The following is a 72,089-nucleotide window of genomic DNA, read 5'->3' on the forward strand; positions in this document are numbered from 1 at the left end:
TTTTGGCCTTCACTCTTTAAGGACTGTGTGGAAGCGGTCAAACGCTGTCACCCGTGTCAAATTTTTACTCGCAAGATGCGCGCGCATCCAGCTCCCCTTTTTCCCGTTGTCACCATCGGTCCCTTCACTAAGTGGGGTATTGATTTTACGACTTGTAATCCGCCTTCAGCAGCGAATCACAAGTATATTATCGTGGCCGTAGACTACTTCACGAAGTGGGCCGAGGCCATGCCTACTTATAAGAACGACAGTGACACGGCAGCTTTGTTTCTTTTCAATCAGGTTATCTCAAGATTCGGTATCCCAAGAGAGATTGTCACTGACCATGGCAGTCATTTCCAAAATCAGCTAATGTCCGAATTGACTCTTAAATTAGGTTTCCGTCAGGAGCATTCGTCTCCTTATTATCCTCAGGCCAATGGACAGGTCGAGGCGGTCAATAAAACTCTTAAGACGATACTCCAACGGACAATCGATAAAAATTGGTCCAATTGGCACATTATGTTGTATTCGGCTTTTTGGGCGTACCGAACCTCCGTCAAAACGGCTACTGGTTTTACTCCTTTTCAGTTGGTTTACGGGATGGAATCTATCTTTCCGGTCGAATGTGAGATCCCATCTTTGAAATTGGCTGTTGAGCTTCTTCCTGAGACTTCGAGTCTCGAGGAGCGCCTAGTTCACTTGGAGCATCTTGATGAGCAGCGTCGAGATGCGGCCACGATGAACGAGGCCCATAAGAAAAGGGTCAAAACTCAGTATGATAAGTCTGTCCGTCCTCGTGTCTTTACTGAAGGTGGCCTTGTCTTGGTCTATGACCAAGAAAAGGATGCCTTGGGGGCAGGAAAATTTAAGCCTATGTGGTACAGTCCTTTCATTATCAAACGAGTCTTAGAAAAAGGATCGTATGAGTTAGTTGATTTCGAAGGAAACAAGTTGGCGGAGCCCCGAAATGGGCCCTATCTAAAGAAGTATTTTGATTAGTTTTACCAGGCAATGACTTCTTTGTATTTTATGTATATTTGTACATATATTATCGAGCGTTTTCTGATATCAGCACTTTTTGGTCTGCTTTGGCAGGTGTTGATGGATGATTTTGTTTATTTTTGGTTCGCCGATGGTGCTAGTCGGCGCACTCGGAATCTCGCTTCCGCAGCTTGGGTACTTTATTATCCAACTGGTCAATTGATGGTATCGAGAGGCGTGTGTATCGGTCCTGCTTCAAACAATATGGCCGAGTATACAGCTGTTATCAATTTATTATCCGAGGCAATCTCTCATGGGATCGACTCGTTGGTAGTGTATCTTGATTCTCAATTGATAGTGTCTCAGTTAAATAACATTTATCGGGTTAGAGATCCATTATTATATCGCCAATATTTAAGAGTGAGGTTGTCGCAAAGATCATTTATTTACATTAATTATTTGCACATTCCAAGATCTCAAAATTGGTTAGCTGATTCTATCACTAATCAAGCATTAGACTGGCATATCAATCATTCATCATCATAAAATCATGCATCAAAAAGTCAATCTGTATATATATATCGCAAAAGCGTCTCGAGTGTACATATGTGTGTCCAAAAATATACAAAATTGGGACTCAAATGCCCATAATCATGTCAGGCATATCTAACGCCTCGGCTCAGGATGAGCGTCTAAATATGTCACTATAGCATTGGCCACGCGCCGAAAGATGCGAACCCAGTCACGTGGCATCCAAACCACATGACGCTGCATATCTGGAGGAAGATCCTCTATCGCGACCATCGGTACTTGGCGGCTCAGTCTCGCCAAGTGTCACTGGACGTTGTTCAGGGTCCGTTCATTCTCAGCAGCCGCCTCTTCGGCTCCTCAGCCGCGCCGTCCATGCCGCGGGAATCCATCTGGTCGTACAGGCCCAATGTCTGAAACATGATCATCATATTAGTCATTTGAATCTCATCAAAAACTATTTTCCAAAATTCATCATTATGTTTGAAAAAATCCAAAAAAATCATAAAAATAAAAAATCTTACCGATCTCGCCCCATGCTGCGTCCGGTGGCAACACTAGATCAGGATCTCCTCGGAAATCCAGTCCAGCATAGGGGTAGTCATCCGCGACAATGATTTGTTGCTCCCACCAAGTAAAGAAATCATCGTCGAATGCATTCCTTGGGACTTCCCCACCCCCCAGACGTTTCATCAAGTCAGCCCACCGGCCCATGCGTGGATCGCGTGGACTACTGATGGCAACGACTACACTGGGGCAGAGTGCGGGAACCCTCTCGAAGAAGAAAGTGCAAAAAATAGTCCCGAACCCAAAGTTCTTGGTCTGTCCCCTCCGGATAGAAGTGAGTTGTTCTTTCATGTTGGCCAGTAGAGGAGTACACTAGTCAAACATAGTGGTGAGACAGTCCACTGCCACGCTCATGTTGACACGTGATGCCTGATGCAGTGAGGATGATCCGTTCACCCGACCTATGGTGAAAAAAATTATGCTGAGTGACAAACTCGCCACAGCTGGAATAGAAATCTGACTCCCGACCTTTCGGTGACCCGGGCAGTAAATCTCTACATAATCATCAACACTGAGGCTATTCCGTGTCCTGCCCCGGGAATGTACTACCTCTCCCCTTCGGGAAAGGCCCGTGATAAAATATATATCTTCCACTTCTATCCTGAGTGGCATCTGATCAATGATGAATGCTTCCTCATCGACATCCCAGTAATCAATGAGTCTCTCGAGCAAACGCATATTTGCTTTCATATTTGGCAATTTGAAAAACTTAAGCAATCCGCATCCCCGTAAAGCGTTTAATGCATCATCATCGCCCATAACTTCGTTATCTACAGCTGAGTGCTCTCTTTCTTGCCATGTGAGAGTCATCTTGGAAGAAAAAATTATTTTCATCCGTTAGTTTTATGTATAAAATTAGTTTGCTGCGCACAAGCGGGTTCCCTTGTATACAGATGTGTGTAGGGCCGTCGTATACGCGAATTCTATATAGCCAACCCGCGTGTACGCCGTAGAGGAATTTTTTGCAAAAATCTAACGGTGAAACATCAATTAAACTTCCTAAAAACTATCACAATTGATTGCAAGATAAGTTTAGTGCTTACCTGGAAGTTTTCGACAAGTTTGAACGGTTGAATAAGTCACAAGGAAGTTTGCTCCTTTTGCTCCACAATTTTTGCTCTCCAAGTCAAACGGTGAAAATGGTAAGTCCAAAATTTATTTTTATAAGTTTTGAAAAATGCAAAATTTTTTCAAAATTTTATTTTGTTTGGTTTCATGTCACTTTTAACTTGGGAGCTTGGAATGTCGAGATTGGGTTGTTTTTCAGGACATTTTGGACATTTTTCGACGGTTCGAGACGGTTCCATGACTGTTGACCCGTCATGGCAGGTATTGTGTTCTTACTGGCATATAGGTTAGGGGCACCATTTTTCCGTTGCATTATGCATACTAGCCTCCATTTGACCGATACATCTGCCGTAGGGTCGATCCCATCGTGTTATGGTTCGTAAACCATTTTCACTCGCCGATTCTTTAAATCATGACACGATGGTAGAGCCATTCCTTTACATGGGCATCCTAGTTAGCACCTCACTGACATTTGTTGCCCATGCTGCTTCGTTTTGAGTAGGCTCGGGAGTCCTCTGTAGTCCCGCCATGACTTATGCGTTGAAGACTCATTCCTCTTGGCTTCTCCGCTTTGTTCTGGCCTTATACCCTAGAGGCTCCTTTGTGTTGAGTTGTACTACTGCATTGCATGTTGACCATTTGCACCTTTGGGCCTAGAGCCGGCTTCACTTGGACTCGTGTTTAAGCCAACTTTTGACCTTGACATCTGCAAAAATCAACCTTGCATACCTTTGACTTCTGCAACTTGACACACCTTGACCCGTGGAAGGAACATACCTTTGAGTGTCATTGGCCAGTTTTCACCTCCTTGCATTGAGCATAGGAACGTTCCTTTCCCAGGAACTAGATCATCCGTTTCACCGACACTCGTTCTTTCCACTGTACTATAGCATTCTTTTATTCTTTTTCCGGCTTATCAGAAAAAGACAAAAAAATTAAATATTCCAAAAAAGAGCGGGAACAGGGACATTATTTCCATTTATTGTTGGCAGCTAGAGTCAGTTGTGTCGCCCTTGAACAAAGCACTCAAAACAAAGTCTCCTCTGCATGGGTGGGATTTAGTTTGACTTAGGTATGCCATAACCTTGTTATCGAGTCAGTTCTCCCCCGATTGGTTACCTATTCCAATCATATGGAGGGTTCGTTCGTGCCTCCTGCATGACGGACTTATACAGATTCATTATATGCTGCCACATGGTCACATTGAGTCGTGCTTTTGTTCAAGGGAAGTTAGCCTGAGTTGGCCTTTATGCGGTGTCTCTTGACTCAATTTTCAGTCGGCCATCCCTGGTTGTCAGTGTCGTGTCTATCATCACATCAGTTATATTGGTCCTTTACTCGTGCCGGTTTGAGAAGGTCCCCATTGACTTCTTGCTGGCGGGTCTTGTCCTTATCGACGACGACACCTTGCTCTGAGGACAAGCCTAGAGACCGCACCCTGGCCCTATTTTCATTATTGATAGGTCATCTTGTGCTTAGCATCGATCAGTATCATGGGTCTTTGACTGAGTGGTTTCCCTTGTGTTCGACATCAACATACATTATCACACATTGGGATTCGTGCAGTACCTTGGTTTCCATTTGACCCTATTGGTGGATACCTCGCCTCTGTGTCAACTTTCATTATTGGTTGGTTCAGAGGGTTTCTGCCGTGCGCTAGCCACATCTTGTGTACGTCGGAAATGTACTTCGGTTGGGTTACTACATCTTTTTTCGTCCGATTACTTCCACATTATTGGCCTACGGGTTACACTCGCGCTAGATTGATGGAGGATGCCTTAATGCCTTCCTTCTAGCGGATCTTTCCCTATCGACTCCGACTCATTGCTCTGGGGCAAAGATCTAGAGTCCATTTGGCAGTACCTTGGGGTTTGTAGTCATTAGTGGCAGATCCTTTGCTATCGACAGTGGGAAACCATCATTGTCTCTTGATCGATAGATTCTTACAGGTGTTCAACTTCAGCTCATCTATTCACACTTGTTAGATTGTACTGGGTACCTTGACGCTCATTATCATTATCGGTGAGTAGTCTCACGTTTGTTAACAGTATACATCAATGACCGGTAATAAAACGATTTCTCACATGGTCGACTTCAGATCATTTATTCCCATGGTGTAGAAATGTACCACGGCGGTCGGTGAAGACCTCAGGTTGTATCAGCATTCATTGGTTCACTTGACAGTTGCTCCTGTTGCTGCTAGTTGATACCACTCCACCTTATATGTTGCAGTCAGTCATGGCGACATTCTATATGCTGGCACCTGAGTTTGCAGTGTAGTACCATCCTATTCCATCATGTTCAGTTGGTACCTTTGGGGATCAGTCTTTGATATCAGTGATCCGTTGCATCTTTCAGCATCATTGACAGTTTTATATGTGATATTCAGACATGTACTTACTCATTATGATCAGATGATCCATTATGTATCTTACAGTCATTTATACTTGTATACTTAGTGGATCCGCTTGTACTTGATATGCGGACATGCTTTACTTTTCCTGAGCATGGGTATGCCCGCCTCAGACAATGTTTCTTTCTGATCTCCTTTCGGTGGCTTGGCAGGCTGAATTCTGGTGCAGTCCTCCTCGGTTTTTCGATAGAGTTCCTTTCCATGTACTTACATAATATATTTCGGCCATCATGTTCCCCTTCTGACCTCATACATTAGGGGGCATCTATTATAGCTCCAAATCTCACTCTTATGGTTTGTGATGCTGCACTCATGGCCTAGGGCAACCCCTCCTTCCAGACCTGGTCCCAAAATTTAAAAAACAGTGTTTTATTCCCTATACGCAACATTGCCCTGAGTTAAATGCGTGTACACGCGGGTCTGTGCATACCCAACCCGCGTGTATGTATTAAAACACTTAAAAAAATAATAAATTCCTTATTTTCGGGCGGAGATCGCGGGTTTTACCTACTGATCACCTGTTAGTGCCCGTGGCCCAACTGTTCCCAACCAACTCCTAACTAAAAAACTACTTTGGAGATGGTATAAAAAGACATCAAAGGGAAGGCCTAAGAGAGAGAAAAATGAGAGAAAGATTATTATGCTGAGATTTTCCCCTTAGACCAGGTCTGAAGTCCTTGGTGCTTTCTGCAGTTCCCCCATTTTGCATAGGAAACCCTTGTTTCCATGTGTATTGGTGATCATTCATCCTTGATATCATCATTGAGTAAGACTTGGAAGGAGCTCTTGTTGGAGGCTTGAGGCTGGAACGAATCCGGGAGGAAGCTTTGCTTGGAGCCTGCTGAAGGTGTTCAGGTGATATCTTTCCGTTATATGTACTTTACTTGCCTTTATATATAAAGAAACACGTCTTTGTTCCCGAAACAATCTTTCTTTATGCTTATGAGATTCTTGTTTTGAATTCTTATGCAAGTGGTTACTTAAAGATTTTTATAACTAACTTTATAGCATGAAGATGATTTATATATAAGTATTTGCACATGTACTGTTGTGTTCTTTGATTTGTTTGTCTTACAGGTCAAAGGAAGAAGAAGGGAACTCCAAGAAGGGTTTGGACCCTAAAGGCCTTCTCGAACGTAGGACCTTAGGTACGTACCCTTAACATTAGAATTTGCTTAAAGTAAAGATAATGGTTGTGTGTGTGTTTCTTTGAATAAGCAATTTTCAGTCTGGTAGAGTCTTAGCCCAAAGGACCCTAGGGGTATTTTCCCTTCAACCACTATGAACAATTTGAAACCATCAAATTGTGAAATGCTCAATCACCTTGAGATCCTATAGATTATAGGACCCTAATAGTGGCTCCAGCTGGGGATGGCACTTCTCAGCTTGAAGTGTCAAGAACGCATGACCAGTAGCCTTGAGTGCTTCAAATTTGCCTTGTCTTCAATCTGATTTCTTTTTGTCAAATGAAATAACCAACTAAAAATATGAAAACTGTGATATTTACAATGGAGTGAGGGGATCTGTGTGCTCATGAAAAATAATGTTTCAACATCCTGCCATTGACAGGACCTCCTAGTAATTATGTTCCATCTAACTCTCTGAGAAAAAATGCATTATTTCCTCTGAAAGCTGAAATAATATATGGACCCTTCTAGAGAATTTAAAATTTACCATGATTTCCTTTATCTTCTCTTCTTGAGTCCCACTTTAACACTTTGTCTCCCATGTTGAAATCATCAACTTTGGTTTTTTAATCAAAATATTTCGTGGACAACTTGAGTTCTGTTCTATACCTCTTCTCTGGACTGCTGCAACTGGATTGTCTAATATATCCTTCTTTGAATATCATTTGGTTCACTTTGTACCTACAAAATAATCTCCATAACTGGCACCCCCATGGAAGAGGGAAAAACTGCATCTGTCCCATAAACCAATTGAAATGAGGACATGCCAACTGATTTCTTTGTAGTCAATCTATCAGCCCATAATGCATAGATCAATTTGTTATGCCATCACTTCTTATTTTCCTCCGCTATCTTTTTAATGATGTTTACCAAAATTTTGTTGGAAGATTTAGCCAACCCATTACCTTGAGGGTAATAATCTGTTGAATGCCCCAAAGAAATATGGTATTTAAGACAGAAATCCACCACTTTCTTTGATTTTAAAGTTGCAGCATTATCAGTGATCAATTTCCTAGGATAGCCAAATCTAGAAAGGATATTCGTTTTAAGGAACTTTATTATAATAGAATCAGTAGCATCTCTTGAAGGGGTGGCTTCTATCCATTTGGTAAAATAGTCTATGGAAGTTAGGATCCATTTGTGCTGAGCAGAGGATGGAGGATGAATTTCACCAATAAAATCCAATCCCCATTGTTGGAAAGGAATTTCAACAGAGATGGGTTTCAGGGGAAAAGGTAATAATTTTCACTTTCCTTCAAAGACTTGGCACTTGTGGCAAGCAGTAACCATCTTATGTATGTCTGGGAATAGTGTAGGCCAATAATAACCAGCTCTAAGGATTTTATTAGCAATTTTTTTCCAATAAAGATGGCCTCCACAGTCACCTTCATGGAATTCCTGCATAACTTTGTCAGCATCATCCTTTAACAAACATCTGAGTAAGACACCTCCAACATCTTTCCAATATAATATACCATCAACAATACAAAATTTGACTGCTTTCAATTTAAGAAATCTAGCTTTTGTTTTGGATAATCTAGGAGGAGCATTTAAATTGAAAAGAACATATAAAAGGTTTGCATACCAGGGAGAATTTAGATATGCCTCATCGATTGGTGGAGTCGCCAGTTCCTCAAGATCATCCAAAGAAAACACCATGTTGATGTCTAATGCATTGAAATTTGATTCAGCCATCAATTTGGCTAATCCCTGTCCTTTAATCAACTTGGTGGGCTTGATTTCTATATCATATTCCAATATCACAGCTATCCATTTTCCTCTCTTCCCATCTGGTCCATTTTGAGTGAGAATATCTTTGACTACTACATTAGGCACATAAGCAATGATATGAGAATGTAAAACGTAAACCCTGAAATCTTTTATTTCATTGACTAGAGCAAATGCTTGTTTTCCCATGATATTGTACTTCAGAGAAGCATCTCTTAGAGATTTGCTAAAGAATTCTATTGGCTATTCATGTCCTTCATTGTTTTTCTATAATAACACAACAACAATAGTATGTTCAGATGCAAAAGAAAAGATAATGAAGTCTTTAGTGAAATCTGGGCTGATTAAAATTGGTGCTTTTGTCAATGCATGTTTGACTAGATCAAAATATTGTTTGGCTTCAATATTCCATTTGATTTCTGTGTCTTTCTTGAGCATATTTGTTATATTCCTGAGTAGTTCAGCAAGATTTGGTATGAATCTTCTTAAAAAATTGATCTTTCCAATAAAAGACTGAAGTTCTTTCATGTTTCTTGGATGACTGATTTTCAGGATGCCTTCAATCCTACTGGGGTCAATTCTAATTCCATCTTTGGAGATGATATGGCCTAAAAGCTTTCCTTCTTCAAGACCAAACAATGATTTCTTAGGATTGAGTGAAATACCAAACTTTCTACATTTTTCAAATACTTTTCTCAGATGTGCTAAGTGTTCTTCATCAATTTTTGAAAATATAGTGATGTCATCAAGGTAAATCACAATGAAATATCCAATCTCTTCTGAAGAAGTAATGTCCATTGCTCTCTAGAAAGTAGCACCTGCATTCATTAATCCAAAGGGGATTTTAACATACATGAAAGTTCCCCAAGGAGTAGTAAACAAGGATAATTTTAGGGGCGAATGTTCGCCCTTTGGCGAAATTAAGGGGTTTTAAATTTTTAGTGGGCGAATATTTTGTATCATAGTACATTTTTACAAATCACCTCAAATAGCCCACCTTATTTTAAGGGAGAGGGTAAAAAAGGTAAATTTCGCCCTTGAAATTAGGACTTACAACCTTCCATTCGCCCATTTTCAAGAATAGGTTTTATTTAAGTGAATCCATTCGCCCATTTTCAAGAATAGGTTTTATTTAAGTGAATCCATTCGCCCATTTTCAAGAATAGGTTTTATTTAAGTGAATCCTATGGGCCAAATACCATATTTATAAAAGAGGTATGGTAAATTAATAAAAATATAAATAAATGAGAGGTATGGTAAATAAATAAAACATTTTTTATATTTAATCCATAAGTCACCTTATATACATGTAAGGGTGTAAACAAATAAAAATATAAGTGAAGTGGAGGTATGGTAAATAAATAAAACGTCTTTTTATACTTACTCAAAAGGTATGGTAAATAAATAAAAATATAAATAAACTAGACGTATCGTAAATAAATAAAATCTCTTTTTATATTTAATCCATAACCCTCGTTCTATTTATGAAGGCTCAAGAAAGAGGTTTTATTTAAGTGAATCCTATGGGCCAAATACCATATTTGTAAAAGAGGTATGGTAAATTAATAAAAATATAAATAAACGAGAGGTATGGTAAACAAATAAAACATTTTTTTATATTTACTCCATAAGTCACCTTATATTTACGAACACTAAAAAAATGGGTTATACTTAGGTGAAACCTATGGCCAAAATACTATGGGACAAATACCATGGACTAGATTGTTATTAATACCATGCAAAAAACCATTATTAACCCTAATATTAGAATTAATAAAAATAAAAATGGCACATGGTATTGACCCATGGTATTCACCAAAATGGCACATGGTATTGACCCATGGTATTCACCTGGAATGTAGCCTATTTAAATGGGGGAATTAAACCAATATGTAGCCTATGCTAAGATTCACTAGGACTTTGAATACCTGGAATGTAGCCTATTTAAATGGGGGAATTAAACCAACATGTAGCCTATGCTAAGATTCACTAGGACTTTACAAAGTTTTATTATTTAGTGAAAGACTCGCCAATATCTTACAAGATTTTATAATTGAGTAAAATATTCGCCATGCCTGGTGAGAGATTCGCCAAAAAATTATATATATATATATATATATATATATATTATATTATTGATAAAATCGCCTTCCATTTTTCCTATATACCATGGAGATTCGCCCATTTATTATATTTATAAATTTAGGGGGGGTTCTTAAAATTTTCCCTGGTAGTAAAAGAAGTCTTATCTTGATCATCAGGGTGTAATAAAACTTAATTGTAGCCTGAAAAACCATCCAGCAAGGAAATCCTACTAAAACCCACTACCCTTTGCAATATGTGATCCATCTTTGGTAAGGGATAATTCTCCTTAAGGGAAACCTTGTTTAAATTCCTAAAGTCAATGCACAATATTATCTCACCACTTTTCTTTCTTGTAGGCACAATATTGGATACCCATTTAGAATATCTAATTGGGACTATGATCTTAGCATCATACATTTTCTTGATTTCCTTTTCCACTAAAGGCATTAGGATAGGGTTTATCCTACATAGTTTCTGTTTAAAATGATTTTGGTCTTCTTTGATCTGAATTTTGTGTTGTATAATGCTAGTATCATAGGCTTTTAAATCATCATAAATCCAAGAAAATACATTTATGAATTATTTGAACAAAGCTATATACAATCTTTTATCCATGAGAGGTAGTGATTTTGACAATTTTATGATTTTGGGGTTCAGTTCACTACCTATGTTGCATTCCTCAATGTTGGTTCATGTTGGTTCCATTTTTTGCTTTGTAGAAACATCATTAAAGTCAAACAACTCTTCTGAAGGGGCAAGCCCTTGAGGTAAAACATTATCTTTGAGCTATAGTACTTTGAATTCTTCTTTTTCTAGATCTTTATGTATTTCAGTTTTTTGTACAGTTTATGTACAAAAATCTTCTCATCAGAAGCAGGAGGTTGCTCTATATCAATATGTACAACAGTTTGACTGTCTATTTCATCTTCCAAATCTATGTTTTTTTCTTCAAATTTGTCTTTTGATTGCAAAAAAATTTCAATTTGCTTATCACTTCCAAGAACTTGCCAGTATCTCATGTTATCAGGTACTACCGAACAGTGTTTTACTTCAACTGTGTATTGTTTATTTGGATGAGGTAATTTATAGGTATTGGCTGAAAAAGCTAGTCCATTGGCTAGAGCATTCTGAAGCCTAGGAATAACAGCAAGGTCATACTCTTCAACGATTTTGAGGAAATCAATCACAGCGTTTTGATATTCTCTCAATCTAGGGTGTTTTTCAGAGTATTGTCCTTTAATTTGTTTGATGATAAGTTCAGAGTCTCCCTAGACAGAAATCCTCTTAGCACCTACCTTTTTAAGCAACTTCAAGCCTAACAATATGCCTCATATTTTGCTATGTTTTTTGTACACAAAAAATTCAGTTTATAAGAATAAACTTGAGCCTAATTAGTCATTGGATTATATAACCAGACTTCTTCTCCTGATCATGTTTTACCACATAATCCATCAAAAGTCATATTCCAAAGAGGTTCTGTTTTAGGGTTCTGCTGCTTAATAGGTATTTGTGTGTCCTATTCTTCATTGATTTAATTTTCTTCCTGTTTGACCCATGTATCTATGTCTCCATCATTGTCATTATACAGTATGAAGGAATCAAGACCAGTATGGACTGAGTAGAGGGGGTAGTTGTCAGGCTTCTCTTGACTACTCACCATATACTTCATTAAGGTTTATCTATATAGCCTTCTTGATTGAAAAAATACTGGTATTGTAGCATATGTCGTATCCATTTGAAGTGTCCCTTGTAACTTAGCTCCCCAAGATATTGATAATCACATACCATACTTAGGAGGGATGTCTTCTACTACAATTTCCATCACTAGACTTTTTGCTGGTATCTGGGCTAGGGTGACACAAAGGTCTTTAATGAGACCTAGACATCTGACCTTGCTGGAATCAAATGAATATAGATTTTTGTATGGTCTAGTGATCTCAAGTCCAAATTTTTGCATAACAATCTTTGGCATGACATTATGTGATGCACCTGAATCTTACATAGCATTATGAAGGATCTTGTCATGAATATTGAGGATGACATAAAATGGAGGAACACCCCCTTCTTGAGGTTTTCCATCAACTTCTAGTCCAAAAAACAGTTTAGGCTGGTCAGCATTTAGATTCACTGTATCAGTGTTTTCCCCTACATTGAGTTCTTTTAGAACCTGGGACCTATACACATTTTTGTTTACCAATTCAGTAAGAGGAATAGAGATCTTGAGTTTAGCAATTTCATTCTCAATGCTGAAGGGTGCTTGGTTTTTAAGCAGGTTTGAGAAATCAGTCTTTTCAGCTATGGTCTTTGTTATGAACTCCGTTTGTTTACTTGTAGTAGGTGCTTCAGTTTGGACAACTTTTGTTGAGACATCAATGGTCTTCTTAGCAACACTTTCTGTATTCTTCCTTTCTTGATTGTTGTCATTTCTCTTAGATCTTTCTGCTGTTTTCTTAGGATCGTGCTCTAAAGTTTTATTGGCAGAATTATTTGAATCCTTTTTTGTTTAAGTTATCATTTCTTTTCTTGCTTCTGAGATTATATTGTCTGTTGACTTCTAAGATAGCATTTTTCAAAACCATGTTTATAGTCATCAGATTTTTCAGACTCCAGTTCTGTTTGAGTTAACAAAAATAGTTCTTGCTCCTCTTGAGTAACAAAAACATAATTATCTTCATTTGTACCCATTAAATTTATCTGATTTTCCTCAAATTCTTCAACTACACTTGTATCATCAGCATAATTTTCTTGAAATGGTGCCCTAATTTTTTGATCTAGGCCTTTTTGATCTCTTTGTCTGATTTGTGGAGTGTTTCTCCTAGGGTTTGGATTTCAGTTCTGTTGGACAGGTGGGTTCTCCCTGGGAACATTCCTATCATTTATATCTATCCTTTCCATCATTATTTCCATAGTCCTTACTAAGGAATCAATCTTGGCTTCTGCTGCAGAAGTTGATGCTTCTTCTCTAAAAGTCACTCTTTTTTCAGTCCTCATCCTTGCTCTTTTAGCTTGTAGGTTGGCCTCTACACTCACAACATCTCTTTGCATTGCTTCTAATGTTGGAGAATTCCTTTCTCTAAGTTGGTAAGACATATCTGTATCAAATCCATCTGGGAATTTTATCAAAGCTAAGTCCTGAGGTGGTTTAAGATTTACAGGTATAACATTGTATGTGTTGTTAAATCTAGCACAATAGTCCTGAACACTTTCACCTACTTCTCTTTTAATATTTTCATATTATGATAAAATTTGCAGAGGGTTCTTTTTGACTTCCCATCTATTAAGAAAAGTTTGGTGAAATGCAGGGAGGTCATTTATACTATTTGTAGGCAAAGACTTAAACCATTTTCTGAGGTCCCCTCCTAGACTTTGAGAAAACATTTTGAGCTTAATACTTTCATCATATAACTCTTGTATGTCAAAACAATCATTCATTTTATCTACATGTTGTTGAGCTGTCAAGGGGCCAGTGCCATCAAATAAGGTGATTTTAGACTGATAGTCTTGTGGCATATTATCCAATGGTGCGGGCAACTCCAAAGGAGCATATTTGGCTGCCATGATTGGTGGTGGAGGAGGACCCCTTGGAGGAAGTTGAACAGTGGATGAGGTTGGACTAGGACTAGGTGGAAATAAAATCAAAGGAATTAGAGTAACCTTGTGTTGAAGAATGAAGGAAGGGGTGGGAACTATGGAGGCAGTAGGACTTGGTGATTGAAAATGTGCAGGTTGAGATGTGAGAGAAGAGGCTACCTAGTTTAGAGAAATTAATTCTACTAACTGTTGAAGGTAAGCATCATCAATTTTTAAGCTGAAATCTGTTACTAGATCTTGCAGTGTATCAAAATGTTGTAAGAGCTAAAGATCTGATTCAGTCTATGAGGAAAGTTCTCTTACTGGGATTTTTGGGAAGATTGATGGATCAATGATAATATTATCTTTCCAATTATCTGATTTGGTCCTAAATAAGCCTTGTTCAAAGTGTAAATCAAACGGAATATCTTAAAAGGCAACAAAGTCTTTAGGGAGTGAGTTGGCTCTATGAAGAAATATGTGGCTTGTCTGACTCTCAGTTCCAGGGGTTTTCCTCAAGATCTTTTCAGGATTGTCTACTATTGTAGGAGGATTTGGATTTGGATGGAATATAGTAGAGATTCTTTTACGAGCCAGTGTTCAAATCTAACACACAGACAAATTGAATATTCAAAAACAAAAGATAAACCAATCTTATGAGTTATAATATCATACAAAGCTATTTAACTTGGTACTCTAAATTCAAATGAAAGGATAAATTTTTCAATGTGTCCCCAATATGGTTGCCACTATGTTATCGTTCTGTGATTTTGAAGATCGACAAGACAAAAGTCACAAAAGATACATCAAACCACTTATGAGTCTAGGACCTAGCCTTCCTAGACTTAGAGAGGGCTCTCTCTGTATATTTATGATTTAACTTTAATTTCAGTGTTTTAATGTGTTAGGCTAGATATAAAAATAAAGAGATTTGTAACTTGGTTGCTTGGTTGTTTGTTTGTTTGGTTGGGGCAGGTCATTATAGAATATTTTCCATTGGGCTATGGAGTCAAAGCTGGGTGGTAACATCAATTTTCTAGAGCATTTGCAAGGCAAGCTAACTGTCTTTATTGGATCTAAAAGAAGAGTGAGAAATGAAATGATAGAAAAGTGATATCAATCAGGATTAAAAAACAATTAAGTATTTTTTAATCGTACTTTAGAGGAAAACATTTAGATTGTAAACACAGATAGTAGTAAGGTGCTCCATCAACATATCTTAAACTATAATTTCTTCTTCACAATAAGAATAAAAAATGCATGAATGGATAGAAAGGAAAACATCACCAAGTCAAAACAAGTCAAGTGTCTTGCAAACGGTCCTTTTTTATTGATGTCCCAGCTCGAAATTACAATGCTCCAAACAAAGGATAGTTCAAATGACTAGGGTCCAACCCCTGATACTCCCAATAGATGAAGTATTTAAACAAAAACTACAATGATTTTCCTTGTACACTTGGAAATCTGTTATTTCTTTCAATGAAAGGAAAAATGACTAATGTAACCATGAAATGGCCACACTGAGAAAATTGGGACATGTGGTCCTCTTTTTTAGTGTTGTTGTTGCCTAAAAAATTAATTTGAGTGTGGAGGTTCTACTGATGTGGCTGGTGCTGACTCAGGTCTATGCTGTCACTCTAATTGTCCTTGTCTTGTTCCTCCTGATAGTCACATAGCTCACTCCGAGCTTCATCATCTGGAACTTTGATTTTGGTTAATCTTCTTTACATTTTTCCAGCCTGAGTGTACTTAGAAAATGTTGGCTTGACCAGAAATACATGCTTAAGTTCATGTTCAATGTAAATTAAATTGCTGATAGCTTCTAGCAATGCCTTTCCTGTTATGTTACCTTTGATGTTGGACAGATTTGCAGCATATGTGGCTATGCCCTGGAGAATCTTGGGATAATCTCCTATGTCCATGAGTTTTTCATTTATAACAAATAGAGAGGGGATACCTTTTTGATGTAAAGGTTTCATTCTTTTAAAGAACCTGTTGACTTTTAGTTCCATAACTTGGCATTTTTCTTCTAGCTTCATATTTAGGCTCTTCTTTGTCAGCACCTTCTTGACTTATAGTATAGTCTCTTTTCTATCTGCCACTCCCAACTCTTCCAGCTCATACTTGTTTCTTGCATTCAAAAACTTGATTATCCTGTTAGTTGTTGCTGGCATGTCTCCCAACTTTACATTAGTAGCTGAAATGGCTTCTTTAGCCTTATCCACTAATTCTTTCTGCTCAAATACAATTTTGATGCTAGATCAAATTTCATTTATACCATCAATTATATTGTGCCAAATAATTTCCTTAACTCTCCCTAGCATGTTTCCAATAGATGATTCTTTCTCTGATTTTTGTAGTGCTTCAATTAATACCTTTGCCCTTTGCATTTCCACCAACTGATCGCTTTTAGCTCTTTAGATTTGATATTGTAGCACACTGACTTGGATTTCCAGTATTTTTATATCCTCATTTTGCAGATTCATGCCTTCCATTGATCTAGCCAATTTTTCTATACTATTTCCTGCTCCTGTGACTGTACTTGCTAGAGTAGTTATGGGAAGGGATATTAGGGGAAGGGCCTCCATTATTGTGCTAGCCATCTTTTCTGCCTTTTCTTTCTCTTGCACCATCTTATCCATCTCTGTTTCCATTTGTTTGATATGGATAGACTACTCCACTATTAATTTCATCATATCAACCTTTCCATCTTCAACTGGGATTGAGCATTTGATAGCGGCACCTGCAATTTAAATAAATTCATAGAAGTGCTAGCTAGAGTAGATGAAATCATTTCACCTCTTTGTTTGTGCATTGCTATCTGATATATTGGATGGAAATTTATGGCATCAAACTCAAAATAATTTTTCTTGTAGTCTGCTGGAGTGTTAGGCCTTGCTATCCGTGCCTCCAAAAATGCCATATGCATTTTTCCCTTTTCTGAATCAAAGGCAGAGAGAAGTCTACCTTGTGCAGTTGCACTCTGCTTGGAAAATTGAGTATAGGTGTTCTTTTTCAGTATTTCATTTCTTATTTTGATCTCTCTGAATGTATCAAGTATTGTCTCTTCTTTTTCTTTAGTCGCCTTTGAAGATGAGGACACTTGAAGAGACTACTACCTTTCTGAAATTGGAGTGGTAGGAAAATATTGCCCTCTAGCTGGGGATAAATTTGGAATATCAATTATGTTGATTATTGTTTGTTGTGGTGATCCTTCGTATCTTTCCATGTGCGTTTTGGACTTTTTCCTATATTTCATTTTGAATCCCCTTATAGAAGTATCAGCTTCTAGAGACTGATATTCTATGTTCCTTTTCCCTGTTATTCCTTGCTCTTATTCTTTTCCTTTTTCTATTATGTCTTCTGTGGTCTGATTTTCATGATCTCTTGGAGTTTGATTGCTGGAAGAAGAGATCACTTGTTCCTCGGCCTACTGCAATGTATCAGGCATCAACTCAATCTGGTTCAAGTATTTTTCAATCTCAGGCCTTTGAGTGTGGATATAGGATGTTGACTTGTTTTCTACCCTCTTCTTGGAAATGACACCCCATGGATCATAAGACCACGTGAAGTTGTGGGTAAAGTTAATTTCTTTCAATATTTTATCTACCTCCTCCCCTACTGCTCTACTGTTACAAATGAAGGGACCAATCTGAGATTTGATCTTGAATTGGGACTTTTTCTTAGCTAATACAAAATGCAGTTCATCTGCATTAATCATTTTTCTAATGTATTCCACTGCAAATATCCTCATGGGGAGGAACTTTGGCAGCTTTTATGGGGCCAACTCACATCCATACACTCTTATTTCAGTGTAATTTTGGTACAAGTACCCATCATGTATTCTAGCTTGGTCTGAAAGCTACATAATTCTCCTTATTTCTTCACTGATCCTAGGTTCTACAGTCCCACTGAGTAGGCTCACTCCTGGGTGAACAAACATCTCCACAAATGTCTTGTAGCTGAAATGTTTTGGTTCTTTCATCACCAATGTTGTTCATAATATCACTGATTGGAGTTCACCTTCTTCTTTCATTTTGCTCACTGAAAACTGGAACCTGTCTGCCTGAAAATAAACAAACATATATACCAACACTGAGGAATAATGAAACACTTCATCTGTGAAGAAATTAACAAGCTCCTCATGGATGGCATCTGCTAAAAATTGGTTTAACTTAAACATTCTATTGAGAGGATAGACATGAAAGCTATGACAGCTTCATCAAGCCATTGATCTGAATAATAGCAAAGTAAATAGGAAAGAACAGTGATAATGTGTCTAGTTCTATCAGGGAAAATAGAGTAGGAATAAGGAGGATTCTTGCTTGGCAGAGGTCTGTTCTCAGTCATAAAAAGTTCAAATGTTTTGGCTCTCTTAGAAAAATCAAGCTTTTGATACATTTCAGTGAGTGCCTCATGAGGAAAGGGAGTAGTTCCTTCAATAATCGGGGTCTGCATCATCTGCATGATGGACTTGGCATCAATTGTAAACAAAATATTACTTGTTGGAGCCATCATTGCCCTTTGTTGTGGGTTGTAACATGAATGACATTTCCTAATTAGTTCTAGGCAACTGTGTGTTTTAGGAAAAATATAAAAAGGGAGATTAGTTTCCCAAAGGCCTATGCCATCAATCTCCTCTACAAAGTTGTCCTACGACTAGCTATATATGTCAAACAAATCAAATTCTGATAGTGTTTCATGTATTTTAAAATCTCTATTAGCCAATGGTAGGTGATCTAAATCAAATGGTGGGTGTACCATTAAATTAAAGAATTCTTGTTCCTTGTTCGTCGGTGCCATGGTTGTCTTCTTTGAAACTGATCTCTGTAAGCGGTCTTCTCTTGAATCTAAAATAGAAAGGGGATGAGAAGAAAAGTGAATTCAGTGAGGGGGGAAGAAAAAGGGATTAATTAGAAGTGGGATTCAATAATGGGAAATTGTGATTATTGCAGGAAAATAAGTTATCCTGCACAGTATTGTTGTTCTTTGTCTGCACTACGCCCTCTTTGTGTATCGCTGAATAGGAAAACGCCTGCAAGTGAAGATAGCAATGAAAATTTAAAATTGGAATGAACTGGTGGTTTTATGACTTTGGAATGATGTTGTTGGGTTGGTTTGAATTGGTGCGGGCCCATTGGCTAATGGTCCAACCCATTGATTTCTCAACGGTGGGAACTGAGATGATTGGGAAAATGGGATGGGTTGGCACCATGACGTGGTGGAAGTATCCAACATTCATATTGGTGAGCGATTTGAGTAGTTGGCATAAACAGATTTGCGGGGGGCCTGGGCAATGGTAGGTGGTATGAGAGGGGGGGTGCAAAATCATGAGGGAGCGACATGTAAGAGGGTGGAAACCGCCCACTTCAGAGACCCCCCCCCCCCCCCCCCCCGAGATTAACTTTCGGAGGGCGAGGGGGTGGTGGAAAGGGATGAGGACCGTTGGATCAGATGGAGTGCACAGGGATGGAGTGATAGATGATGGGTAGATTAGTTATGATTTGACGGGTGAGTGCGTGGTGGCATAGGGAATAAATGAGGGGTGCGAACTATAGGTTAAGAGGGTATGAGGTAAGGTTTGGAGAGATACTGTTGAAAATTAACATAAGACCTTTCCTTTGCTTTTGATTTTTTCTCCCTACCTTAGGAAAACTTCAGAATATGTCTCTCAACCCTTTAAAAGGTTTTTCATGTTTTTTTTCTTTTCTTGAATTTTCTTTAATCTACCTACCCTTATTCTCTAATCTAGCATTTTGTTTTCCATTTTCTTGTGTAGGGTGTACTTGGACTAGCAAACCCTTTCCTTTTTATATCTTTTTATTTCTTCTAAATTCTAACGTGCTCTATCACTTATTTCTCCCTTGGTCTAGATTAAACAGTTGAACCAATTTTATTTCTAGCTAGCTACTGATTTGCCAAGATTGAACTATTTGGTAGATATTTATTTTCTAACCTATCAACAGAAATTGAAATTTGTTCAATCATGCTTAGACTGTATGATTTGAACAACTTTTTGGGGTTTTCTTTTTCCTTCTTTTTGTTTTCTTTTGTTTTTTTTATTCTTTTTTATATACCCTCTTTTCATTTTTTTGTGTGAAATCAATTGAATATTGAAATCTATGAACAATTTGAAACCAACAAACTCTGAAATGATCAATCACCTCAAGATCCTATAAATTATAGGACCCTAACAAGTCTCACCACAATGGTCCGAGTGTTAGTTACGTCTTACATGGCTTGCTCAAGCCATTTTGGCTCACATGGGTACATGTGCAATGTAATGTAACATGGAATTCCAAGAGACCCACTTGTTGTACGAAGAGTCATGTAAAGTTGAAAAGTCATGGAAGTCAAAGAGTCATGAGGGTAGTCGAACAACCACAAGGGTCAATTTCAACTTTGGCTATAAATACCCCCTCATTTGTACATGAAAAAGACTTTTTCACCTCATCTCCTCCCACATAGCCTTGAGAATCTGTAATATTTTCTTTGAGGAGTAAGTAGTGGCTCTAATGCCCCGCATGCGTGGTCAGTGATGTATGGTGTAATGATGTGTCTTGGAACTTTTGCTTAATTCAGAAGCCTACTCATAAGCCAGCACATTTCCACACATGTATTGTAACTGTTGTAAGACTAATCTTTAACACTTGTAATGCATGTTGCTTTAACCTGTGATTAACACTTGAACTAATTCACTTGTTGTAATACATATCTATTAATGAAAATGTGGTGTATATGATGTTAGTGCTGCCTCACCTATGTAGACTACTCTCCCAGACATCAGACGGGACTTTCACATAGAAATTTCTATAACAACCATTGTACTCACGCAGACTAATCCATTGAGTGTTATAACTATTATCTTCCCTTGTGTGTTGTGACTACCACATCCGTGTGGACTGCTCCACCAGAAGTTGTGAACTTCCTCTTGTGTTGTGTGTTCCTAGAAGATTTAGGACTACTCCCAACTGACTTGGGACTCACTCCCACCCTCTTCCTCTACGGTGAAAAAACCATTGACACAAGAGACACTTACAATCACCAGGCATGCGAACCTCACTTCTCACAAGAAAAAGTAGACCACTCTCCTATGGTGACAAGCAAGAGTTGAGAAAAATCTTTAAGATAATGGCAACCAAGAAATCCTACCAGATGGGACTCCCATTGTTGGCTGCGTGGGGCCTGATCCAGGTTCAGAAGTGAGTTTAGCCAAGAAAATCACAGTACTACCGGCCCTTTCGTCAACGGTTTGCGGAGCGCAGACTGAGGTCTCACCCGAGGTAGTATGGGAGGGTGATGGAACCAGGTTTCCACACCCTAGGGATGTCTTGATGAAAGAGATCAGTGCCCAATTACACCCTCGCGTTTACTAGATTATGCGTACCCAAAAGCTTCTAGTGTTCTGTAAAACTACCTCCGCGCAGCTTCTGCCATAGTGCGATCAATATTAATCACCTGTTTCTTCCTTAATTAGGTTTTAGTTCATTAACTACTAACAATATTCCCAATTATAAGCATGGATATAAGTGCACGCAGATAAATAAACATGTATTATCAACGCATAACATTCAATTATAGATCTACAAATAAATTGCACAATATATCAATTCCACTGATCTTTATTCATAATGTCTTCAACGCTTGGTTCAATATAGACTCGACTCCTTCCTGCGCACTTAGCTGCAGGGGTCCACGCACTCAGCTGCGGGCTCTACTAGGCCTCTGCGCACTCATCTGTAGGGCCTCTACCCTACTACTACGACCCAATACCTTCAAATCTACCTCTTTTCTCTAATCCAATCTCTGCATCTCACTATTACATCTCAAAGACTATCAAGACTAACGTTTACAGTTAGAGCCTCGCACTATTTATACAATCCCATGGTCTGCGGACCATGGGTAGGTCGACACACTCTATATTAAATTTACATTATTTTAGGGTGGACAACCCTAGACCCTTATGCTCCGCGCTCACATTTCGTGGGGTCTTTACATTACATGGACCAAAACTCGGGCTTTAAGCCCCGAAAACTTGCTATGGGGCGATTCGCTGCCGAACAGGCTCCCAACACAATCATCGTGACTCATCCCGAGTCACTTTGCTGGTGCAATGATCTTTGCGCAAAGTCCATCCAAAAGGTCGCACACAGCTTGGGTATCTTGGTGAGCACTAGTATTGTAGCAATAATGCTGCAACTCCTAGGGCTTCCTACTTTACTTTTATCAACCCGGTAGTTTGTAACAAACTTGGAAGAGACAATGTTGTATGCAGAAGTACTAGTTCTTACTGCATGCTATCACTTGTTCAGCTGGTGCAAGATCACTAGGAGCTCAAGCCAACTTCTATGATTTACAGAAGAAGCTTTATGTGTGATGAAAGAAAGGGAAGCTCACTCTATAGAGGCTACTCTATTTGCAAAATGGAAAAGAAGACTGAAATGTAAAGTAACCTTAGCAAACCCTAATTAACCAACTAACCCTACTTTTACAGAAACAGAGATGAAAAACCATAAAATGAATGCCATCACCTACTTAGGAAGTAAACAACATCTATTCAAGCTATTTCTAGGAGGAAATGAGAAAAAAAAACATCTTTTTGGGTTTTTATGTATTTTATGTGAAATTGTCATGCATGTAGTTTATTTGTTTGTGGATGTGGCAACAGTTAGGTGGCGATGGAGGGTTACTTTAGAGTTCTCAGAGGTGTAGGAAGGTGTGGATTGGTCCTAGGAGGCCTCTGGTAACCTTTTGGAGGTTTTCCCTACAATCGAACTTCAAAAAGTCACCTACAGGAATTTCTACAGGAGGCTACAGAGGATCTACAGGAGGTCTAGAGGAGGATGCTGAGGGCTGTTTTAGAGGTTTTGAAGGTGAGAAAATGTTTGGACAGGGTAGCTAAAGGCTAGAAGGATGTGTTAAGGTGTCTAAGGTTCATCTAGAAGGATTAGGAAAGAGAGAGGTGGTTGGATTTGTTCAAGGAAAGGGAGGAAAGTTTATGAGAAAAGTGCAGAAAATTAGGGCAGATTTATGAGGGGTTGTGAATGACCTGTGGAACATGTAGCAAAGAGAGATGGTGATGGCTGATTTATTGACTTATTATGAGTAGAGACGTACTACAAGAGAGCTGAAAATCAAACATTGAAACTGAGCAAGCAAAGAAACTAGCTGCACCAAAAAACATAACTGTATCTCATGTTAACCTAAATTCTGATCTAGGAAAATAAAATGTTGAACAATGTTATATGGAAAGGAAAGCATGAATGGAGATATATTGCATAAACAGAAATGAGCATGACAAAATATATCTGAAGCAAAGCATTAACCTCTAAATAAAATTACAACACTAGAAATTGCATGGATAAGGCAAATCTGTGTTTTTGTGGCAGCAAGCGGGTCTTGACCTCAGTTCATGGTCCCAAAGGGAGGAAAGGAGGTCAAGACTCTATTGATGGCCCTTTTGTATCTTTCTCTTATCACTATTTAACCTACTTTAGCAAACTAAAATGGAAACAACTATGTAAATCACCAAAAGCAACATATTCTAACCAAGGAAGAAATCTATCTAACAATAACTAATTCATAAATTGCAACAAAACATATAAATACAAAACAAGAGGTGCTGGGTAGCTTGGGTTGGGCCCTAACCCAAGAGCTTCAGCCCTCTGAGGTAACTCAGTGCTAGCTCAGAAAATATTTCATCTTCATTATCAAAATAATAGTCACATTACATGAAACTGTCCACAAAAATAAGCTCGAAATGAGCTGAGCAAAAGCTGCAACAAAAGTGCGAAAATTTGACTAACATCCAACAACCTACTGAGGCCCTAGGCCTCTCTCTTTAAACAACTAGAGATCCCAACAACTCTCCTAAAATCAAGGAGGCTTGGCTCCCAAGACTTGAGATAGACAACAGTTAACCTTCACTTGCTCGGCTACCTCTTTGATGCATTGATGTGGCTGCTTGTGCTCTGAGCTTTCTGAAGGAGGATTCGAAGTAGGGAGTCATCAATGAGGGGGACACCCTCCTATAAATCCTCTCCCTTGTCTTCCTCAAATATTGGCTACCAAATTCTCATTAAACCTTTGACTTTGTCTCAAAATTGACCAAAAATATGCATAAAGCACACATTAGACTTCATGGCATAATGACTAACCCAACTCACTCTATTAGCATAAATATAATAAAAAACATGCAATAAACTAATGAGAATGGTGGATTAAGCTAAGTTAGGAGGCCAAATGAACCCATATAATTACCCATTTATGGGGCTCATCATCACCCCCCTACTGAATGTGTTGCTCATCCTCTGAGCAACTAGTCTATCTCCTCATCGATGGCCCTAATGGTCTCCCTGACATCCCATGCTTCTGATGTGAGATTGTCTTCCTTATCATGGAATCCTGCCTTTCTGTCCACCTCTTCCCACTTCTGTTGTTCTTCTTCCTCTTTTCCACCTTCCAGTAGGCCTAGCAGCAATGGAGGACTCAATTTAAGGCCAATCCAATTGGCCTTCAAACTCTGCATAGAGTGCTTGTATAGTGGCACTCTCCTTAATGCTTCTTTCATCCTTGTTGGGAAGTGATACTCCCTGATTTTCAGACTATGTGGGAGAGTGTTCCACCTCCTCATACAAGCATGAATACAGTCTTCCCCAAGTGATCTTTCCATGTCTTCAAAATGTGCAATGGCCTAGGCCTGCTCATTGATATACTTAGGGGCACTTTGAGGATTATTTGCAAGCAGCTAGTGGACACTGATAAGAGCCATGGGGTCTACTGGCTTAGCTCGGATCATTAAGGGTTCATTTTGCTCTTTTGTCATCAACTTTTTGATTTCTGTTGCCCTTTTCTCCTCATGATTCATCCATGATGCCATGGCCATCAGTTGCAAATCCCCTAGCCTAGCATTGGGGTCCCATAGGTTCATATCAATCAAGGCCAAGTTATGCAAATAAAACTATGCTATCTTTGCCTTGTCTTCTGCAGAACTTTGGTCACATAGGTCTGTAAACTATTTATAATCTTGGAAAGGCATGGTGCCTCTCTATGCTAAAGTCTTGATCTAAAACTGTAGCCATTGGTCTTTGAGGTATACTCCATATGATTTTACTGGTGTCCTGTACTATAGTGCCTCCATAGACCAGCTGGCCATGCATGCCAATTGTGTCTCCTTTTCTTGCAATTGTTTCCTTAGCAAGTCATTTTCCATTTCCAAGTGAGATCTTATGATTTCCTCTCTATGTCTTACATCACTTAACTCCTTGCCCATCTCTCTAAGTTGGTTCTCCATGTGGCCAATGTCATCTACCCCCTTAGATTTGGCAATTTGCATCCATCTATGGCTCCTTATTCTTTCTTTCTCTAGCTCAAAGAAAAGTGGGACTGTAAATTTCTGTGGAATGATTTTCCCCCCTTCAAGAAGGTTGTAATAAGAGACCAAACTAGGCTGGAGGTCAAGTTCTTGTGTCTCTGTTGTTTCATCCTTCCCCTTGGTCTACTCTTTTTCCCTTTTCTCAAGTTTTTCAGTCTCCTGTAGCTTTGTTAGGGTCTCCTGTAGAGCAGTCTGTGCCTCCTGTAGGACTATTTTTGAGTCCTGTAGTTTTATTCTTTCCTTCCAAGTGGAAGATCTAGGACTTCCTCTTTCATAAGTGATGGGGGTTTTGGAGGGAGATTCTTCCCTTTTGACAATAGGGGAATCTTCAATTATGATAGGCCCTTTTGAGGATGGTTGTGGTTTCCGTGCTTTTACTCTTGTGCTTTTCCGCGCCCTAAAATACATTGATGGTTGTCTTTTCCTATTTTGTTTGGGTTTAACTGGGGTGTTGAGGGCAGCAAGAATAGTTGTTGCCTCCCTTTCTAGTGTCTCAGGAGACACTTTTGTCTTCTTTGCCCCTTTTTCCTCTTCTTTTGTCTTCTCTTCCTCTGCTAGTTGTGTTCCCTCTAGCTCTGTTTTGGTTCCCTTCTCATCTTGTTTAGTTTCTTCCTTCTCTGATTTAGTCTTTCTCTTCTCTGTTTTAGCCTTTTTCTTCTCTGCTTTAGTCTCTTCCTGTTAGCTCTGCTACATATCCTTGATTTCTAAAGGTCGAAAGTGAGCCTGGTCCTTGGTCATGCTCAAAAGATACTCACAATGATCATTTTCTCCTTCCCTTGTACTGCTTATTCTCCCTTCATCAGTCCTAAAAACGATTAATTCCTTTATTGGGTCCAGGTTTAATCACTATCGCAAGTCACATCCATGTGTGTATAAAGGTTGTTCCCCTCAACTTCTGCCGATGCAATCTGATCGTAATCACACATCGCCATACGTAAAGGCCTAAAACTACCAAAAAATTCGATCCGACGACTCCCATCACGCCTGATAAAGCAACTCGCCCGATCACTCCTCTGACGTCTGATTAGTTCCATCAAGTTCGAACGGCCTTCGCACATTTCGCGCCCACAAAGCGATGGCACGTTAGCATGCAATGGAGAGTGGTTTTGCTCTCTCCTCGATCACTACATGTCACGCGCTGAATGGAATCGCAAAACCTCACCCTTTTACTGCCTAATTCCCAAAGGCGGTGTGATTGAGACCGCTTACTGCTTAATCCTCTGTCCTCACCCGACCACCATTGGATCAGTTCTGCCAAGATCCAACGGCCCATGCTCGTTCCGCTTCCACTTCTTTTGATATCCCTCGCCAAGTCATCTCTACTGTCTATCCTCCTAATTCGACAGCCAACCCTTCTCCTTCCTCCTACTCGTCCACCTGCAATGCAATCTGTGTCTCTTAACTGTTCCATGCTCCCAAAGGACGAAGGTGACTAGTCTACCAGTACCAGGTGCATTTCCTCCTCAACAACCGCATTCAACAGACAGTATGGCCGAGAAGGAAAAGGACAGAGCTCGCGTAAATAACCGCATTTAACAGTTATGGGATTTCATCCTATACGACACCTCAGCCACTTGAGAGGATAGAAGAGCATAGGAAAAAGATCAAAATTATCCACTGAAGCAAGAAAATGCACCAGAGACTCCATCAAGTAGTTAAAGTGGTTGGTGGTGAATTATGACCCCTCCATACTTAGAATGGTCGAGTGTCTTTGTAATGAAACTCTATATATACCCAAAAACAAGATGTAATCAGGGTGGATGGTTGTTTTTTTGATGTAAGGTTCAACTTCTAGAGATTGTAACTACTTTGATACTTACAGCATCTCGTCTTCATTTTCAGCTAATACAAGCTTCTTTTGCTATTAATTGCTCACTTTCCTTTTCTCTTCTGTTCCAGGTTGTGCCCAATATGCTGTTTTCCTGGACTCTTGATGTTTAGCATTAGAGGAGCTATCATCCTACCTCTGTGTTAAAATCTTGTATGTATCAGTGAATGTGTTATTTAGGTTTCTTCTCACCTAATGCCAGAGAGCTGTCATCCTGTTTGTGCATTAGGGAATTAGATTTGCAGACCTCTTTACCGATTGCAGCCGGCCATCACAAGGTCTTGTGCATCTTCTGGTGTGGTCAGTATTCTCCATATTCACCCAATCATTAAATTGTGAGTAATTGGTGGTCTAAAGCCTTGTAGTTTGGGGGTATTCACGCATGTCTAGAGTCAAGCAAAGTAGGAGTAGTTATCTGGCTTAAACAAGCATCATTCCTTCCATTCATCCATTTGCAACAATAAGTTGAATTTGTAATGTTCCCGAGCATCTCCGAGCTACAACATAGGAGAGTTTCTTGGGGTGATAACATTAATTGGTGCCATTTCCGGGGAGAGGAGATTGAAGCTCAGCTTCCCTAGGAGAACGACACAGTTCCAGCTTTGATGATAGACAAAGTCTAGACACATTTCTAGTTGTAATCATCTATCTGGTGACTCTACTGGAGAACCAACCTAGTGTCGAATCCACATTACAATTCTGGCTCAGTTCGTGAGGCATACCCAGAGAAATTCTTAGAAATCACCAGCTGACCCAGTGCCTGACCCTGAGAAGATTGTTAAGCAGAAGAAAACATCACTGAAAGGAGCATCAGGATCAGGTAAGCCTAAGAAATCTTATGTATCTCTACAAGAGAATATTATAGCTGAGAATATATAGTTTGAAGGTATAGAGCCTAGCATTATTAGTGAAGAAATACCCTCAGAGATCCATAAAGCTCCTTGTTCATTTAGTTCCCCTTTGGATCTCAGTCCAAAGAAAGCGTCCCATACAGTCCATCATATTCCTTGGTCTCTGCCATCTATTTCATTGCTCCCTACAATTCAATCTGCTAGTATCCTTCCACCCATCCCAGCCATGGCAAACCAGCAAGCACCCACAAAGATGGAAAGAATCATAGCTGCTAGGTATGGACCTTTGGTCTTGCCTATCCCTTTGAATGCCATGCCTGTAGGAGAATATCACAAATACATGCCTAAGTGTACTGGTACAGGGGGAGTAATAGCTAAAGAACATCCAAGGATGAGAGCATACAGAGAGGGGGTGAAATATAAACCATCTTTCCCTGATAAGGTCAAATGCCCTAAACTTTTTTAGGTAGGTGATCAAATCAACCCGCTTCTACAAGTCTTTGATGAATCGGCTGACATGCACATTGACCAAGAGAAAGAAACCTTTCATGGAAAGGTAAAAAGGGGTCAATTCTCAGTATGATGACTGTTTTCTCCAATGGGATGCACTGAAGGAAAGGCAGGAAGATCCTAGTAAATTCAATACTCTGTGGACTGGACCCTTTTATCATTACTCAGATCCAAGGGAACAACACTTTCATGCTGCAAAGTATGGAAGGAGAAGCAGGTTTTGATGGCCCAGTAAATGGGCGATTTTTGAAGATTTATGTTGTTTAAGGTCTTTAGGCCTTAAAGTTGTAAATATGTTGTTTTATCAATTTTAGTGTAAGCTTAATTAGACTCCATGCCCAATGGAGCACTAGGAAATTTTGCTCATTTGGTTTGACAAGAAAGGCAATGATCTACAGTTCTTGAGACCTCACAGGGAGGATCTCATCCCCAAAAGGAGCCAGTGTTATCTCTACTACATATCCTTGATTTCTAAAGGTCAGAAGCGAGCCTGGTCCTTGGTCATGCTCAAAAGAGACTCACAATGGTCATTTTCTCCTTCCCTTGTACCGCTCATTCTCCCTTCATCAGTCCTGAAAATGATTAATTCCTTTATCGGGTCTGGGTTTAATCACTATCGCAAGTCGCATCCATGTGTGTATAAAGGCTATGCCCCTCAGCTTCCACTGATGCGATATTGCGATGCGATCTGATTGCAATCACACATTGCCATACGTAAAGGCCCAAAACTACCAAAAAAGGTCGATCTGATGACTCTCATTGCTCCCGATAAAGCGACTCGCCCGATCACTCCTCCACCGTCTGATTAGTTCCATCAAGTTCGAATGACCTTCACACATTTCGCTCCCACAAAGCGATGGCACGTTAGCATGTGATGGAGAGCGATTTTTCTCTATCCTCCATCACTACGTTGCACGCATTGAATGGAATAACACGCCCTCACCCTTTTACTGCCTAATGCCCAAAGGCAGTGCGATTGAGACCACTTACGGCTTAATCCTCTATCCTCACCTGACCACTGTTGGATCAGTTCCACCAAGATCCAACGGCCCACGCTCGTTTTGCTCCCACTTCTTCTGATATCCTCTACCAAGTCATCTCTACCGTCTATCCTCCTGATCTGACAGCCGACCCTTCTCCTTCCTCCTACTCGTCCACCTGCTATGTAGTCCGCGTCTCTTAACTGTTCTGTGCTCCCGAAGGATGAAGGTGACCAGTCTACCAGTACCAGGTGCATTTCCTCCTCAACAACCGCATTCAATAGACAGTATGGCCGAGAAGGAAAAGGACAGAGCTCGAGTAGATAACCGCATTTAACAGTTATGGGATTTCATCCTATACGACACCTTAGCCACCTGAGAGGACAACAAAGCACAGGAAAAAGATCATAATTATCCACTGAAGCAAGCAAATGCACCAGAGACTCCATCAAGCAGTTAAAGCGGTTGGTGGTCAATTATGACCCCTCCATACTTAGAATGGTTGAGTGCCTTTGTAATGAAACTCTATATATACCCAAAAACAAGATGTAATTAGGGTGGATGGTTGTTGTTTTGATGTAAGGTTCAACTTCTAGAGACTGTAACTACTTTGATACTTGCAGTGTATCATCTTCATTTTCAGCTAATATAAGCTTCTTTTGTTGTTAATTGCTTACTTTCCATTTCTCTTTTGTTCTAGGTTGTGCCTGACGTGCTGTTCTCCTGGACTCTTGATGTTTAGAATTAGAGGAGCTGTCATCCTACATTTATGTTAAAATCTTGTATGTATTAATGAATGTGTTATTCAGGTTTCTTTTCACCTAATGCCAGAGAGCTGTCATCCTATCTGTGCATTAGGGAATTAGATTTGTAGACCTCTTTACTAGTTGCAGTCAGCCATCACAAGGTCTTGTGCATCTGCTGGTGTGGTCAGTATTCTCCATATTCACCCAATGCTTAAACTATGAGTAATTGGTGGTCTAAAGCCTTGTAGTCTGGGGTGTTCACGCATGTCTAGAGTCAAGAAAAGTAGGAGTGGTTATCTAGCTTGAACAAGCATCATTCCTTCCATTCATCCATTTGCAACAATATGTTGAATTTGTAATGTCCCCGAGCATCTCCGAGCTACAACCTAGGATGGTTTCTTGGGGTGATAACACTTCTTTCTTTGTTTTGGTTCCCTCCTCATCTTCCCCCTTTTTCTCTTCCCCCTCACTTTCAGAAGGACTGAGGTCATATGTGAGACTCTTTATATCATCTTCTCCTATCATATTTCTAAAGATTTCCCAGGCTATGGGGATTGTAAAGGTGTGGAGGGCTTCCTTCACCAACAGCTTAATTAGTCCATGGTGAGCTAATTGATTTGGACCTCCTGTCTTCAACTTAATGCTGGAGTCTATAAGAGATTATAGGAGAAAATAGGGAATGCTGAGTTTTTGAGGTGTGGGAGTGTCCATGCCATATCTCAGCTCATGAAGAAGTCTAAAATGGTAGCCATAAACTATGTTATACCTCCCTTCACATGAAATGTACTTGATGATTTGGTAATTGACCTCATCCCAAGGGTAAGGTATTCTTGTTCTTCTAATGCCATTTTTGTCTTCTACAGGATGTTCATCTGGTTGGAAAAAGGTTTTCTTGGCAACTTGACCTAGTGGCTTTTCATCTTTGCTCCATGGTATTCCAAGTGGAAGACTGGTAACCCTGCTGATAAATTCTTGGGTGATTTCCATGGTGAGACCTCTGAAAGTAACAGTGGCATGGGTCTTTGAGTGGGTTATCAAAGAGAGGGCAAACTCTTGAGCCACTTCTTCATCTAACCCTCTAAATTTTTCAAAAAATGGCATCCAATTGGCTTTGGTAAAAATGGTTACTACCTCGGGATGCTCATGGAGCCCGATTGAATTTATGGGCTCCTTCCTCATGAATCCCCCTGTCATTTTTCTTGCACATTTTTGGAACACCTCAGGTGGAGAAGGAGACAAGAATTTTTGCAGAAACAGGAAAATAGAGAAAAACGACGTTTTTTTTCAAGAAATAGGAAAAATGTTTTAATGAAATTCCTCTTCTTGTTCAGGCTTAATTCTTCCTTAAAATTGCATCACTCCTTGCACATATGAATATCTAGGGTGGGTTTGTATAGAGCCTACCTCTTCAAGTCCGAATTTGAGTGAAAACCCTGTGTTTTCTCCTGTAAAACTGCTTACTACCCCTCCTGTAGAAATGGCTGTAGGTTCTCCTGTAGAACCTGTTATTACTCCTATAGAACTCGATAATGCTCCTGTAGAATGCCGATAAGAGGAGGAGGACTGAAAGCAACAGAGAATGATGGTTTTGAGGCTATGGAGGTGGTCTGGAGCTTGCTGTAGCTATGGGGACGATGATCAAATGGAAGCAAAGGTGGTAGAGGAGTTCGAGGAGGAGTACTTATGTCTATTTTGAGATATTTTTGGCAATGATGTGAGTTGGAAAAAAGGGTACGTTGCCATTATTCAGACCATTGGTACCCACTACCGTGTCATCATGACTCCTCATGACTTCTGCCCGCAATCACTTCCCATCATTTGCATCGGAGTTTATACACCCACCACTACCTGTCCTTTGGATTTTCTGTGAGTTGACTAGGCACATGTGTGGTGGGATCTCCGGATGGCCACAGTCGAACTGGATGAGGGTGGCCAGTTAACTGGCCACCTTTCTGGTTTAACCCTAACCATCTCATTCGTTCATGCAATTTTTGAATTATACAAATGCAATAGAGGAGAGGGTTAGACACTTACCTATAGGTCGAATGTTCGTGTTGCGGTGCTGCTTGGTTCTGTTGCTGCTGCATGCTCGGATTTCAGTGCTGCATGCCTGTATCCCTTCTACTATATTCTTTTTGCTTCTTGATATGTGGTTTGTTTGTTTTGTATAGGTACCCTTTAGCTAAATCTTGCTTCGGACATCCTCTGCATTCCTGTGGCTGCACCTATTTCTCTGCTAGAGCTTGATTTTAAGGGGATCAGCTGCTACAAGAAATCCTACAGGAGCTCCTGTAGCTTCTTCTCCCTCTAAAATTTTTAGCTAATTCTTGTGTTGGGAGCTGTGAGGATGCTACTAAAGATACTGATGGCAATGGAGAGGTATTTGGTAAGCTGCAGGTGAGTTGTGGAGGTGTTGTTCTTTTTATTTCCTTATATTTTTTAAACTGGTTTCTGAGTTTTTTTTCTGTAGGAAGGAAAGAAATCGATGGAAATGAGGTAGTGCAAGTGTGGGATGGAGGGTTAGGATGGGAGATAGCTGTAGGATGACCTACATGCTCTCTATGAAAATCCCCAGCTCCTCAAATTGTTTTTAAAATCTATTTTGAGCTCTCTGTGATTTCTACAGGAGCCTCCTGTAGAACACACGGGGCCTCGTGTAGGATACACAGTGTTCAGAAAAAACATAGAGAGGTGGAAAAAAAGGTCAGAAATGATGGAGAAGAGGATTGAGGATGAGTAATAGGCTTTGTGGCATTTCCTCTTGCTTCTTGTGGTCCACCTGTAACTTGCAATGCATTTTAAAAGTCAATTTTCTCTTCCTTTTTTCTCTATTTTTTTTTTTTTGAAAAGACAACTAGGGCGCCTCCAGGAGGTTTTCACCCTACTTGCTTGCCCTAGGAGCCTCCAAGGGAAGTTTTCACCCAGGCATCTTATTCTCTCTCTTTTTTTTTTTTTTTGTTTTTGTCATCACTGGGCCGCCGCAAAAGAGGTTTTCAACCCAATGATGGGACTCAAGCACCCCATAGAGGTTTTCACTTGAGTCCTTATTATTTTTTATTTTTTTCTCAGTGAGAGAGTGGAGTGGAGGTTGAGACCTTCTCCACTACCAACATTGTCTTATTCAGATCATCAATGAACTCTCGCTTGGAGAGGGGCTTCTTGTAAATTTTCAACCTATGTTCATTGACAAGCATGGGGTTGGCTTCCTCATCAATGGTTCTGATCAGAACTGAACTATTGTCATTGCATTTTTCTAGAGTGTAGGGTCCTAGCCATCTTGTCCTCAACTTGCCTTTGAAATCTTTATACCTTGAGGCATAAAGCAGCGCCTAATCTCCTTCTTGGAATTGCTTCTCCTTGATATTTTTGTCATGCCATATCTTCCTTTGAAGCTGGACTACCTCTGTGTGGAGAAGGCCCTGCAATCTTTGTTCATCCAATCCGCTGAGCTAGAGTAACCTTTCCCTTTGTGCATGGCTGAGGTCTAGGTCTAGCTGGGCTACCATCCTTAGTGTATTGTATTCAAATTCTATTGACAGCAAAGCCTTCTTCCCATAGACTAGTTCATAGGGTGTGAACCCAATGGTGGTCTTCCATGTGGTGTTGTAGGCCCAAGTGGCCTCAACCAATCTATCTGCCCAATATTTTCTACTGCTACTCACTGCCTTAGTTAGAATTCCTTCCAACGCTCTGTTAGTGACTCCCACCTGCCCATTGGCTTGTGGATGGTAAGGGGTGGAAGTCTTGTCCTTGATTTTCTGATGTGTTAGCAGGTCTTCAATCAAATTGGAAGTGAACTGACTGCCTTGATCTGTAACCAGTTCACTTGGATACCCAAACTTCTAGAAGATGTTCTCTCTTAAAAACTCAGCTACTTTTTCCTCTGTTGCTGCTTTGATTGCTTTTGTCTCTGCCCATTTTGTTAGGTAATCGGTGCACACAATGATGTATTGCCTTTGTTTTGAAGGAGGGTTGATAGGACCCACAAAGTCCATGCCCCACTTCTCAAATGGCTCAAAAGTCACTTGAGGTTGCATGGGCATCTCATCCTTTGGAGTAGGTTTCCCCATCCTTTGGCACCGATCACATTGGTTGGTATATCTCTTCACATCTTGATGAAGAGTGGGCCAAGTAACCTGCTTGCAAGATTTTGAAGGCAACCCTTTTTACTACAAAATGGCCTCCAGAAGGCCCATCGTGATAGGTTAGGAGAGTGTCAAAAACTTCCTCCTCCCTCACACATCTTCTCAAGCTCTGATCTGGGCCAAGTTTGAAGAGATTGCCCCCAATCCAAGTTAAAGGGGCGATTTTCCTCACGATCTTGCTCTTCTCTTTTGAGGACAGGTGTGGTGGGAACTATGTTGAAACCAAGTAATTTGCTATATCAACAAACCATGTAGAGAGTACTGAGATAACAAATAGGTGCGCATTTGGCATTTGATCATCCACCATTCCTTCCTCACCTGCAGGCAAATCTATTCTAGACAAAAAATCAGCAACAAAATTTTCCTTACCAGGCTTATCAACTATGGTTAAATCAAACTGCTGCAGTAAAAGAAACTATCTAATAATGCGAGCATTTACATCTACTTTATTCATTAAATACGTAATTGCAGCATGATCGGTGTGTACAAAGGTTTGATATCCTATGATGTAATGTGTGAAATTATTTAAGGAATGCACTACAGCTAGGAGTTCCTTCTCGGTGACCGTGCAGTTTAACTCTGCCTTGGACAAATTTTTACTTATAAAGTATATGGCATAAGGTAAATTTTCATCAATCTACCCCAAGGCTGCTCCTATTGCTTTGCTCGAGGCATCTGTGTGAATTTGGAAAGGTAGGGCCCAGTTTGGGCCTCTCAAAATTGGGGCAGTCACAAGTTTGCTTTTCAAGGTATCTAGGGCTTCTTGACAGTTTTCAATCCATATGAAATCGACATCTTTTCCCAATTTACCAAACAACGGAGAGGCTAACTTACTAAAATATTTAATGAATCTTCTGTAATATCTTGCTAAGCCTAGGAAACTTTGGACATCTCTTACCTTTTTAGGAGGTGGGACCCTTTGGATGATGGCAATTTTGTTGGGGTCCACCTGCAATCCTTGTTGAGATATTGCATGACCTAGCATGGTCCCTTTAGTCATCAAGAATTCACATTTTTCCGGACTGAGGGACAGGTTCATTTCAATACACTTGTCCAAAACTTTTCCCAAGTTAGATAAAGCTTCCTGGAAGTTAGAACCATAAGGAGTAAAATCATCCATATATATTTCCACTGCATCATGAACTAGTTTGGAAAATATACTCAATACTGCTCTCTGGAAAGTGGTGAGAGCATTGCACAAACCAAAAGGAAGGACCTAATATGAAAAGGTACCACAAGGACAAGTGAAAGTGGTCTTATATTGGTCTTCTGGGCTGATTTGGATCTGATTGTATCCGCTAAACCCATCTAGGAAGGAGAAAAACTTTTTTCCCGCCAGACCATCCAACACTTGATCTATGAAAGGCAAAGGAAAATGGTCCTTTTAGTGGCTTTGTTCAGTTCCCGATAATCGACACAGATTCTCCACTTACCATTTTTCTTTGGCACTAGCACCAAAGGAGAGACCCATTCACTGTCAGAGATGGGGTAGATGAATCCTGCATCCAGTAACTTTTGCAATTCTTCCTTGACAATGTCTTTAAGGGCTGGATTCATCCTCCTTTGAGGCTACCTGACTGGTTTGCAATCTTCCTTAATGTAAATGTGATGAGTACAAACTGAAGGGTGCACTCCCTTCATCTCCTTATAGCTCCAGGCGAAGGCATCTAAATGTTTTCTCAATAAGCTACACAGTTCCTTCTCCTAGGAGGTGGATAGGGATGAGTTGATTTTCAAGGTTCTTTCTGGGCCGAACTCTATATTCTTAACATGGAGAGAGGTCGGGTCGGCCCCACAGAAATTAGTTAACAGAAATTAGTTAAGGGATTGTCTTGGGTTTCTTTCACTAGATCTTCTAATGGCAAAATATTGGGGGGGGATTTTGAATTAAATTTTCAATGATATCATCTTCATCCTATGATTCCCCCCTCATGGCAGTTTCTACTGCACACAGTGGTGCAAAATAGACTTCACCCTCATTCTCCTCCTCCAACCAGAGACTTAGATCATGTTCCAGTAGGTGTTGGATAGGACGGTATAGGATTAGTTGTTTGGACATATGCCCATTCTTGATTGTCATGTTCCAAGCTCGACAACTAATGTAGGCATCTACAGTAGCCAACCAAGGTCTCCCCAGGATGAGAGGATACCCAGTGAGCTTCGCCTTTGGCTAGAGAACTAGGAAATTGGTAGGGTACTCCCAAGAATCAATGGAGACCATCACATCCTCCACAATCCCCTCAGGGGTCACGGTTGAGTGGTCTACTAGCTGCAGTACTGTCGTGGTCTTTCTCAAGGAGCCTAGAACTTGATTTTGAGCATGGTGTCCTTTGTCATCACATTAATGGAAGCTCCCAAATCAATCTAGGTATGTGCGATCATGGTGCCATTGATGTGGACATCAACTACTGGGCTTCCAGGGTCTAGATATTTCGGACAGATTACCTGCCCCAACATTAGGTCAGACAATTGTCCTATGACATTGATGGTTGGGGCATCTCTCTTGGGCCTGCCTGGATGCCTAAAGCACTTCTCTTTGATCATCTTATTGTATATGGGCACATCCTTTGTGGCTTGGAGAAGTGGTATCTTTAGATATAGTTATTTCAATTCTCCCAGAAGTTCAGTTTGTTCTGGAGTGGGCTGTGTTGTTCCGGATAATCTCTCAGGAAAGGGCGGAACTGCTTTCAGTTCACTTTCCTCTTTATCTTCCTCAACCTCCTGAGGGGAAGCTGGCTATCTAGGAGAACCTTCCTAGATCATAGGATAATCTCCTGAATCTCCATAGCATAGGTTGGGCATGATGGTTCCCCACTATATACTTGTTGAGCTTGTCTGTTGTTTAGGTTCGGGTTCGGTTGAGCAGGCATTTGGGGTTGCCTTGGTGGAGCAGGAGGCAATGGTTGCAGTTGAGCAGGTGGTGGAGGCAAAAGAGTGGGAGGAGAGTTGTACTGGGGCCTCCACCCCTGATGAGATGCATTCCACTCAGGCCAAGAAGGATGAGGAGGGGGGTGCCAAGAAGGTATGGAAGTGGCTTGATTAGGGTTATATTATGCCTGAGATGTACCTTGCATTCCCTGCTGGTATGGTCTAGGTCCATGCGGTCTCCTTTGGTTCATGAAATAGAGTGGTTCAGTGGCTCCTTCGGCCCCTTGGTATATAGCTTTAAGTCTGGGCAAGGAAGGGCACTTATCTGTAGAATGATCTTCTTCACAGACTGAACAAACCTCTATAGAGTTCAATGGAAATTTGTTCCTAGGATGCCTTCTAGTGCACCTAGGATAAAAAATGGCTAAAGCCCTCTCTACTTCCTCTTGTTTCCTTTTGATATGCAAGGTATCCATTTGCATGGCAAGAGTCTGCAGCATCTCACTCTTGAAGTCTTCCAGCATGTTTCCAAGTTCACCTTTAAGGGATGAACTGGATGAGGAGGTACTGGCTGTGTGTTACCGGGAAAAGTGTCAATTTAGAATTGCTCTATCCCACTAAGGTGTGACAACTGCCTTAGAAACAAACAGAGAAAACTACTTTTGTATTTCCTTTATGAACTATAGATAGAGAGGAATAGACAGAACCAACCTGTGTCTTGCGCTAATCCTTTGATCCAATCCCTCTCTTCTTTGACGGCTTCCAGCTACCTGCTCCCTTACTTGCCCAGCTTCACCAAGTACCTGTAAGATCACAGAAGAAGAACACTATACAAAGACATGGATCTATATTCATAAACAACTTAGGATCAGATTTAAGTTAACCATACAAATGTAACAAGCATCAATGATACAAAAGCATGGAGGAAAAACTCAAATAGTTTTTATTGATAAACAAGAAGATCCAGGAGGAGTTACAACTGATGGTTCCTGACCCAGCATCAACCTCCCAGCAAAGGAGCCCCTCTTCACCTCCAACAAAGCATAAATCACCCAATACTCTGATGTTTGTCTCAAAACCAACAATTCCTTACAATGTGCAAAATTCCAGCCTCTGGATCTCTGGGATGAGGGATCCATATATAGATATGTGTAAGGAGGATGAATCAGCTTGTGATTTGATTAGTGTCTTCTCTCTGTCAGTTCTTGCTTCTACTTGGAGACTGAAGGCCTCTTACTCATCCTTGGTCGAATTCAGTGAGGCAAGTGTCATAGGAGAAGATTCTGGAAGCTTCCATTGTCTCTCCACCTCGCGGAATGACACTGCCATTTGTCATTTCTCACCCAATGCACCCTCATAGTGCATTTAGGTGCGTTGCAACACACCTATCCAATGTATTTAGGTGCAATGCAACGCACCTAGCCAGTGGAGCAGCTGAAATGATCCTGTTTTGACTTATTCTGAGCAGTTTCTGGTGGAGAACTTCTGGGAGAAGCTGTAATTTGTTGACCTTGTTCCTTTAGGGGTTAGAACAACACTTTTAGGGACTTAGGAGCCCTTGGTTTATGGAAATTTCATGCTTGGAGTTGTAAGGCACCAAAATGTCTATAACAGTTGCCCCCTAAAGTATGAGGCCGTTAACCTTTTGGTGTCGAGTGAAATGCTTTATTATGAGGATCTGAAGTTCTTTCAATACTGGGAGGAGACCTGTAATAAGATACAATACCATACATTATCTTCATACTGTTTTTCATGATCTAGCTGAGGTGGGCATTCCCATGCTTAGCTTTATAAATTCATTTTCATGTACATAGGACAGACAATCGTCTAATTGTAGACTGATGATTCTGATAGAGCCATCATCCTTTTGGTAGGATGATTATCTGTGCTGCAATGTTGTACATTTAATGTCTTTATTTCCATGGATATATATCGCAGCCCGGATGGATGAAATTAGATCTGGGGTCTTCAATCTCGTCCGATCTTCACTCGAAGTACAAGTCGATCCATGTGAGAAATGTTCTGAAGTCGAACATGGAAAGACATCGCTTGCTACTAGTCAATGATGTAAACTGTTAACAAGCACGAGAGGAATCACCGATAATGATAATGATCCTCAAGGTATTGCAGTACAATTCACGTGGTGTGAATAAAGGACTTGGCATCGAACACCACGCAAAATCTTTCGGTCGAAGGTCATTGATGTAAACCTGTCGCCGGAAGTGAGAAACTTGCCATTGAGGCATGCAAGCTTCAAAGTACTGAATGGGGTGTTCCTAGACCAACTTCTTGGATAATGAGCTGATGTCGACAAGAAGTGATCTGTCACAGGAGGGCCTTAATGAATCCCACATCAATGACACGGAACGGAGCAAATGATTTTGATGGAGGTGAAAACGATATGATGATATACGGTTGAGGGTGGCGGTCATGAAAAATGGAGTATAATGTATGGTAGTGGGTGGGACACATGTGGCTTCTCTGGATGACTTCTCTTGAACATGTCGGTGACACTGATGTGATGGATTGGTAGCATTAACCCCAAATGTAGATGGTATTGTGTGACCATGGCGGTGTGACCGGTGAATGAAACAACCCAACCTGACTCGGACACGGACACGGAGTGGGAGTGTCATGTTCAATAGCGACTTGCTACCAATAAAGATTCTTTGAGTTTTCTTCCCAATTTTTCCCCAGTCATCGTTGACCAATACCTCTTTATTTTTGTCAAGCTTGAGGAGGATAACATATGCTTGTTCTATAATTTTCCCTTCGGGCAAACCCATCGCTATGTTTTAACGAGCCTAGCGATAGTGAAACTCGTTCTCGTCTAAAGACAAGTTTGTCGCTATTAATATTTTTAACGAGTTTAATGACAAAGATAACTCGGTCCTTTTCAATTTTATAGAGTCTGAAAAGGTACGTAAAGGTAACTCCAAATTCCTTTTTCATCATTTAATCCCTTAAGTCCGAAAAAGTATAAAACAATACAGAAGGGATGAATTTTCGATAGTTTTAACGAGCCGAACAAAACAAGCGCTCGACCTTTTTGTGCAATAATCCCTCAGGTCCAAAAAGATTAAAATCTAGATGAGGGATAACACTTCTGGTCCCTTTAATGAGCTAGAAGGCCAAGGACTCGACAATCTTTTCATATTTTACGAGTCAGTTGAAAAGAGCTTAAAGAAGACTCGTCTTTTGAGGAACGAGTGATAAAACGGGTAGTAGCTGATTCCAGGTAAGGTTTGGAATTTTCCAATCATGGCAGTGTCACAAGGATGGCTAGTGAAATCACTCTTCGCAACTGTTCCTCAAAATGGGTAAACAATCAAATGGAGGTGAATGATCGGCCAATTAAAAAGTGGAGGTGACGGTGCAAACACGACCAAGGCTTTAATGGTTGAAGTACTACATTCATGGTGGTTATTTACCGGGGAATAGTTCATTTTTTAACGAGCTTAAACGCGGGTGGAAACATTTTCTCATGTCTTATGTTTATTTTTTAATGAGCTTGAACTATGTGCTAAAACTGCTCGATTAGATGGTCTTGTTTTGATTTTACCATAAATAGCTTTGTCCTTTCAAAGATCGTACTGTATTTTCAACTACTTCATCAAACTAGTCAGAAATGAACAATATTTGCTTGAAAACGAGTTTAAAACGCTAATATTTTACTTTGAACTACGCAAAAGTAATGAAAAAGTGCTTTTTACCTCTCATTTTACCATTTCATTTGAACTTGGTTTGTTGGAGCTTTGGAGGTGCTTTTCCCCCTCGATTTTCATCAGTTGATTTTGGGCGATTCTGTGGACGATTCTCGACGCCGTCTAGACCAGGTAGGAGCTAAACCTGAGCTCTTTCATTTCATGGTTTCCATTTTGCATTTTGAGCTTGATTCCTAGCTTTTCTGAGCCCCTGGGGTTTAAGGAAGTCGTTCGGGCATCAATGCACCCTCAGTGTATCGAAATCTGCGTTGAATATTGGCTTGTCTAAAGGCTATCTGACATTCAACGCACCTAGAACACTGCTGCAGGTGCGTTGGGCGCAAAAATGGAATTTGATGCACAATTTTTGATGGAATTGTTTTCCTGTTTCTCACCAAAATCAGGACCTAACTCCTCTCCTGTTTTTTTTTCAGAGATCTTTGGAGTAATATGACCATTACATGGTGAGAACGTGAGCATGAAGAAGAGGACTTGCTTTCCCTACATGATCCAGTTACAGTGAACGCGCTGCGGAATTGTGGCTTGCTGAAGCTCTTTCGCATTTCTAGCATGAGACAACAGATCAACTTACTGCAATATTTGCTCGATGCTTGTCCTACCAATCAGGTTTTCCAGATCAGGGGAAAATCTATCCCCTTGACTGCAGTAGACATCTATTTCTTGACTGGATTGTCGAGGCGGGGTGCCCCCATCTCTTTGTCAGGTTCGGCTCGAGGAGGCGATTCTGTGAGAGATTATGTCCGTCGGTACTGCAGAGAAGGATCTCAGCTGAGTAAAGACGACAAGATCATCATCCGTGATGTCACTGACAGGTCCCTTAGGACTATTCTGTTTACTTTTGGAAGGATGGCCGGTAGTGCATCTCTTCATGTAGCCAATCGATCTTATATGCAGCATACCTTGGAATGCCTCCAACCGAAGGTTTTCAACTGGTGCGACGCAGTACTTCTTGTGATGAAAGAACAGTTGACCAAGATAAAGAGCGGGAGGTTGAAGAACTTTGGGTATGGTTCTATTTTGACCGCCTTTGCCTTGGAGAAGATACCACTGATGCAGCCACAACACATTGCACTCAATTTACTTTCTCCTACTGAACCACGTATGCAGAGATGGGTTGACCATATGTCTAGGCATGCTGGCCAGTCTCAGATTTCATTTTTTGATACCTTCTTCAGGTGGTTTGATCGTCAGGAGATGGTTTATTCTAAATATCCATACGCTGGCATGGACTTCCGGGGTGATCCAGATTTAGTACTGCCGGATGGCGAGCAGTGGGGTGCCATTGGTAAAATCTTTGACCATATTGTTGTTTATCGTATTTGTTTATAATGTCCTTGTGCTTTATTCTATCAAGACTTTAATCAAACTCATGCGTACATGCAGATGTTGGTCCCGTTCGTCCAGTAATTCGCCTGAGAGTACCAGCTGCTGCCCCAGCAGGAGAGGCTGTCGGAAGGGCTATTCTTCGTGACCTCGATGGGGCCGAGACTCTCACAGCTTTGCAGGAGCTGGTTGAGGGCCTCACTCTCAGTATTCTAGATGTGAGGACCGACAAGCTACCTTTGCGGGTACAACAGCATACTACTGGTGTGCCCAGACGATGGACTCGTCCCCTACGCATGATCGCACAGGCTGTGACTTGCTATCACGAGCATCATTAGACTAGGGTGCCCCCTAGCACTTTGAGTTTTTCGGTCGTTTGACCGATTTTGTCTTCGTTACAGAACATTATGTGTAAACCATAAATAGTTATATATATATATTTTTGATTTTCGGAGTTTTATTTTGGTTGAGCTACATGATCCACATGCAAAACATTGATGATGTGTTTCCCTTTTTTATAAATGTTGCAAATGTCTATCTAACACATAGTTTGCTAATGAGTCAGTTAATGTGTTTAAGTTTATGGAAATATGTTGATATTGAATAAGATCAAATTGTCTTTCCAAAATCTTAACCCTTAGGAACATGCGATAAATAGCTAGGTTTCGGACGGAATATATACCATTGAGTTGTAGGATTACGAGTCGTGAGTCTAGCCTGACAATTAGTCGGCATATACCATGAGTGATGGCATCAGAGAGAAGCTCTATCAACGCGCTATACTCACTGATGTTATTCGTTGATCGACCGATACATACACCTCTGAAACTTACTAACTCGCCCCTTGGATCAAAAATGGTCCAGGCTACGGAGGACAGCTTCCGCGAACTACGACTCGCTCCGTCGGCATATCCAACACATGGCTCCAATAGGTTTGACATATGCAATAAATGTAAAAAGTGGATTACTCGACCAAAACAAACACTTTAGCGAAAACAAAAATATAACAAAAGCATCCTGGTTACCATTACGCATAGTAACGCTTGAGGTACAACCCATTACGAGGTTGTACCAGTGGAATTCCGTCATAATCAATTAACTCGTAGGCTCCTTTTGCTAACACTCGTTTAACAATATAGGGGCCCATCCATAAAGACTTAAATTTACCTGCTCCCAATTTATCGGATTCTTGGTCGTAAAGCAAGACCAAGTCACCTTCTGAGAAGACATGGGGTTTGACATTTTTGTCGAACTGCGCCTTGACTCGTTTATTATGGGCTTCGTTAGCCAAAGCGGCGTCACGACGGGTTTCATCCAATTGGATTAATTCCAAGAAACGAGCCTCTTCTTCTGAAGTTCCGGGGAGGAGATCAATTGCGAGTTTGAGAGACGAGATTTCACACTAGATTGGTAAGACTGCTTCTAGGCCATATACAAGTTGGAAGGGTGTGAACACGGTTGCATTCCTTACCGATGTTCGGTAAGCCCACAAAGCTGAGTGCAGGATTAGGTGCCATCTTCTTTTGTGAACTCCGATCATCCTTTGCAGCATGTGTTTCAGGACCTTGTTGATCGCTTCAACTTGCCCGTTAGCTTGCGGATAATATGGAGTAGAGCTGTCGTGAGACAACCCTAGTTTGGTAGCTAATTCAACCATCATGTGATTGCGAAAATGTGATCCATGATCTGTGACTATAGCCTGTGGTACGCCGAATCTGGCGACTACATGATTGAAAAAGAAGAGGGCAGTTGTTTCACCAGTATTATCTAATGTAGGCATCGCCTCGGACCATTTGGTAAAATAGTCAACTGCGACTATGATATACCCATGCCCCCCGTTCGAGGTGGGGTTGCATGTCATGAAATCGATGCCCCATTTGGCGAATGGACCAACAGCAACTATTGGCTGCAGAGGTGCGGGTGGTCTTCTGGTTTTGCTATCAAAAATTTGACAAGCATGGCAACTTCTGACTGCGGTTATGCAATCTTTGAACATTTTTGGCCAAAAGTATCCTGCTCGTAAATTTTTTTGTGTTGTAGCATATCTGGATTGATGCCCCCCACACGCGCCTGAATGACAGTCATTCAGAACTTTTTCGGCCTCCTCATGGGTGAGGCACCTTCTCTGAACTGTATCGATACCACGACGGTAAAGTGTATCACCAACGATCATGTAGTCTTTTGCTTGGTATCGAATACGTTTTTGTTCAGAGTGGGAGGTGTTTGGCCTAAATTTTTGGGTTTGGAGATAAATGATTATATCCCCATACCACTCGTTGCTTGTAGATATCAGAAACAAACTTTCATCCACGATTGATTCTTCGGATGTTTCATCGTTGGACGACGATGGGAGATCGCACAATAATTCTGCGAAAACTAGAGCTTTCTTTGACTTGGATTTTACAAGTTCCAGATCAAAATCTTGAAGGATTGCTATCCATTTTGAGTATTTTCCCCCTAGTAACTGTCGCGACAATATATAAGTCATGGGGTTGCAATCTGACAGAATGGTAGTTTTCCGAAAGAGGACATAGCGTCGAAATCTTTGTATCGCTTGAACAGCTGCAAGCGCCAGCGTTTCAACGTAAGAATATTTTCTTTCTATATCATTTAAGTTTTTACTTAAATAATATATAGGATGCTCAACTCCATCGACTTCTTGAACTAAAACCATTGCGATGGTCGTATCTGCTGCAGCCAGATATAGGTTAAAATCTCTTTGATAATCAGGGGTGTACATTAATGATGCTTTCATTAGGGAATCTTTTAAAGCATCAAAGGAAGCTTGCGCAACCTGATCCCAGACAAAGGGTACCTCCTTTTTCAAAAGACGTGTATAACCTTTAGCAAGTTCGGTGTAATTTGGAATGAACCTCCTCAGAAAGTTTGCTTTCCCTTGGAGTTTCTGAATCTGAAGCAAATTCGAAGGTGGAGGCAAATTTATGATTGCCTGGACCTTACATGGGTCGAGACGAATCCCATCCTTGGAGACTACAAAGCCAAGTAGACGACCAGAAATGACGCAAAATACACATTTGTGCGGATTGAGTCATATCTTGTAGTGTCGGCAACGTAGAAATATCGCTCTTAAATGCTGCGGATGATCAGTCCGCTTTCGTGAATGGGCTGGAAGGTCATCGAGGTATGGTTGAAAGATGTTTTTGATGTCATGGAAGGCATAATTCATTGCCCTCTGAAACGTCGCCCCTACGTTCTTTAAACCAAAGGGTAATTTTCGATATGCGAATGTGCCCATGGACAAATAAATGCAGTCTTTGACTGGTCCTGTGGGCGGATATTTATTTGATTATACCCGGAGAATCCATCCATGAATGAAAAGATTTCGCATCCGGCGCATTCATCAATTATCTGGTCAATGAAGGGTGTAGGGTAGTTGTCTTTTGGACAAGCTTGATTTACATCCCTATAATCGATGCACACTCTAATTGTCCCTTTTTTTTTCATAACAGGGACAATATTTGATACCCAATTGGTTAGAGGAACCGGGTAGATGAAACCAACATGGAGAAGTTTTTCAACTTCTGCCTTAATGGCAACGGCTTTCTTGGGGTGCACCTGCCGTAGTCGTTGTCTTACTGGTTTGACATCTAGATACATCTTAATTTCGTGTTCAACGATACTCGAGTCAATGCCTGGCATTTCACTGTATGACCAAGCAAAGACATCTCTGAATTCGCGAAAAAGAGCGTTATATATTTCCAGTTCTGATGGAGAACAACATTTGCCAACATAAATATTCTCTACAACATTTGTTTTGGTCGAGATATTTATGGCTATAGTCTCTTCAATGTTGGACAAGTTTCACTCGGAATCCACCGTATTTACAGTATTTGATAGAAAATCAAAGACTGAAGGATGATAAAGGTCATTTTTAGTATCTTCTCCACAATCTGGAAGAAGAGAACGATGGTGGGAATCATTCCATGGTGCTCCTTCAGTTACCATAGATTGGACAATTCCTTCGTCGGTGACATGCACTCGCGACCAAGGATCTGAAGGAGTACCATATTCTCTAGACCTATCTATCCAAACGCTTGATGAGCATTGATTTGGGTTTGCCTCCCATGCTAGGAACATTGATTGCTATAATATTTCCGTTGGGCTTGGGGACAAAACCACTGCATGATCCATGTCGATATCGTTTTCTGAGATCTTTGTAGAAGATATCATGTTGCAGGTTCCTATCGATGCTACTTCCGCCAGATTGATTGGAGGTGGAAGAGCGAAAGTTCCCATTAGTATAGGATCTTTTAGTAGGCCTACTCCGATATTCTGAAGCGAATGGGGGCTTCCATGGATCATGGGAATGCTTCCAGTAACTTGAGAACCATTGGGGAGGAAGTTTTGTTGATCGACGATTGTAATCCCTCCTTGAAAGGGAAATGCAATCTTTCTAAAATAGGTCGACACAACAGCTGCCATGGCATATATCCATGGTCGTCCTAGTAGGATGTTGTAATCAAGATTCCCATCGATGACTTCAACATCTATTTCTACCGTTTTCCCTCCTAGTTCAACTTTCAAGTTACTTAGGATACCATATGGGGTATATGTCCTTCCGTCGAATGCTTTTAATGTCGTCGAAGATCGCGACAAGGTTGGAGATCCTAAAGTTTTCCAGCAACTCATCGACATAATGCATGTGGATGCCCCCTCATCAATAATTGTTCGATGAACAGTTTTTTTGAGGGCTTTCACTTGAACAAGTAAAGCTAGTTGAGCTGGTAACTGAGGATCATATCCTTTATGATCGAAGGATACAAGATTGGAATCCTTTGGGTCAATCCCACCAATGGCTGATAATAAAGCCTGCCTTTGGGATGGGCAATTTTGTAGTACTTCAAGAGTCGACATAGCGGATGGCGATTGGGCCAAATCTTCCACTATATCATAATGTTGTGCCACTCTAGCGTGGGGATTAAATGTCGACTTGTGTACTACTCCCTTTGGCGGTTTTATCATTAATTCAGGAATGGTGGGTGGCACAACTTCTGTCGAAGTTGTTGTCGAACTACTTGGTTGATCTTTATCCTTGTTGTTCGACAGCTGCGGATTCCCATAATCCTTGTTCCTTGTCGATATCAAAGCATCATTTTGCTGTTTTGAAACTGACAACATTAGCACTTGAGACGGGGAAGCATTTCCACTCTCAACTAGATTTGTTCCTGGATTTGGAAACAGATCAGTTAACACTGCGGAGGTTTTTGAATTCTTGAATAATTTCTTAAGCTCAGCTCTGTGTGGACAATCTGCGATCCAATGATCCTCATCGCATATAAAGCATGGATTTTTTGGTTTCCTATTTCTAGGAGGGTTTGAAGAAGATTTTTCAGGTGATGATTCCTCCTGTTTCTTCTTATTCCCTTTGCCCTTTTTCTTGCTCCTTGGTTGTTTGGTTTCTTTGCCCTTATCTGTCGATACGGCATTTACTTCCAAAGCAAGAAGTTCGCCTTTTGCATTTTGACTTGAAATCTTACGGGCCTTTTTGGATGTAGCCTTTGTCGATTTCGTGTCTGTCGTGCCAATCACGCCATCGCCGGCATGAGAGTCATTGTTTGATTTAGGAGCAGGAGGAATTGAGAATTCCGGTCTAGGGGCGTCAGGTATTTTGTCGTAGAGCCTGCCGGACTGAGTGTAAATCAAGTCCAAATATTGTGCACGAGCGATAACTTGCTCTTCTGTTACGACTCCCCCCTTTGCCACATCTTCTGTGATGGAAGGCAGTAATGACTTGATAAACCATTCAACTAAGAGCTGATCGGGGACGTACATTTTTATCATCCTACGATGATGTCGCCACTCATGTATATGATCAGATATGTGAGTGGCCGTTGTCTGTTTGAAGTTGGTAAGAAGTTCTGTTACCGTTTCGTACCTTATTGGTAATCGAAAATGGGTTAAAAAGGTTGTGGCTAAGGCACTGAAGTTGTCGAACGAAGCTCTAGGCAATTCAATGTACCATTTTGCCGCTGGACCCGTTAACATCCTCTGAAAGAGGCGAAGTCTTATCGAATCATCATTTAGGGTGTTTGATGAACACCATAGATGAAAGGTCATCACGTGATTCGATGGATCTTCACCCGGATTTCCATTAAATTTAGGAATATCTGATGGAATTTTATGTGGAATCGCTGGCCACCAAGGGGCGTAAGCAATTGGATCATTTGTTAACCGATTTAAATCAGGTAACTCTAAGGTTGCTACAAAGGGTAACTGTTGATTCAGGTTAGGTGAAGAATACCCAGGATAAGATGGGATTGCCTGAGCAGTTGGTCTTTGCATACCGGCAGAATGCATTTGATGCTGGTATGTTTGGTAAGGTTGGTGGACATGACCATTGTAGAATGGTTGATTTTGACCGTTTTGAATGTACGGCTATCCACTGTTCGCAAATATTTGCTGCTCAGAACCTTGGTATACTTTTTGGAATTGCGGTTGTTGGTATTGCACCAGCCATGGTTGTGAAGCCATGTGCTGTTGCGTGATACTAACCGTTTGACCAAGGTGAGGGGTAATTGTACCCATCTGGACCTGTGTCACTCCACTAGTCGGCGATTGTGGTTGAGTCGCAGGGTCAAGGGGCTGTTACATTACAACCTGAGAAACCTGAGGTTGGCATACAACAGGCAGCGTTTGAACTTGCGACACCGTCACAATAGCTGGCGTAGTCGGGATATTCGACATAGGAACGCATTGTTGCATCGAATACACAACTCTTGGTTGTTGAGGTAGTATAGGTACCCAACCACTTGAGGTAATTCCAGTATAACCTGAATGTTGTTGTGAGCTCCCGTACGGATATCCTCCCGAAGGGGATAATGAAAGGGTATACTGCCCCCCATGCGATGGTAATCCAGAACTCAAGGGAATTGTTTGCCCTTGGGGACCAGACTGCCCAAATTGACCTCCAAATGGATCAATTTGTTGAGACTCAACATAAGAGTTTCCGGATATTATTCCGGATGAACAAACAGGAACGGACCATACTGTCGAAATAGCCCCTGAGTGGGCTCCTTCTAGCGGTTGAGAGCTAGTTGGGACAGATGGTATACCGGCGAACATTGTCGGAGTGATAGCAGGGGGTTCGGCTGTCACTGTGTCAGATGACATAGTCCTAGATGTTGACGGTTGTTCAGACATTTGTAGTCTATCCAAAAGATTACCTAGCGATTCTACAGGAGCCTCTGCTGGTGGTAGACTAACTTCTGATGAAGAAGGATATAGAGTGATCTCGACTCCAAAGTGTGTTGGAGTACTTGTTTGAGGATCTTCTATAATTTCTTCTATTGCAATCAGACGAGGTGGAAGGGGAAGACCGTCAGGTCCGTAAAATATTTCTGGTGCCGAAGAAGGTGTGAAATCGGCAGCGACAGATGTTTGAAGAGTAAGACTCTCCGAACCGGTTGTAGATGGAACTGGTTCAGTAACACAAGTGTTTATTCTCAAACTAGGATCAGTATCACTGTCCTTCTGTGGCTGTTGAACTTCTTCTGTAGAGGCAGGGATTCCAGAAATGTTTGGAGTAATCGGAGTCTCTGATGTCGTTAGAACACTTGTTCTAACTTTGATAGGAGATTTGGAACCAGTTAAACGAGTTCGCTTTGTCTGTACTGGTTTCGATTCCGGAGACAAAGACGGTTGACTCGCAAGCCTCCGCGAACGATGGGGTTTCAATTGACTTTCTTCCACGATTGCGGATTACTTGATCAACTAAAATAAAGGGAAGGTATGTTTCCGAATTAAATGAATTTTAGACTCTTTGACACAACTTGTTTTTTCAGTTTTTAAGAGTCGAGGAAAAACAAAAGATGACTCTAGTCTCCTTCGATTTTTAATGAGCCTGAAGTGACAAGTGCTCAGATGGACCTTTTCCGTTAAGGAGTCTGAAAAGGAACGAAAGGGACTGTTATGGAGATCTAGGTAGAGGGAGTACCAAACCAATCGCAAAACTACAGAATACTTTTTACGGTACGGTAGTCAATCTTCCCGAATGCTGCATTTAGTGCATTGCGATCGATAGGGCGGCAGACACGGCTTCCTATGGATAAAGGATTTAAGCCTATAGGGGTCTCCCAATATATACTCGATGGTACGTGAGAACACAAGTCCGTACTGGCACTTATCGTCTCAAAGTGGAGGAATCACCCAACCATCAGTGAGGACAACAGTTACCAGGCTTTACGACGCCGGAATACATCTCTAGCCTAGACCTCTAAATGTTGTGCGTTAAGTGCCAAAGCGTTGTTAGATTCATTGAATTTATTTTAAGTTGATCTTGCTTATGAATTTTGCCTTTTGGGTTCACCACGAGATGTAGATGTAATTCCTAAAATGCAATCTAAAGATGATAAAAAAACTTTTATCTCTTTTGCGCAATGAAAATCCTAGCTACTAGAGGAAAAGAAAGACACAATCTTTTCACAAAGAGCAAAGAGCACACTGTAAATGCACTTTCCTAAATCAAGCCAAACAGACTGTCTATATGCAAATGCACATGCATGTATTTGTTTTCGACTTTCTTAGTATTGATGCTAAAAAGAAAGTTGATGTACAAATCTGAATTTGCTTTCAAGCGACAAACACAAACAAGCTTCTTTTCGAAATCAAAAGATAGAGATGATTATGACACCTTGCGATTTTGAAATGAATACTCATTTTTGACACTAGAAAATCACAAATTCAGACCAAAGGCAATAGTAAAAGTATAATCGACCATCAACAGCAATCAAACTTTCTCCTATGATCGAAATCGACACTTGCGACAGATCTAAATCAAAGGACGATAGCACGACTATTCTACTTTTGCAATGGAAAACTGTAAACGACTCAACAAACACACAAAAACATCTACAGTTATTTTGTACAAAGGAGGGGAATAACAGCAAGGAAAAGGGGTTTTAAACAGACATATACTGATCACAGGCAGCAAAATTCAGAGATAGAACTGGGGAGAATGAAGCACAAGAACCTCAGCTGCACAGGGCTAGTCTGATCAGCGCACCTGTAACACAGAGAAACTGGATTGCAGCGCAGGTTGCCCTTTCGGGAAGTGCGCTGAAATTCAGGATCTCTTAATAGTACCTGCGCTGGGCCAGAAACGAGAATCTGTCTAGGTTATGGGTCACAGTCTGCAGTTCAGTCTTTGGTTTTTGGCCGAGTAAAAGCAATCAGTAATGCATAATCAGGGGTAGATCTAAGGAGGGTCTAAGAGCTATCACAAGGGCAATCAGATAGTTTGTGAATCAGCTGTTCAAATCATAAACAAATCCAGTGAATGGATTGAAGCAACAGATGTCTACTTTGCATTTGTTATGGCAAATGCAGTTCGAATGCTACTTATAAGTTTATGAACCAAACAACAAAGAGATACACAAACAAACTAATTAGACATTCTCCCCAGCGGAGTCGCCATTTTGTTACTGGGAAAAGTGTCAATTTAGAACTGCTCTATCCCACTAAGGTGTGACAGCTGCCTTAGAAAAAAACAGAGAAAACTACTTTTGTATTTCCTTTATGAACTATAGATGGAGAGGAATAGAAAGAACCAACCTGTGTCTTGCGCTAATCCTTTGATCCAATCCCTCTCTTCTTTGACAGCTTCCAGCTACCTGCTCCCTTACTTGCCCAGCTTCACCAAGTACTTGTAAGATCATAGAAGAAGAACACTATACAAAGACATGGATCTATATTCATAAACAACTTAGGATCAGATATAAGTTAACCATACAAATGTAACAAGCATCAATGATACAAAAGCATGGAGGAAAAACTCAAATAGTTTTTATTTATAAAAAAGAAGATCCAGGAGGAGTTACAACCGATGGTTCCTGACCCAGCATCAACCTCCCAGCAAAGGAGCCCCTCTTCACCTCCAACAAAGCATAAATCACCCAATACTCTGATGTTTGTCTCAAAACCAACAGCAATTCCTTACAATGTGCAAAATTCCAACCTCTGGATCTCTGGGATGAGGGATCCATATATAGATATTTGTAAGGAGGATGAGTCAGCTTGTGATTTGATTAGTGTCTTCTCTCTGTCAGTTCTTGCTTCCACTTGGAGACTGAAGGCCTCTTATTCATCCTTGGTCGAATTCAGTGAGGCAAGTGTCATAGGAGAAGATTCTGGAAGCTTCCATTGTCTCTCCACCTCGCGGAATGACACTGCCATTTGTCATTTCTCGCCCAAAGAACCCTCATAGTGCATTTAGGTGCATTGCAACGCACATAGCCAATGTATTTAGGTGCAATGCAATGCACCTAGCCAGTGGAGCAGCTGAAATGATCCTGTTTGACTTATTCTGAGCAGTTTCTGGTGGAGAACTTCTGGGAGAAGCTGTAATTTGTTGACCTTGTTCCTTTAGGGGTTTGAACAACACTTTTAGGGACTTTGGAGCCCTTGGTTTATGGACATTTCATGCTTGGAGTTGTAAGGCACAAAAATGTCTATAACATTGTGGGTTGACTCCCCCTACCTCTCTTTCTGGCTGCCCTAGAATGGTTTCTAAAAACAATCTTTATGTCTTCATAAGGTAGTTGGTAGATGTCTCCCCCAGGCAGTGAATGAAGGGTGTCTAGAAGGTCTTCCGGAATTCCTCTGACCAGGACCAATTTCAGAGATTCAGGGTCAAGTGTGCACCTAGCCCTTTTATAACTAAGCTGGAACCTTTCTTCATTATCTTCCAAGGATTCATCACTTCCCACGGTCATTCAGAAGATTTCTTCCTTGGTATCTTTTGACCTACAATAGTCTCAAAGGCTTGCTGCATCTGAGCCCAAGTTGTGATGTTGTTGCCAGGTAACCCCATGAACTAGCGCAATGTTGCATCCTTGAGGGTATAAGGAAACTGCTTCAACTTTTGCTCATCTTTTGCATAGTCATAGGTTCGACAGATAACAAAAAACTCAAACAGGAAGGTGTCAGGATCTTCTGTAGTCAATCCATGGAAGTGAGGTAGGGCTGAAGGGCTGATGTTCTTCATTTTAGTGTCCCCATTGGTCTCTCAAATGAGAAAGGTACCCTCTACTCTTTCTCCATTCCCCCTAGCATTTATGTTTTCAGCCATTGTCTCATGAGGGATGTTTTATTCCTCTTCTTCTCCTATAGGTTCTTCAAATATCTCTGGTTGTTCCCCTAAACTTCTTCTGGATCACTGCCACCGAAGAAGAGAGAAGGATGACTTTGCGATGTGGTGGGGGTGTTGGGTAGGAATTTCCCTGAATTATCTTTGTTCCTATGAGGCATGAAAGGAAATCTCTTTTTGGGTGATTTTTGTTTTTTTCTGCTTGTACATGCAAAAATGAAATTGATTGAACAAAAAAATTGCAACTACTGAAATGAACTTGCTGAAAGGAAATTGCAGAATTGAAAGGACTAATCTACTTTCGCTGAAATGGAAATTTCAGAATTGAAAGGACTAATCTACTTTTTCTGAAATGGAAATTGCAGAATTGAAATGAAAGCAAGGAAATGCAGAAATTGAAAGAAACAACTACTCTACTTTTGTTGAAATGAACTACTTAGCAAAATGCTACAGTAGAAAATAGAAGAAAAGAAGTAATCACAAAATACTATGACACTTCCCCGGCAAGGACGCCACAAAGTGGTGAGCACTAGTATTGCAGCAATAATGCTACAACTCATGGGGCTTCCTACTTCACTTTTATCAACCCGATAGTTCGTAACAAACTTGGAAGCGATGGTGCTATATGCACAAGTACTAGTTCTTACTGCAGGCTGTCACTTGGTCAGCTGGCGCAAGATCACTAGGAGCTCAAGCCAACTTCTATGGTTTCTAGAAGAAGCTTTATGTGTGATGAAAGAAAGGGAAGCTATTATAGACATATTTGGGCACTGTAACCCCAATCTCATACGTCTATAAACTAAGGGCTTCTAACCCCTAAAAGTGTTGTTTCATACCCTAAAGGAACAAGGTCAGCTAATTATATCATCTCCAGAAGTTCTCCCTGAAAAACTACTCAGAACTGGTCAAAATTGGACCATACAAACTGCTCAGTGCTAAGGGTGTGATGCATCTCACCCGCTACATGCAAAAAGTGCAATGCATACTAAAAAGCCCTTCTGTAGGGTACGATGAGCGAGAGCAGACAAATGGCAGAGGTAGTTTTCTAGGTGGAAACCCAGAGAATCTTTTAGAAACTACTCATTTGACACTTGCCTCTCTGAATTCACCCAGGGATGAGTAAGATATCATGAAATATCCAAGTGGAACTAAGAGCTATTAGTGAAATGACACTAATCAAAATCCCAGAAGCTGACTCACCCACCTGCAAATATTTATATATGGATCCCTCATCCTAGAGATCCAAAGGCTGGAATTTTGTATTTTGTAAGGAAGTGCTATTGGTTTCTCTATGAAACATTGTATTGTTGGGTGATCTAGATTTTCATGTGGTGAAGAGGGCTTTCATGCTGGGAGGATGGCGCTAGATCATACAGCTTGGTTGTAATCCTCTCTTTTACTACTTCTATCTATAAAGTTATTTGAGTTTTGCTCCATATACTTGTATATCTCTGAATCTTGTATTTGTGTATGCATTTTTATGGTTAATATACATTTGATCCTATATTGTTTATGGTTATAGATCTCTATGCTTTGATGGTATTTTGCTACTTTGACTCTAAAGGTGTTCTTTGAAGTGGGACAAGTGAGGAAGGAGTGGCAAAAGCTCTATCAAGGGAGAGAGGAAACAAGCAAGGAGCCAAGCAAAAGACTGAGGTTGGTACTCTCTGCTTCTCTTTCATCTATCTCTCATAAAGGAAAACACAAGTGACTTTAAATTGTTTGTTTCTAAGATAGCTACCCGTCTTAGTGGGACTAGCAGCTCTGAATGGACACTAGTTTTCCCAATAAAAAAATGGTGACTCCGTCGGGGAGCGAATAATTTGTTTGTTTGTTTCTATTTGTTTGCTTTATAAACTACAGACGGAGCCTGAAGTTAAGCCAGCTAGCCTTCGAACTACATTTGCTATGCAAGTGCAAAGTAGATCAACACTGCTTCAGTCCATCTCCGAGTTTGTTTATGAACTGAACAAATGACTTGCAAACATCCTAAGTGCCCTAGTGGTAGCTCAAGTAACCTCATTAGATCAGCCCCTGTACTTTGTGTTTACTGTCTATTATTAGCTCAGCCTAAATCCATGAACTTAGCTGCAAACTATGAGTGAAAACCAAGCTCAATCTCGTCCCTGGACCATCGCACTGTCTCTCATTGGCAACCTGGATGCATCACACCTCCCATGTGTTGTAGGTGACATGCATCCCCGTTTCCCTGTGTTACAGGTGCGATGATTGAGTGAGACTATTTTTGCCTCCAGGTTTTGGTTTTTTCTTCATTGTCTTCAGCTTTATTTAGTAGTTTTGTTGTCTATGATCAGTATATCACTGTTGAAAATATATTCCTTTGTATTGTTCAGCCTCCATTGATAAAGAATTGTGAATGTTTTTATGTATTTTTCGTCATTTACAGTTCTTCTTTGCAAACAGTAGCTTAATCGAACTATTGTCTTTTGATTTGAAAGTGTTGCAAGTGTCGTTTTTAGTCAAAGAAAAGAGTGTCGTAAAGTCTTCCTCTTTTAGATAGTCGATTACACTTTTGCCATTGTATTTGATTTGAATCATCAATTCTTTGAAGTGTCAAAAGCAGTTTTCAAGTCGAAATTGAAAGTGTCGTCTTAATCTTCCTTTCATTTTTGAAAAGAAATTGCTGAAGTGTCGCTTTGAAGAAAAGTAATTCAGATCTGTACTTAGTTTTCTTTTTGTCATTCACACATTAAGGAAACTGAAAAACAAATACATGCATGTGCATTTGCATTTAGACTACATGTGGAAATTGATTTAGGATAGTGCATTCTAGTGTGTGCTCTCTGCTCTATGTTAAAAGAATTCTAGTTCTCTTTCCTTAGTAGCTAGGATTTTCATTGCTAAAAGAAAGTAAACAACTATTTATCATTTTAGATTGCATATTTAGGAATTGTATATCTACATCACGCGGTGAACCTTAAAGGCAAACTTCTTAAGAAATATCAATTGTAAAATAAACCTCAATGAACATAAAAATGCTTTGGAACCTAACGCAAAACATATAGAAGTCTAGGCTAGAGACGTATTCCGACGTCGTAAAACCTAGTAACTATCGTTTTCATCGTAGGTTGGGTGATTCCTCCTCTTTGATGCGACAAGTGCTAGTACAGACTTGTGTTCCCACATACTGTCGAGTATATATTGGGAGAACACAATAGGCTATATCCTTTATCCTTAGGAATCCGTGTCTACCGCCCTATCGATTGTAGTGCACTGAACACAACATTCGGGAAGATTGACTGCCATACGTAAAAAGTATTCTGCAGTTTTGCGATTGGTTTGGTAATCCCTCTGTCTAGATTTCTAGAGTAGTCACTTTCATTCCTTTTCAGACTCATTAAAAGAAAAGGTACATCTCAGCACTTGTCACTTAGGGCTCATTAAAAATCGAAGGCGACTAGAGTCACCTTTAGATTTTTCTCAACTCTTAAAAATTGAAAAAGCAAGTTGTGTCAAAGTGTCATAAAATTTATTTTAATAGGAATAACATCATTGTTCCCTCGTTGGTCTTAGGTTGAGAAAATGGAGTCCACCAATCAAGGATTTCCCCTTGGGGGGAATCCTAGTCATTTCTCTTCTTGGGGAGATGTTGGTGCTCCACACATGGCTACATTATTCCTTCCAGGACTCACAATTGGCCTGCCAGTATGGCTTTTCTCGACCTTTGTTGTTCAAAACACCGTAATTCCTAAGCAATCAAATCATCAACCAGATGATACTAGAGTTGCTCCCCCACCTTTTACTTCATTTGTTTCTCCCTCTCCTTCTTCCTCTTCGCTTGGTGAAGCTAGTAACACTAAAAACCAAGTAACTGAGAAGAAGAAAGGGAAGGAAAAGAAGAAGAAGAAGCCAACGGTGAAAGGGGGCAACTGTGCATCATCTGGCAAAAATCCACATACTGCATCGTTTGGCAAAAATCCACACACTGCACCATCCAAACCTAAATCTCCATGTGTCATTTGCAAGGGAGACCACTACCATCGATATTGTCCCTATATCCCGCAGATCCTAAGGGACTGGTCTCCCCGCTTGCAGAATCCGGTGTCTTCAACCTCTGACGATCATGTTAAGAGTACTCCATCAACTAGTGAAAATGAAGTCAATGGACAGAAAGGAAGATCTAAATTTCCTTATAGACTGTGTGAGGGTGATCATGCCCTCCACCATTGTCCCTTCCTAGATGAAGCTAAAAGAGTCTTGGATAACTGTCCTGATTCACCGCAGCAACTTCCTCCTGGATACAAGAAACTCTTGCCTAGTCCATCACTAGTTGAAAATCTGACTGAAACACCTCTGTTGTCAGTCGAAGCATCTATCGTTGAAGATAAACCCTATGAGTCCACACTAGACCAAAGTCAACAGGTCGAGATGGCAGTCGACCCAATCTTGTCTTTAGAAGGTCCATCTTCAAATGAACAAGGGGGCAATTTACCCGTTCCTTTACCACAAGAAGGAAGTTCGTCAGAGATTCATCCGGCCATTTATTCGGTCCATCCTCCAAGCAATCTAGCTGTTTCCTTTGATTGGAATCTACTAGGGAGACCCCGCCTACCATCTAATGTACCATTCTGAATCATAGTGCAAGCTTACAGAATGATCATGGTTGGTACTATCATAGATGAAGGGGCTTCTGTGATTATCCTTTCCTCAACTGCTTGGAAAGAACTTGGTTCACCATCGCTTCTGCTTGAGATTTGAAATCTATCAGGCTTCAACAAAGGAACCAGTCGACCGTTAGGGATCCTTCCAAATTTTCCTATAACTTTGAGAAGGAAAACCATTTATCTGAACATGATGATAGTCCAAGGGCCATTAGATTACAATCCACTCCTTGGGCATGACTACATTTATACCATGGGAGCTATTGTTTCCTCACTCTTTCGAGTGATGTGTTTCCCGCATAAAGGCAGAGTGGTCTAGCTCATAGACCAGCTTTCATTCCCTGGTTCAAACACAGCTAGTAGTTAAATGCCATCCGTAACTGGTCTTTTTGCACAAGGAATGTCTCATCAACCTCCACTCCATCCACCTAATGAGCACGAGTGATTCGGTGAATGTGACTAAACCCAGGGGGCATGTGCCCTGGTCTGCTTCAGCAGGAAAACCCCATATATAAGATGTGTTTCCTCGTAGGACATATGACCAATCTGACACACCCGTCCATTTAAGAAAATGGGATCATTCTAGAAATATCATTTCCTCATCAAACTTTATGTGATTGGAACTGACACCATTCACCTTTGTCCATTTCGATGGACAAAGCCAAGGAAGTGTTTTGTCTGCTATGCGGATGGAACAATCTTGCTAATGCAAGAACTTCCGTATGGTAACCTAGAAACTTTACTCTTCTTTATACCTGGGGGCATGCAAACCTTTTTGTACGCAAGTGAAAAGTGACCAGTGTAACTCTAACCCCGTAGTTTTTACTAACTTCAACTGCTTAAGTTAGGTGATTGGTCTAGTCAACCATTCACCTTTGCCGAGACCAACGGAAACGGCAAAGTAAAGGAGATGTTTCCCACTGAGAAGCTATCCTACCTAACCTCAATAGTTATTTGACCCCTAGGACAATAGTTGGTCGTTCCTAGCTTGCATACAAAAGGCTCCAGAGAAAAGTTGTGCATGGGGCAAGCTCCCTAAAAAATGAACCTATTGATGAGAGACATCCTTATTATACGACTGGCACAAGCAGGTTTACGCGAAGTTCAAGCTCGTTAAAAAATAAACCTAGCAATGAGAATGTGTTCCCCTAGAGTTTAAGTTCATTAAAAAATGAACCCACCCTTCGGTAAATAACCTTTGTGATCACATTGCTTACCCTTGTGATCACATTGCTTACCTCCACTTGATTGTTTACCCTTTTGAGGAACAGCTATGACGAGTGATCCTATTAGCCATATTCTTTACACTGTCGTGATTGCAAAGTTCCAAACCTTACCTAGAACCAGCTGCTACCCGAATTCATCACTCGTTCCTCAAAAACGAGCCTCTTTTAAGCTCTTTTAAGACTCGTAAAATATAAAAAGATTGCTGAGCAATTGGCCTCTCCAGTTCGTTAAAGTGATTGGAAGTTCCATCACTCTTGTATTTTAATCTTTTTGGACCTAAGGGATCATTACACGAAAAGATGAGCACTTGTCTTTTTCGGCTCGTTAAAGTGATCGGAAAAGTCATCCCTTTCGTATTATTTTATAGTATTTCGGACTTAAGGGATTATACTACAAAAAAGGATTACTGGATTTTCCTTTCCATCTCTTTTCAGACTCTCTAAAATTGAAAAGGACCGAGTTATCTTTGTCGTTAAACTCGTTAAAACAATAGCGACAAACTTGTCCATTACAGACAAGAGAAAGTTTCACTGTCGATAGGCTCGCTAAAACACAGCAACAGGTTTTCCCGAAGGGAAAATTATAGAACAAGCATATGTTATCCTCCTCAAGCTTGACAAAAATAAAGAGGTACTGGTCAGCAATGACTGGGGAAAAATTGGGAAGAAAACTTGAAGAACTTCATTGGTAGTAGGTCGCTCTTGAACATGACACTTTCACTCCATCACCATGATTGAGTTGGGTTGGGTTATTCCGTTCACCGGTCATATCACCATTGGTCCTCCGTACCATCCATTTTTGGGGTTTACGCTACCAATCCATTTCAGTGTTGCCAATATGTTCAAGAGAAGTCACTCAAAGAATTCACCAACCCAGCTAACATCTCATCCGCTGCAATACCTTCACGCTTCATTCTTTCATGACCGCCACCCTAAACCTTGTATCATCAGATTGTTTTCACCTCCACAAAATCATTTGCTCCATTTCGTGTCGTAGATGTGGGATTCATTAAGGCCCTCCTACGACGGGTCACTTCTTGTTGACATCAGCTCATTATCCAAGAAGTTGACTTAGGAACAACCCTTTCAATACTTTGAAGCTTGCATGCCTCAATGGAAAGTTTCTCACTTCTGGTGATAGGTTTACATCAATGGCTTTTGACCAAAAGATTTTACGTGGTGTTTGACATCGACTCATGTATACGCACCATGTGAATTGTACTACAGTACCTTGAGGGTTGTTATCATTATTGGTGATTCCTCTTGCGCCTGATAACAACTTACATCATTGGCTGGTAATCAGGCGATGTCTTTCCATGTTCAACATCAGAACATCTTTTCACATGGATCGACTTGTACTTCAAGCGAAGATTGAAAGAGTTTGAAGACCCTGGATCTAGTTTCATCAATCCGGGCTGCGATATATTCAGGAAAATAAAGACATCAAATGTACATCATAGTTGCACAGATAATCATCCAAGCCAAGGGATGATGGCTCTACCAGAATCATCAGTCTACCACCCAGACGGTTGTCTGTCCTATGTACATGAAAATGAATTTATAAAGCTGAGCATGGGAATGCCCGCCCTTGCTAGATCATGAAAATATTATGAAGATAATGTATTGTATTGTATCTTATTACAAGTCACCTTCCAGTTTGAAAAACCTTGGATCCTCATGATAAAGAATTTCACCCGACATTAGAAGATTTATGACCTCATGCATTAGGGAGCAACTGTTATAGACATATTTGGGCACTACAACCCCAATCTCATATGTCTATAAACCAAGGGCTTCTAAGCCCCTAAAATTGTTTTTTCATACCCTAAAGGAACAAGGTCAGCTGATTATATCATCTCCCAGAAGTTCTCCCTGAAAAACTACTCAGAACTAGTCACAACTGGACCATACAGACTGCTCAGTGCCTAGGGCTTGATGCATCTCACCTGCTACATGCAAAAAGTGTGATGCATACTAAAAATCCATTCTATAGGGTCCGATGAGTGAGAGCAAACAAATGGCAGAGGCAGTTTGCTAGGTGGAAACCCGGAGAATCTTCTAGAAACTGCTCAGTTGACACTTGCCTCTCTGAATTCGCCCAGGGATGAGTAAGAGATCATGAAATCTCCAAGTGGAACCAAGAAATATTAGTGAAATGACACTAATCAAAATCCCAGAAGTTGACTCACCCACCTGCAAATATCTATATATGGATCCCTCATCCTAGAGATCCAAAGGCTGGAATTTTGTATTTTGTAAGGAAGTGCTGTTGGTTTCTTTGTGAAACATTATATTGTTGGGTGATCTAGCTTTTCATGAGGTGAAGAGGGCTTTCATGTTGGGAGGATGGCGCTAGATTAGACATATTTCTTATAATCCTCTCTTCTACTACTTCTATCAATAAAACTATTTGAGTTTTCCTCCATATACTTTTATATCTCTGAATCTTGTATTTGTGTATGCATTTGTATGGTTAATATACATCTGATCCTATATTGTTTATGGCTATAGATCTCTATGATTTGATGGTATTTTGCTGCTTTGACTCTACAGGTGTTCTTTGGAGTGGGACAAGTGAGGAAGTAGTGGCGAAAGCTCTATCAAGGGAGAGAGGAAACAAGCAAGGAGCCAAGCGAGCGACTGAGGTTGGTACTCTCTGCTTCTCTCTCATCTATCTCTCATAAAGGAAAACACAAGTGACTTTAAATTGTTTGTTTCTAAGATAGCTACCCGTCTTAGTGGGACTAGCAGCTTTGAATGGACACTAGTTTTCCCGATAACGGAAGCTCACTCTACAGAGGCTACTCTATTTGCAGAAAGGAAAAGAAGACTGAAATGTAAAGTAACCCTAGCAAACTCTAATTAACCAACTAACCCTACTTTTGCAGAAAGAGAGATGAAAAACCATAAAATGAATGCCATCACCTACTTTGGAAGTAAACATCTATTCAAGCTATTTCTAGTAAGAAATGAGAAAAAAACATCTTTTTGGGTTTTTATGTATTTTATGTGAAATTGTCATGCATGTAATTTATTTATTTGTGGATGTGGCAGCGGTTAGGTGGCGATGGAGGGCGACTTGGAGTTTGCAGAGGTGTAGGAAGGTTTGGATGGGTCCTAGGAGGCCTTTGGTAACCTTTTGGAGGCATTCCCTGCAATTGGACTTCAAAAAGTCACGTACAGGAATTTCTACAAGAGGCTGCAGGGGATCTACAAGAGGTCTACAGGAGGATGCCGAGAACTGTTTTAGAGGTTCTAAAGGTGGGAAAATGGTTGGACAGGGTAGCTGAAGGCTAGAATGATGTGTTAAGGTGTCTAAGGTCCATCTAGAAGGATTAGGAAAAAGAGAGGTAGTTGGATTTGTTCAAGTAAAGGGAGGAAAGTTTATGAGAAAAGTGCAGAAAATTGGGGCAGATTTATGAGGGGTTGTGAATGACTTGTGGAACATGTAGCAAAGAAATATGGTTGTGGATGATTTATTGACTTATTATGAGCAGATATGTACTGCAAGAGAGCTGCAAATCAAACACTGAAACTGAGCAAGAAAAGAAACTAGCTGCACCAAAAAACAGAACTGTATCTCATGTTAACCTAAATTCTGATCTAGGAAAATAAAATGCTGAACAATGCTATATGGAAAGGAAAGCATGAATGGAGATTTATTGTAGAAACAAAAATGAGCATGACAAAATAGATCTGAAGCAAAGCATTAACCTCTAAATCAAACTACAACACTAGAAATTGCATGGAGAAGGCAAATCTGTGTTTTTGTGGCAGCAAGCGGGTCTTGACCTCAGTTCATGGTCCCAAAGGGAGGAAAGGAGATCAAGATTATGTTGATGGCCCTTTTGTATCTTTCTCTTATCACTATTTAACCTACTTTAGCAAAATAAAATGGAAACAACTATGTAAATCACCAAAAGCAACCTATTCTAACCAAGGAAGAAATCTATCTAACAACAACTAATTCATAAACTGCAACAAAACATATAAATACAAAACAATAGGTGCTGGGAAGCTTGGGTTGGGCCCTAACCCAAGACCTTTAGCCCTCTGAGGTAACACAGTGTTGGCTTAGAAAAGAATTCATCTCCATTATTAAAATAATAGTCACATTACATGAAACTGTCCACAAAAGTAAGCTCGAAATGAGCTGACCAAAAGCTACAGCAAAAATGCAAAAATTTGACTAACATCCAACAACCTACTGAGGCCCTAGGCCTCTCTATTTATACAACTAGAGCTCCCAACAACTCTCCTAAAATTAGGGAGGCTTGGCTCCCAGGACTTGAGATAGACAGCAGTTAACCTTCACTTGCTCAGCTGCCTCTTTGATGCATTGATGTGGTTGCTTGTGCTCCGAGCTTTCTGAAGGAGGATTTGAAGTAGGGAGTCATCAATGAGGGGGACACCCTCCTATAAATCCTCTCCCTTGTCTTCCTCGAATATTGACTGCCAAATGCTCATTAAACCTTTGACTTTGTCTCAAAATTGACCAAAAATTTGCATAAAGCACACATTAGACTTCATGGCATAATGACTAACCCAACTCACTCTATTAGCATAAATATAATAAAAAAAATGCAATAAACTAATGAGAATGGTGGATTAAGCTAAGTTGGGAGGCCAAATGAGCCCATATAATTACCCATTTATGGGTCTCATCATACCTCCAGCACACTGTTCAGCTATTTGTTGTATCTGCTGCATCCCAATCTCTGAATTCTCAGAAGCAGGGTTGCCTTCCTGTCCAACCATAGAAAGTTCCTACATTTGTGCCAGTTTCCCTTCAATGGTAGCGATAATGATAAGCGCCTCGTCGATCCATGGTTGGAGTGTTCCTTGAGCACTGCTTCGTCTCGGCGTGCGGTGTCTGATTAGTCCTTTAGTGCCCTTGCCTGCTATAGTTGGGTGAGTCGTTGAGTCAGTGAAATTGTCTGTACAATACCCTAGAAACTATCGTACTCATGTCGTTACTTGCCTGTCTTAGCCTCTAGGTGTTGTAGATTCGGGTCCTCCTCGAGGTGCGTAAGCATGGTGAGTGCTTGCTCTAACAGCCCGATGCAGTCCTGTGTTGCCTGGCCAATCTGTTATAACCCCTGTTGGATAGCACGACCGTGCTGCTCTTTGACTTCGGGGGCTGTGGAGGGCCGCGCCTTCAACCGCAGCTCAGCGATCTGTAGGTTTAGCTCCAACTGAACCTTCACTGCCTCCTCCTGGGCCTTGCGAAATCCAACCACCATTTGGTGAATCTTTTCTACCGCTGGGAGTTCCGTACAACCAATTTCGATACACTGCTATAGGCCTCCTCCACTACCTATTCCAATCCCTGGGTCTGTACAACTAGGTTGTCACACTGTATACTAAGATGTTCAAGATTTCCCTTTTTCTCAGTTAAGATCTAGAGGGCACAGACCTCCCTAGCACGGAGCTCAGCAGTTACCCCATCCTGCAGCTGGTATAGGGTTTTCCTGGGAAGGATGGCCAAATTCAACCCCCAACCCTTCATCTAACTTGTCGTGGCTCCATCATCCATGGTTGTTGCTAATACTGCGCCTTTTGGTAATCCAATTATGTTCGTTGTGCTGGCGCACACCATCTGATCGGTTTTGGATGTACCTATGGCGACGTGTGGTGGCACCATTCCTGGGGGTCGCACCTGTAATGCTTGCAACTGCACTTTTAGTTCCCCCAACATAGTTCTCTGCTCCGTCATTAACTCTGCAAAGGCATCCTTTGTCTCTGATACCTTTTTCTTTTTTCACAGAGCTGACTTCTCCTGGACGCGTGGCCTCTTGAGTTGAGTCGGTGCAGGTTCCATTCATTCCTCTGTCTGATCCTCCCCCTGTATATCGTGCTCCATGGACATTTCCTGGCCTTCTTTGAGCTCTATGGTTGGTGCGATTGTGGGCTCTACCATTTGTGCTGCCACTGCTGCCTCAGCCTGTTGTTGGGAAAAGTATCCAATTTGGAATGCCCCTATCCCACTCTAAGAGGTGATAGTGCCTTAGCAACAAACAAGGAAAACTATCTGAGTATTCTTCTTTATGAGATGTAAATAGAGAAAGAAGGATGTAACTAACCGGTGTCTTTCGCTAGTTTGTCGATCCAATCACTCTCTCTTTTGTTCGCTTCCTGCTGCCCGCTCTTTCATTGGTCTAGCTTCACCCAGTTCCTGCAAGATCACAAGAGAGGAAAACTACACAAAAGACATAGATTCACATTCATAACTAGTTTAGGATCAGATATAAACTAAATATGCAAATACAACAAAACATCATTGAAATACAAGCATATAGGAGAAACTCAAATAGCTTTATTGATATGATAACAAGGTTCAAGAGGAGATACAACCAAGTGAGTCCCAATCCAGCATCTACCTCCCAGCAAAGGAATCCCTTCCTCTCCTCCAACAAAGCATAAATCACCCAATGTACTAATCTCAATCTCAAACCAACAACAATTCTCTGCAAAGTACAAAATTCCAGCCTCCTGAACCTCTGGGTGAGAGATCCATATATAGATGTAAGCAGAGAGGATGAGTCAGCTTATGTTTTGACTTGTGGCTTCCCTCTGTTAGTTCTTTCTTCCACTTGGAGGTTGAGAACCTCTTACTCATCACTAGTCAAATTCATTGAGGCAAGTGTCATTGAGGAAGATTCTGGAAGCTTCCAGGGTCTTTCCACCTCATTGAATGAACTTGCCATTTGTCATTTCCCGCTCAGCGCACCCTGGTAGTGCTTCTACTTGCATTGCAGTGCACCTAACCAGTGTAATCTCTGCATTTCAACGCAGACAGCTAGTGGAGCTACTGAATTGATCCTGATTTGACCATTTCTGAGTTGTTTTTGGTGGAGAACTTCTGGGAGAAGCTGTCTTTTGTTGACCTTGTTCCTTTAGGGGTAGGAACAACTCTCTTAGGGACTTTGGATCCCTTGGATTATGGAAATTTCATGCTTAATGTTGTAAGGCACAAAAATGTCTATAACACAACCGCCTTCAACTACATGGCATTCTCCTGTTCTTGGTGCCTTTCTTCAGCCAGTCGCGTGATGCACAGCTTGGCGTCTTTCTTCCGTTGCTGCTTGGTGATCTTCTCCATTTTTGCCAAGTCTAGGGCATGCCACTCTGGAGTCCATGACTCCATTACCGTAAATATCGCATCATCCCTTGCGATGAACAGGAGCTTTACCATGTGCGTGTGGGATCCTTGCGTGCCCAAATATACAAGTTATGCATATCTGCCTTGAATTATGCCTCGCTTTGTAAGATGTTATGCACTGTAGGGGACAAGCGCGGCCTATGGTCGATCCATGTTCATATTCTCACCTCTATGAATACATAATACACCTTTATTTCATGAATCCTCGTCGCGTCTTTCATTGCCCAGAGCGAGGTGTACCTCGCGGATTCGGGTAGGTCATCCTCAACCGTGGGAAACTGGCTGTGCTTCAGTAGTTCTCCTGCAACCAACAAGATGGATAAGAGAAACTGCACATAGTGGAAGGTCTTATCCTACTCTTGGGCCTCTCTACAATTTGTCAAAAATTTGTCGCATAGGTACCACGCCAAGTTGAACTGGACCCCCTCTGTGCACTGTTCTGCCAATGCAATTACAAATGTTGGCAGTTCGTCTGCGTGATACTTTATCATCAATTTGTCGGCCAGTAGCTGGGTGGCTACACGCACCCCCTGGTCCTTGATTCTTGCTATTGCGTACCCTCTCTTCCTCTTCTCCAACTTATACTTGGCCTTCATAGCTTCTGTGAGGGCCAAGTCACTACTCTTGCCTACTATTGCTGCGGGGTCGTTCCCTTTGACTGGTAGTCAGGAATCCCTATGAATTAGGTTGGCAGTGATGGGAATCGACTCCTCCAGCCAGAGATACCCATCATGTACCAGACACAGCAACTACCAGGTGACAAAGATGGTGACGAGTGCGCGGTGGTAGTGGGATATCCATCGTAGATGGAGTAACCCAGCCCTCTCTACCCCGCGTAACCATTTCTAATTCAGCAATTTCTTCGTGGCCAATTGTGGGAACTTCTCACCATCTGTGAGGTCCCAATCTTCGAACTTCATATTAGGTACCCGTCCTAGCAGAGGGCCATCAAACCTTATTTCATCAGGAAGGAGCAAGGTCTGGAGCACACTCTTCATGGCCTCCAGGTCCTTGGGTATCTTGGCTTTCCCCTTCCACAAAGGAATGTAGGGGGGTAGCTTTATCACCGAAGTTACTTGGGAGACATTCTCTGCCTCATAATCCTACGATTCAATTTGGGCAATTAGAGTTCGTAGATCTTCCGCCTCCTCCTCCGTTCCAAGGGTGACGACTTTTCCCTTCTGTGCCATGGACAATTTGCTAAACCGTGGGTTCTGTGGTGATACTCGGATGGGCCCCATTGTTTGCTTGTCTTTATGTGGTCGTATCGACTTTGGAACCTTTGGTGCAGCTGCCACCTCTCCAGGCTCCTCCTAGACCCTACGGGGCTCTTCCGAGAATTGCACTCTCGTTCTTGCAGCTGTCATCATGTCTACAGTTGAGGGTGGTAAGAGTACGTGGTGCTCAGTGCTCTATTCCTACTTAATTCTCAAACAACCAAGTGTTACCTTGTGGCTAGCCCTGGTGGTTTTATGGCCTCTTTTGAATTTTAATTCGACCCTTCCCGCCCACTTCTGAGTCATTAATGCCCTTTTGGCGACAGATCATCCCAAATCTCGTTCTTAATTCGTGTCTTAATTGCCCGTCGCCTGCTCCTTTTTGCCTTAAATTGGATTGCTTGTCATGAACAGTGACACCAACAGTCACTTCCCTACCTACCTACACAGTAGCACAGCTTGCTACGTGCGTCCATGACCCTTGTGACATACTGACCCTGCGCGTAACCCCCTGCTCGCACAGCTCTCCTACAAACTTGTTTACAGTCCCACACTCTCTTTCAACTACTTGGAGCACTGAGACCGTGCTTTTTACGGATAGTCAGGTGGTCACACCACCTATGCAAGGCTTCCCTGCAAATTCCAACCTAGTCCGCAGGCACCCCTCAATTACCCTTGTGTCAGCCAGCATGTCACGTTCTTCCTTATACGATGCTCTTCCTCGGTTCCTTTTTCTAGTACGGTGCAACGACATCCATGGTAGCGGAGCCACAGCTTGTTGGCAAAAAGGTTCTACTGCAGTTGCACTTTGGTCCCTATCGTGTCTTATTGTTCCTAGCTTGTTTACATGGTATGCTTGCATGGATTCAGAATCCAATTCACTTTGCCTCCTTGGTCGTACCTGATCTTTGAGCTCGTGAAACTTACGAGTCCTTCATTGGATGATCTGCATATGGTTGACCCCGCATAGCTGCATAATTCGTGTGTCCTGGCCCCTATAGATTGTCCCAATTCTGTGAAGATCCCTTCCTTCCAACCCTATGGCCTCGACTCTGCCTGTCATCTTTAGGATTGTTCCCTCACTCAGATTCTTGTACATGGCCCTAGAGGCCCCTCAAACCACTGGCATGCATCGGTCCCAATCAGTCCATCTAGCCTAGTGAGCCTTCCTCAGGATCCCGCATACCCTCTTGAATGATTCTATGTGCAACTTTTGCAATGCGCGTCGCTTTTCCTGCTACTATAGCTAGATCTGATGGTCGGTCCATAGCACAGTTGTGGATGGCACCGGCCCTGTTTGTACGCATTGACATAAGTGAGCGTGCAAACTCCTTTGTCCTGGCTACCCAGTTCTTAATTGATGATGGGGGCTTCCAAACCGTAATCACATCTGATTTTTACCTTTGCACCAGCTTTCCATGGTCCCTTGACGTGTACTCCATCCCTGTACAAGTGTTGCACACAGTATCCCTTCCAGCGTAGTGTACTGCTATGGTTCTGGTACTGCGCTTTCAACCTTTCCCAGGAAGTTCTCCATCGTTGTCACCTCATCATGTGCTGGTGGTTCCCTTTCCTTTGTTGTCACGCAAGAGAGTGATCTATTCATCATGTTGCAATTTAGTGTCATTACCTCGTGCAACCGATTCTGCTAGCATTCGACTTCCTCACCGGAATCTGAAGTGCAGGAGCTGTCATGCTCCCACAAGATTCTTGTTTGGTCAATTTAGTGTGTTCTAAATTGCTATTTAAAATGTCACTCCGGGATTTGTAAGCTGACGAAGTGAAGTGTACTATATGTACTAGATAACCATTTCCTTAATCTTTTGTTGTTTTTGAGTTTTTAGTTTGTTTTTGGATTTATCTTTCCCTAATGTGTGATGGTGAAAATGAAAGTGAAGTATGGATGATAATGGTGATGATGATTTCTACAGTGATTTTTCTCAAACTTAAAAGTGCTCAAAAAGAAAGCTTTAAAACAACTGTAATGAAATCAATTCTTAAGAAAAACAGTGAACTAATGACAATGGCCCAGTATCCTTGCTGCTGAATGAAAAGAAAGTAAAAATTGAACTTAAAGCAACTCAAAGCAAAGCAACTAATTCACACTACTTTAACTCTTCTGATCCTTTACCCTTTAGCTCAATCTACCTTGTGGGAAGCAATCATGAACAAGTCAAGCAATATGATATCTAAATGGAAAGAAATTAAATTGCATAAAAGAAACTAGTCACACTACTTCAACTCTTTTGATCCTTTACCCTTCAGCTCAATCTACCTTGTGGGAAGCAATCATGAACAAGTCAAGCAATATGATATCTAAATGGCAAGAAATTAAATTGCATAAAAGAAACTAGTCACACTACTTCAACTCTTCTGATCATTTACCCTTCAGCTCAATCTACCTTGTGGGAAGCAATCATGAATAAGTTTAAGCAATATGATAACTAAATCACACTACAATAAGTAATATTTTGATTTCTTACTAATAGAGTCACTTGACTATAGAAAGAAACCATAAATTGATGAGTAGTATGATATCTAAATAACAGAAAAAAACAAATAAGCAAATCACAACTTGAGAAAGACAGTGCTGGAATTAAACTTCAGAAAATGAAAGTTAGCAGGAAGGACAAGATGATCTCATATGTCAATAGTTATCAAAAAGATGAAAATTTTCCTGGGCTGCCTAAGAAAACCTGCAGAAAAACTTTGATCAGCTGACAGCTACAAGAAAGCAAAAGTGAAATTATAAATAGCAGTGAATTAAGAAGCATCAAAATAGCGTGTTATGTACAAGCTAAAGATTATGAAAGCAGAACATAATAAAACCAAATGAAAACTTTACAAGGCTTCAGCGCACAGGGGCCCTCTGCCACTTCAGCCAGTCAACGAGTAGTCACACGAATGAACTCAGAAAAGTCTTCTCATGTATAAAGCAGCAACATATATAAAACAGTGGGGTGATAACAACAACATTTCGGAAAATTACATATCCAAAAGCTTTTTCACAACGTTCATCAACGTGTTATTTATAATGAAAAAGTGTTGAACTAACTAACTGAATCCTACGCTATTAACTGTGTTGCCAAAGACACGTAGATCCCTTCAGCCGAGATCTAGCGTAACTGTCATCATGTCTATTAAATCTTTGGAGTTGTAGCTATTGGATTCAGGTTACGGTGATGATCATCAGGTGTGCCGGTGTCTTCGTGGGCTGAATACTGTGCCACGTAAATGTTCACGTGCCCAAAATAGAGACGTGCCACCACTGAACTCCTTGGTTGGTTTTTCCTTTGACCCTCGTTGACCGTGACCTTCCATGGATGATTTGGCTGATTTGAAGGGACACGATCCATGTATCCGTCACCTGTAGCTTGCCCATGTAGCTCATTTCTTCATAGGACACCTGTAGCACAGCTTTTAACAAAATAGCTGCGGAATCCTGTGCTGGCTGCGGAAACCTGTGCTGGCTGCGGAAAATGAGAAGTTTCCGCAGCTGCATGAACAAAAACTAAACCAAACAATAGTCATAAGCATAGTTAGAAAACCATGTAAAAAGCTCTTTTTAAACTACAATGCAATGATTTAACAGTTGGGTGGATGAAATAAGTGGAAAAAGAAGGCTGAGAGGGTGTATAGGAAGGTGCAGGTTTGAGGCTCAACATACCCCCACTGTGAAGGTGTTGCATGTCCTCATGCAACCAAAATTGAGTTATTTCCCTCTAATCCACATGTTCTGAGGCTTCTGCAAGGACATCTAGCCCTCTTTTCTTCTTCTTTGATGCTAACATCATCATCCTTGGTTTCCTGACTAGACATTTGAACTTGAGGTTAATCAATGCTCTGCTTAACTTTTTGCACTTCTTCTTCAGTTTTTTGTTTTTCTTTTGCCACAGTCCTAAATGAAGCATAGTGTTATCATGGACAATCTTGTCTACCTTACTCTGCTCTTTGAGTGCTTCATTTTCCTGTTTGATATGCCTATTTAGGACTTCTAACTCAAATACTTCCTGTTTCAAAGACTGAACTTGTGCATCAAGTGGCAGAGAGGTACTTGGTCCTGCAGCTGATTGTTCTAAGGATTCCAGGTAATTGTATGCCTCTTGCTGATTAGGATCTACCTCAGGTGTCTTTCTCGGACTAGGCTCAAAATCTGGTGGAGGAGGAAGACTGCTCTCTCTTTCCGGCCGAAAAGGGCTTTCCTCACGTGGAGGATTTGATTCAGTGCTTGGCTGAGCTGGAGATTTCTCAAGTGTCTCTTCACCTAAATCAATAAAGTGAGACTGTTTTTCTTTGGTT

This window comes from Pinus tabuliformis, chromosome 1_2 (genome assembly GCF_031772625.1).
Source record: "Pinus tabuliformis cultivar Carrire ecotype Pingquan chromosome 1_2, CPIR1, whole genome shotgun sequence".
NCBI classification, from domain to species: domain Eukaryota; kingdom Viridiplantae; phylum Streptophyta; class Pinopsida; order Pinales; family Pinaceae; genus Pinus; species Pinus tabuliformis.